The following is a 72,089-nucleotide window of genomic DNA, read 5'->3' as shown; positions in this document are numbered from 1 at the left end:
TGCTTGCGTACGACATAATGGGACGTACGATGGTCTTGTACAATGTCACCTTGTGTCTGAGCGGTATTTTGCTTCGCTTGCACACAAGTGGATACAGGCGGCTAAGGACAAACCGGGCTCTATCGCAAACCGTGCTGATATTTTTTGCGAAGTCCATGTTACTGTTAAACGTAACACCTAAATATTTATAATGTTGGGCCCACGGAATAATGGAAGGAATCCATTGTTATCGGTATTCCCAAGCCTGGTAAACGTAAAACTTGTCCCAGTAGTTATAGACCCATTAGTTTTATTAACTCTTTAGGTAAACTATACGAACTTCTGATCCTCGCACGCTACCTTACTGATCGAAGCTTCCGCTATCGAGTAGAAGGCACGTTATCCACGCCCCTACCCATCAGGTCGGGAGTGCCTCAGGGCTCAGTTCTGTCCCCGACCCTCTTCTCACTCTTCACGAGTGACCTCCCGAAGCCTCAGAAAGTGCAAATCGCACAATACGCGGACGACACGGCTCTTTATTATGGCGCCACTCGGGGGCGCCTCGCGACTCATATAAGAGTGCTTCAGGCCGCCGTTAATGAATTAGGAGATTGGTTCAGAAAATGGCGGATTGAAGTCAATCCCTCAAAGAGTGCAGCGGTACTCTTTGGTAATACTAATAAAATAAAATCTTTGGCCCCTATACCTATTGTTAAATTATATGGGTCCCCTATTCCGAGGGCCCAACATTATAAATATTTAGGTGTTACGTTCAACGACTTTTCATTGCAGTTCTGTAGAGGGCACGTAACATGTTCGTAAGATCTACACCTCCCATGTGCGTGTTGCAGTACCTGATGATTTCAGGACAGATGACAACAGACCAACTGGCGGTAGGGCTTGGGTTCAGGTTTCTTGTTTACCCAATAGAAATTTAAATGCTTCCTTTCTATGGGCACTGATCTTTAACATCCAATATTGGTTGTTTAGAACGCGTATTGTTTATGTTGAATGATGATGATGAAGCTACTACTGTAAGTGGCAATGGCTCAGGTGTTACTGGTACTATTCGATTAATCATAGGTCTTTTGGTGAAGGAGGAATGGATGAAAGAAGAGAATCTTGAGCTGAAGAGTTCATGGAAATTGTTCCAATAAGTAGTTGTGTTGGTACTGAAGGGCCAGAATCGAATATCGTTTCCACGTTTGCAAGGTCATATTCACCGTCAGAATGTAAGTAAAGACTTTGAAGTGAAGGATTCGGTAAAGATGCCGTACTGAAGTGCTTTTGAAAAATAATTTTAACAGATTCACAGTCAGACTCCGAATTTTCCTCATCAATTGATGATAGATTGGGTTCTGGGACCAAAGCAAGTATTTTTCTGCCCCTTGAAAGCATATGCAAATTATTCACCTAATAAAACAGAAAAAAGCTAAGCTTTTGTAAGCATAATAAATCGCTTATTGATTTGGCAGTATGCACGTGTAGATACAGGACGATTCTGTAAAAGTTCTTAGAGAAGTTGGCAGTGGGTACCACGAGATACATCCCAAATAAACACACAACTGTTGGACACTTGGTAATGTGCACGACGAGATATACCCATTTAAAATGTGAACTACCAACCAGATGATTATTTATACTGCAAATTATTTGATTTATTAGAAAAACAATAATAATTTATAATTTCACAAAAACATGCATATAATAATCATAAAATACATTTTTTTTTTACTGTTTGTGCGAGAGCATGTTTTCGGTTGAAAATTAAAAGAGTTTTACAGTTCACCCCTGTTGCGCCTACTTTAAAAAAATTAAGTTACGTTCGAAAAAAAAAACATCTAAATATTTTCATAGATATGTTTCGTTTTAGCGAAAAAATGATGGACTGAGATTTTTTCAAAATTTGATGTATCTGCAGAGATACATTATTAAGAAAAGGGTTAAAACTTTCGACTGGGTGAACCGATTTTGATAATCCTTTTTTTTCTTGAAAGTATGCTTATAAGTCGGTGTCATCCAAGATAGGTTTGAAACTACATACATAGGTGAGATATGTTTTTAAAGCCACTTGTTTTTTTGTTATTTATACATTTCTTAATCATAAATGTTCATCCATTTTCATATAGTTATCAATCATAAGTACAAAATGCACGAAATACTACGAAAATGTACTATTTTTCTATCTAATAAAGTTAAATTAACTTCATATTAGAGGCTAACGCTTTCAAAAATTCACATTTATTACTGTTTTTTATGTATTCGATCAAATTTTATACCGAGCCGGGCCTATGTGGCCAACAACGAGAATTTACAGTAATATTTCAGATAACAGATTCTAGACTCTCGTCTCTCTTTAAGATTATAGGCATACTAAGCTAAAACTAATCTAGAAAACAAATCCATTTCCAGAAACAATTATTTAATACAAATTTTTATTATTAATACAAAACCTTTATTACTACAAAAATAATGATAATTGTCTGTTACACAGTAACTAGTCTGAACAATGACGTTATGAGTTGAAGTATGTTTTAAGTAGGTACAACATTATTAATTAAAGAAATATGATTATTGATTGCTATGAAGAAAAAAGTTCTGAAAAATTAAATTTTAAATTGGTTGTTGGCACTAATAGTATTAATAAAAAAAATAATATCACTAACGATTATGAGATCCGTTGGTAGTAATAATAAATGCAGAATAAAAAAGTATGAAAAAAATATTAATAATCTTATTATGAGAGCAGACCGGTAGTAGGATAAAGAATATGATTTAGAATTTTATGTAAACCAATATGACCCATATTGGCTTGCATAAATAATATTATATAATACCTTTTAAAGATGTAGGAAGTTAATTTATTAGAAATGGTACAACTAATTGTTGTAATTATTTTTAATTTAGTTTTTATTTATTTATTTATTTAATAAGGTTTACCGACAGATAGTACACATAAGCTTATTTACAATACATATACACAACTTAAAATCTATAGTGAACATCCAAGTATGGGTAAACACAGCAAATTAGTTATCTAGTTGTAAACAGAGGTAGAGAAGAACATGTTATGGATATTATCCATATATTATAATATACACATTATATAATATTTCCTTCGCTATTGCTTAAGGATATTGCAAGAAAAAGGAATATCTATAAATATATTCTATTAAAATTTACAGACACAACAAATATTTAAATATTAGTGTTCCATCTCGTATTCCAAACACGCTCTTCTAAACTTGTTTAAAGATATATTGTGTAGATCAACATCTATGTCGTTGAACCATGCGTTATGTTGACGGCATATCCGAGGTAAAGGACTGTGGAACCCTACATTTGTTCGGTAAGTATCTATTGCAAAAGGCTGAAAGTTATTCACTCTAGCATTAGCACGAGGAACCTTGAAGTTAATTTTTTCCAGTAATTGAGGACATTCAATCAAATTATTAACTATTTTAAAAAGAAAAACCTGATCTGAATTCCAACGTCTACGCGAGAGAGTTGTCAATTCAAAAAAGAAACAGCGCTCATTGTATGATTGTAATTGATGTAGCTTGTTTTGATGGACACACATAAAAAACATGAACCTTTTTTGAATCTTCTCAAGTCTTTGCATATCACACTTGTAGTGAGGACTCCATACAGTTAAACAATATTCTAAATGGCTACGTACCAGAGACACATATAGTGTATTTAAAGCAAGAGTATTTTTGAATTTCTTAGCATTTCTCCAAATGAAGCCAAGCATTCTAAACGATTTATTTACTATTAGTTCAAGATGAGCTTTAAAATTTAGTTGTCTATCTAATATCACGCCCAGATCTCTAATAAGCCATACTTCTTCGAGGTCAACTCCGTTTATACTATATTTAGTATCTAATGGTGACTTTTTCCTCGTAAATTTTATATGCTTACATTTATCGATGTTTAATGGTAACTTATTTGCAGATGACCAATGAGAAATTCTTGTTAAGTCCTCTTGCAAAAGGTGGGAATCATTTGCGTCCTTAATAACTCTCTAAATTTTTAAATTATCGGCGAAAAAATAAAACTTGGAATTTTTGATTATCTTACCTAAATCGTTTATAAAAATTAATAAAAGTATAGGACCTAGGTGTGAGCCTTGAGGAACTCCTGATGTTACTTGAAAAGCATCCGACTGGTGCCCACACGCTACCACTGTTTGGGATCTGACAGACAAGTAACAGGAAAACCAAGACAAAAGTTTGCCATACAGGCCACATTTTACGAGTTTTGATATAATTAATCCGTGGTCGACTCTATCAAAAGCTTTACTTATATCTGTATATACTGTGTCAACTTGTAGCCCCATGTCTATTGCCTCAGATACATCTGTTATATGACAAACAAGATTGGTAACGGTAGACATTTTAGATCTAAACCCGTGCTGATGATTAATCAAAATTGGTTTTACGTGAGCTGTTAGAACGGAACAAACAACAGATTCAAATAACTTTCCAAACAATGAGAGAATAGAAATTGGTCTATATGAACATATATCACTACTATTACTAGTATTTTTTAGAATTGGTACAACATTGGCTGATTTCCAAGCTGCAGGGAATACCCCAAGATTAAGTGATGCGTTGAATATAATACTAAGAGGATAAGATAGATTATTTGCACAGTTAATAATAAAAATTCCAGGTATCAGATCCGGGCCTGCACCCTGGTTTTTGTTTAATTTTTTAATTGCAACTGAAATATGTTTTTCTGTTACTACTATATGATTTAACGTATCATTAGTTTCTCCCTTCAAGGTAGCCAGATCCGACACAGACACCTGAGTGCTATCCGAATACACAGAAGAGAAATGAGTAGCGAATGCGTTACAAATACCCTGTGGTGTAGAGAATTTTGCCGTATGTAAATGCATTTCCTGGGGTAAATTTGTTTTAATTTTTCGTTTTGATGCGATATAAGACCAAAATGACTTTAAATTGTTATTAAGAACTGATTCTTCTATTGCCCGAAGATATTTATTGTAACATGCATTAATCTGAATGTGACATCTCGCTCTGGAGATATGAAACTCGTATTCATCCAGCGGATTCTTATATTTTTGAAATCTTAAACGATATTTCTCTTTTTCTTTAAGTAACAGTACAAGTTGCCTCGTATACCAAATTGGATAATTCTGATTGTGTGATTTGCTTTTTGGTGTATGTTTATTAATAATCTCTCTAATAATTAAGTAAAACTTATTTATCATAGCATTTATAGCAAGCTCTTTTTGAAAAATAGCGTTCCAATCAATTTTACTCAGATCGTGATTGATGTCATCATACTTTGCTAGATAAAAGTTGGTTCTGCTAACTGTAGATTTTTTAAGAAATTTTATCGGCAAATATATAGACGATATGAGTAAAGGAGGGTGGTGAGAATCGATTTTCGTGAGGGAAGGAATTTGTTCTGATATATGAAACGGTGCATTACTTAGAACTAGATCGAGGACCTTACCATTTTTATTTTTTATTAAATTAAACTGAAGTAGGTTGTTCAGTGCTTGAAAATCAAAAAGCAGTTGACTCAATCGACGATTGCATTCAAATGGAAGAGCACTTATTTCGCAATCAGGATTCTGGTACCATATTAAATGTTCAAGATTAAAATCTCCTACCAAAATAGTGTCCTCCTTATTGCTAATTAAAGCCATTGCATTACTAATGTTATTTAGTTCATTTTCCAACATATCGCATGATACCGGTGGTGGAAGATATACAGCACAAATATTAAGTTTCTTATTCCTAGTCTGACTAGAATGCGGTATCACTTTTACCCATAAATCCTCATTACAATTTCCTTCAAACGATGACAATCTATATGAGCCAATCTGATTTGAGACGGCTATTAAGACCCCTCCGCCATCAACTTTCGAACTGTTTGCAGAATATCGGTCTCTTCGATATATTCTATAATTATCATTCAGTATTTCAGAGTCATAGACACTATCGTTGAGCCATGTCTCTGTCAAAACTATAATATCGTAATCACAGTTTAAACTTAATAAGTGAAGGTCTGACAATTTACCGCGAATGCTTCTACAGTTCTGATAATAAATCTTTAAGTTTGGCATTATAAAGATATAAAAATCTTAAATCTAATGTTTATAAAGAGAATAATATATTAGAAGAAGCTCAATCCTTAAGTGTAGACAATGTTTCACTGTTTTTGACCCAAATAGTCGGAGTAGCGTCGTCCTTTCTTAGCAATACCCGACCATTTCGAACCCATAGATATTTGTACAGATGGTCCCTTTTAAACTTACGTGCTTGAGCTTGTAAATTGCGATTGTTAGGGGACAGGTGTTCTACGACGTAAATTTGCTGCTTGTTCCCTCCAATTCCTAGGTCTGCCGTATTAAGTTTATTTTCGGGATTCGACTTGTTATAATTCAAGCAGGCAGCCAGCAAAGTGTCACGCATACGCGGAGAGGGAAGTTTGACAATCAAGTTCTTAGGTCGGTCAGATTGAGGGTTGGACTTGGAAACTCTAGTACACACAAGTATATCCTTTTCAGTTATGGGACATTTAACCACTTTTGCAAGTTGTATAACCGTTGATATAAGGTGTTCTCTTGGATATTCCGGCAGGCACTGAATCTCCACGTTTGAATCGCGAGATTGCTGCTCTATCACAGCCACTCTATAGTTTAATGTTTGGATGGCCTCGTGTAGTTTGGCGTTCTCTGTTTTCAAATAAACTGATTTCGATCGCAACTGGCTTACCTCACGTAGCAGTTCGTCGAACTTAGAAGACATAAATTCTACAGATGTAATGACTACTGGAAGTCGTTTAAAGTCATTCTTCCAAGTCTCAATATTTGATTCCATGCTTCTCTGCGTACATAGTGTCGAGCTTGGCTGATATTTTTTTTTCAAACTCATAGAAATGACTATCCCTTAAATGCTGCTCTGGAGATCCCACTTTGTCCTCAATATCAACAAGTTCTGTATGTTTGATCGGAGTTTCATCGGTCCTTTTCGCAGGTAATTTGCATACAGGACATTTCCAGGAAGCTTTTGCCCTGTGAGAGAGCTTAGAATAATTTTCTTTTGTTAATTTTACACAAGGGTAATATATGATCGCGAACGCGACACCAACACCATCATCGACACCGACACCAAACCAACCACACCGCCCTCGAAGACGTAGGCGCGGCCGTGTACATCAAATCGCTGCCACTCGTCACTTTGACGATTTCCAGCGGCAACAACCTAATATAATACGATTCACACACTTTGATAGAAGCCCGACGAGATAGTCCTCGTCCTGTAAACGTTTAACACCACTCACACTCACATCACAAATCACACACCTACAATAACACTACACACATATAGTCACACACTTACATACACTCACACATATTTACATACATATATTACCGCACTCGCCGGCAAGTGCGAAGTCTCTTCAAACCTAGAGTCCACTGGACTAACAGATATATTAGATCGTTAGTGATCTTCTCTCAATCAAGCCTAGTGAGTAGGCGGTCCGAGGTTCGAGTCTCCTTCCGAGACGCACCGCGCCTGTGAGCTACATTTTCAGCCTCCAAGGCCCCCACCCGGCTGCGCTGTAAAAGCCTTCAGGGCTATAAGCACAGAGGTTTTTAGTCGGTAGGGGGGGAGGTTTACACCCGAGCCCGACATATGGGCCCCGTTTCGGGGTCTTCAATACGTAAATGTATTTTACTCCTCTCGAAAAAAAAAAATCCAGGAGAAGTGAGCATTATTGCGCGGTGATCAACCAGTGTTGTGCCTATTGCCTATGTAAATAGATGCTGTTTATGTGATTTTGCATACATGTGGTCGATCCAAGATCTTCTTACGTGACCGTTTGTTATCTCAATTATTGTGTATCTCTAAATTCTTAAAAGAAGCTCTAAAACTATGCAGGGTACGATATGTGACGACCCATATAGCCGAATAGTTAGTGACCCTGACTACTAAGCTAGAGGTCCCGGGTTCGAATCCCGGTAGGTGCAATCATTTATATGGATGTTTTTTTCCGAGTTATGGATGTTTATAAGTATTTATATATGTTTCAGTAAGTATATTCTATTAAATATACCGTTGTTTTGTTACCCATGCTATGCCTAGTTTGGGGCAAGATAATTTGTGTAAGAGTGTGTAAATATTATTATATTATTGTAAAGGTGTTTTGCAAACTATCCTGTTTAAGATTAATATTTATATCTCCAAATAGGTATAAATCAGTGTTCATTACCAACGCTTTAAGTGTTTTATATAGTTCATGAATGAAAAGATTGTAATTTGTGCTGGGTGGTCTATTACAGTCGGTACATACATTTCAAGTGGAATTGTGGTGTGTAGCTTATATATATACAAATAGCTGACCCGACAGATGGTGTTCTGTTCATAATAAAAAATACTCTTGCGGGTGGAATTTTGGAAAATCCGTTCTTAGCTGAAAATAATATTCCTACCAAATTTCAAGTCTTTAGCTCTAATGGTTCCAGAGATATCATGATGAGTGACTATATACGTGGAAATCTCTTATATATATAGAATAGATGACATTTGGTCCCATAATACAATACAATATAATAAATTTTACATAGTTTGGCCCAGTAGTTTCCTTTTTATGAAAAATTTTGTTTAATGTTTGGCACCGACTTTAAACCTATGAATAGGTAGCACATATAAACAGCATTTTATTAATATCAAAGGTAAAGGTGTATTAAATTAAATTTTTAATTGTTTGATACTTTTCAGTTTTTGAAGTCGATTTTTTATGCGTAGTTTCTTTTAATAATCATTTTAGGAATCCCAAAACATTGTGTGAAATTTTAATCTACTTTTTAGTTCCATCTCTTGAAAGCTTTACGAACTAGGTTATACGTAGGTTATATTAACACAATTCGTCAAGCGTCAATGAGTATCAACGATAGATGCCGCTTTAACAAATGGGGAAAATGGTTTAAAATTTGCCGTGATTTTAACATATTTTGTCCATTTCTAAAAACAAAAACATGTTAGCGTTAGTGGAGCTTTAACGGTAAGGTATTATTACTTTATAAAATGTATTAAAACTCTTGTTAGCTTCATCTATCAAAAATGATTTAATAACGGACTAAGTTTTGGGTTCTTCCGCTGTTAGACATGGTTCCTGTCCTTTTTCCTTTTAGTACAAAGCTACCTGAATTTTACAGTATTGTTATAATTCAGAAATTTTTTAGTTTTAAGTAAGTCCATCTAAAATAAAACAAAAACAAACACGTCATGCGCAATGATAAGAGCACATGAGTAATTAAATGGTACAGAGGGAAAGCTTCTCAAGAGCAGGTTAAATCTAATAAGGTATTATTAATAATTATATCTCACCATCTTGTTTACGTATTTGAAAGATATATAGTGTTAAATATTTCTTTCAATTCAAAACAGACCGATTAGAAAGTAACATATACAAAGATACTCTTTCATTAAAAATGCTTTTATAACTTAAGCTTTCATAAGTATTAAAAGTTTCATTTTCATTTTACTAGCCGTTGAGGCGTTGCCTCGTGAGGAGACAGCTGCAGTTCATGGTGAAAGAGAAAATGAATAGAAGTCTCGTTCCAGCTTTTGGCGAGCAACAGCTCCTAAAGATGCCTCGTGTAGAAGTGAAGTTACACGTATAAAAGTGATTTTTGTGAAGATTAATTCCATAACACTAAATATCATTATTTTTTAAAAGAGTTTAAATTTATGTACAGTCCTTCGCGCCCTTGCCACTATTTAATAAGAAGTTCCCTTTAATATGAAGATCATCACTGCAAGAGCAGTTTGTAGTAAAAACGTGATTAGATATCGAAACTACACAAAGATACAAGAGATAATCGTGGCTGCAGCGTCAGACTATGTATAATATCATACTATTGCATTGCCAGCAAATTTATTCAGATGTACAAAATTTTAGCTCAATCAGATGTCGGTGTTTAAACGTTACTTGCAATATTTGAAATTAAACAAATACCTACATAGTTTTATGCCAAACTACCCACAAAGCCGTATTAATAAAACCTTTTAATAATAATAAAATGGTGTAAACATACCGTGATGATGACATCGATGACGATCATACAAATATATTGTAGTATCATTGTAGTATTGCAAACATTTCGCGTGGTTGTATGTGGTTGCGCGGAATATATGTATTTATATTATATATATTTATTTCTTATTATCCTACTCCTCCTTCAGTATCCTCTTTACCGCTTCTATATTCCATTTCCTAATGGCAGCGTACAAGGCCACAGAGATGGCGCTAGTGGTTCGCAAAAGCCTTCAAATCCGCTAATTACGCGAAGTGAATCGAAGGACGATCATTATTGCTTTCGAAGTGCCGCTGAGTGACACCGCTGCGCCGCCGCACGCATTATATTGAGATTCGCGCAATCACCGCACTAACTTTATAAATTAATTAAATACCTGTGTATGTGTCAAGTTTTAGTCATAGTGTTTCCTACTTGGAGATCAGCTGGAGACAGAACGAGCTCATCAAACAAGGTAGGTACGTTGCCTTCCTTCCGCCATATTACAATATAATCCTAATTTAAGTATATAGTTATTTCCTACCTCCTTAATTTGAACCAGCGCATACAGTCCACTAAATTCCGCAACACCATTTTTTTCTGGTCCTGAATCGACCCGGATCGTTACTTTATTAAATACTTAAATTCTCAAATGTAATAGGTTAATATATTGTTCGCGAGTGATCGGTATTTTAACCTACATAGTTGTTGAAACCCGCTATAATCGAATACTTAATTCGCTTCTCGTTTCGTAGGAATATAATCCGCTTTAATACAATAGGTATTTAATTCGCTTCTCGCTTAGTAAATATTTAACCCGCTTAATGTAAAAAGTATTAATTAAGACATCGTTTTCGTCTTAATATAACCGCATTGTCGAAGTAGGTATAAAGTCTCGCCACACGCTGTGAAATACCTACCTACACTCCGCTTCAACAAATAATTCTTTAATATTAAGTTTAAATCATAGCTAAGACACCTGTAGGCTTGGCCTGTAGGTAATTATATTGTCGTAATGTTCTTATCGCTAAGCAATCTACGATTGTTGAATGCATGACCAGTCTAGTACTGACCCGTAGCTTCGTATAGATATGCGACGTCGATAGATCATCTGTAAGTGGTCATTCGTTCTGACTTATACTGTAGGTACTTAGTTAACATTGAATATTAGTTAACGAGTTATGATAGATTGCTCATCCTTTATTGATTGATTTATAGTGTTTACTAAATTGTATTAAACTTTAATATTATTTAGTTTGTTCACTTACGCATTTGTATACATATATATACTTACAAATTTAAAATGGCTAGTGAAAATAAATTGTTGCTTTTACACGCTAAGAAGAATGTAATGTTTTCTCGAGTTCAACAATTAGCAGAGAGGGCTAAGGATTTATCAGCACAATCCGCGAAAGAATGTTTTTTAGCTGATATTGAAACCGTAGATCGTTTGCGATTGGATTTCGAGAACATTTTAGATGAAATTAATTTATTGGAAATGACTATAAACCCCAAGTACACAATTAACATACAACCATTGTGTGCTTTCGAAGATTTGTATAGTCGTGTCAAGCATACCGCGAGAATTATTTCATCGGAAATGCAAGACTTGTCGACAGTGTGTCGCGATCGCCCAAAATTACCGCCTATTCAGTTGTGTCAGTTTAATGGTGATGTTAAAAATTGGCCACTATTTTACTCTGCTTTCAAAAACACTGTCCATGATAACCGCACTCTCACTGACTCCGAGAAATTACATTACTTGTTAGGTAGATTAGATTCAAAAGTACTATCGGTGTTTGCTGGTGTGTCAGCCACTGCCGAGAATTATGGCATTATTCTACAAACTTTAATAGACAAATACGAAGACAAGCGTTCGCTCGCTTCCGCTTATTTAGATCAAATATTCGCATTTAAACCTTTAACTTCTGTTAGTATTACAGGTCTTGAACAATTTCTTGATAAGTTCGCTACTTCTGTTTCGGCGTTAAATAACTTGAAGTTCAATCAACTCGCTGATTTTATATTTTTGTATACCGCATTGAAGAGACTCGATCCGGAGACCGCCCGCGCTTTCGAGGTACAACATCGTGGATCTGAAATTCCATCGTTTGAAAGCTTAGTTTCATTTGTTCGCGATCACGCTAAAATATTGCAGCGCACTTCAAACAGTGATTCATTAATTAAGAATCGCTCGCGTAGCGATGCGACTGTAAAACAAAATAAGACTACTCACACATATGTCAATACTAGTGATTCCTCATCGCGCGCTTGTTCACTGTGTAAGTCGTACCATGAACAATTGTACAAATGTACTAAGTTTCAAGAGATGAACCCCACGGAGCGATTTAAATTCGTAAAATTAAATTCTTTGTGTATAAACTGCTTGAGTTCACGTCACCTCGCTTTGAAATGTAACTCTGGATCGCTCTGTCGCAAGTGTCAAGGAAGACACCACACGCTGTTGCATTTCGAAACTAATCGTTATGTAGCTCCCGCGAAAGTCAGCCACACAGCGTCATCGTCATCAAACTTAGGCGTCGACCAATCGAACACACAACGCTCCAACGCTAAAGATGTGACATTGTGCACTTTTTTGAATAGTGTTCATTCCGCTCCGCGTACTCATAGTACAGTATTATTAGCTACCGCACGCGTCGTTGTATTTGACTCTCATGGCAGGGAACATAGTGCTCGCGCTTTACTCGATAGTGCTTCACAAAGCAATTTTATTAGTCGCAGTTTGTGTCAACGATTGGGTTTGAAACCAAACCAGAAGCCCAGGTGTTCCGTAGTCAAGGGAATTGGAGGTCTTACTAAATCGATAGACAGTTCAGTCATGATAAAATTCTTTTCCAGGTTCAATCTAGGTGTATGCTTCGATATGAACTCATTCGTAGTAGATAAGGTAACTGAACGCTTACCTACCGTGTCGGTTAATAATTTAGCCTTAATTAATTTTAATAATTTACCTCTGGCTGACGATAGTTACTCTATTCCAGGAGACATTGATTTGCTAGTTGGAGCTTCAGTCTTTCCTCACCTTCTTTTGTCCCACAAGGTTCAAGGTCAGCCTGATTCCCCTTCACCCGTCGCTCTAGAAACAGTTCTAGGTTATGTCATCGTCGGTTCTGCCCCTGCTTGTATTGATAATTGCTTGTCAGTATCGAATTGTTGCTCAGAAGATCCGCTTGATGCTGCCGTGCGGAAATTTTGGCAGATAGAAGAGATAGATGCTCCGCATCCAATGTGCCCAGATGACGCGGCATGTGAAGAAATTTATAGTAAAACTACTACCCGCCAGGCAGACGGTCGTTACGAAGTCGCACTACCATTCAAAGGAGATGTTTTGTCATTAGGGGATTCACTGCAAAAGGCAACAACGCGCTTCTATTGCTTAGAACGTAAAATGTCATCTTCGCCTAAGCTCAAGGAAGCTTACGATAGTGTCATACTCGAGTATTTAGAAAAGGGGTATATTTCGCCAGTACTTCCAGATACGGACGCAACACAGAGCTTACGGTCGTATACCATTTCGCATCATGGAGTTATAAGAGAGGACAAGGTTACGTCAAGGTTACGCGTTGTCTTAGACGCTAGTGCTAAAACTACTACACAAGTATCTCTCAATGATATTTTATACAGTGGTCAGAATCTTCAAGGAAACATATTTAATATTATGGTCAATTTCCGCCTATACCGCATCGCTTTTTCCGCTGACATACGTCAAATGTTCCTTTGTATTGGGATTCGGCCATGTGATCGCAGATTTCAACGTATTTTATATCGCTTTTCCCCGCAAGAACCTTTGAAGACATATGAATTCAACCGCGTTTGCTTCGGATTAACGTCTAGTCCATTCCACGCACTTCGTACTGTTAAGCAGCTACTTTCGGACGAAGGTGCGTCTTTCCCGCGAGCAAAGGAGACTGTCGATACAGGTTTATATACAGATGACTTTGTGTATAGTGTCGATAGTGATGAAGAAGCTATTAGTACCGCAGCCGAAGTAATTGCTCTTTTTAAGGCAGGCCAGTTTGATCTCGTAAAATGGACATGCAACTCACAAAGGGTTTTAGACTCCATTCCGCCGTCTCATCGTCTCTCTTCAGTTAAGGAGTTCGATGATTCTGAACCACATAAAGTACTAGGCTTATGTTGGTCTCCCGCTACAGACTGCTTTGGTCTTAAAATTAGTACACCCGCAGAGTCTTGTACAAAGCGCACTATTTTGTCTTGTGTTGCTAGAATATGGGACGTTATGGGTTTTGTAGCTCCTGTAGTCCTATACGCAAAACTTTTCATTAAACAACTTTGGTTATGTGAATGTGATTGGGATGACATACCACCTGAACATATTCTCCAACAGTGGTATCGTTTCAAAGAGGAACTTCCTTTACTTAGCAAAATAAAGATTCCACGGCATGTAGGCATCTTTGCTGGTGACATTATAAACATAGTGGGATTTGCAGATGCAAGTGAAAAGGCCTATGGTGGCGTAGTTTACTTCCACGTTAGAGATAGTGTCGGTCTGCGTGAGAATGAATTTCATTTGATAATTGCTAAATCGAAAGTTTCGCCTCGTAAAGTCATATCACTCGCACGTTTAGAGCTTTGTGCAATCCTTGTATTAAGTAACTTGATTACCAAGGTAATGGAAGCTTGCAATAATCGCATAAATATTCATAGAATTTTCGCATTTTCGGACTCAACGGTTGCCTTGTGTTGGGTGCATTCTTCGCCCCATCGTTGGGATACCTTCGTGGCTAATCGTGTAACTAAAATACAAAATGACCTTCCCGTGAATACATTTTATCATGTATCAGGTATTGATAATCCCGCTGATTGCTTATCTAGAGGGCTCACCCCCGCACAAATAATCGATCATCCGCTTTGGTTCTGTGGTCCCGAATGGGTTAAATTGAATCCAGATCATTGGCCAGTTATCGCTTTTAACCCATCGACAGTGTCGCATCCACCTGAAGAAAGGAATCATGTTCATGTCACCGCTGAATTTATGGAAGAAAACTTGATCGTGTCGCTTGCAGATCGCTTTTCATCTTGGTCAAAGCTTCTACGCTGTGTAGTTTTTATATGTCGTTTTGCAAAGTTATTACCGCTTCGTGAAGCTATCGTTGCGTCAGATTTAAATTACGCTGAAAATTTAATATGGCGTCAAGTTCAACGCGCTCACTTCCCTAACGAAATAGCTAACTTACAGAAAGGAAAATGTTGTAGTCCGGCGTTTCAACGCCTCAAACCATTTACACAGGATAAACTCATTAGAGTCGGAGGTCGTTTAAGGAATTCTGATCTAAGTTTTGACAATAAGCACCCTATCATACTTCCGCGAAAGGGTCACATTGTAAACCTTTTAGTTGACTACAATCATAAGTTGAACTGCCACGCGGGCCCGGATCTTTTGATGTCTATACTACGCCAAAGATATTGGATTCTATCCGCTCGTAATTTGATTCGTAGTCGGGTGCACAAATGTTTACCCTGCTTTCGACTCAATGCTAAGCCGAGTTTTCCAGAAATGGCAGATCACCGCTCTTGTCGAGTTACGCCAGCTGTTAAGCCTTTTGTACATACGGGAACGGATTACGCAGGCCCTTTTAAGGTGACTATGTCACGCGGTCGTGGAATTCGTCCAACCAAGGCATACGTGTGCCTTTTCGTATGCTTAACCACTCGCGCAGTGCACATCGAATGTGCTACTGATTTAAGCACCGCCAGTTTTCTCGCGGCTTTTAAACGATTTTTATCACGCCGTGGTTTTGTTTCGCGTCTTTATTCTGATAATGGAGGAAACTACGTGTGTGCTAAACGTGTTCTTTCAGAATTACACGACTTTTTAATGTCAAAACATTTCAAGACTGAATTTGGTCATGTTTTAGCTGAGCATCGCATCCACTGGTCATTAAATGTCCCAACTGCCGGTCACTTTGGTGGTAACTGGGAAACCAATATTAAGAGCCTAAAAACTCACTTATATCGTGTAGTAGGCGACCAAATTTTAACGTTAGAAGAGTTTAGCACTGTACTTACCCAAATCGAGGCAGTAATGAACTCTAGGCCTTTGTGTCGCACGCTATCTAATGATCCTTCAGAACCGCTCGCGTTAACACCGGCTCACTTTTTAACGCTTACGCCTCTAAATTACCTACCGGCTAGAGAAATAGAGGAAGGGCCGTTACATTTGCTTTCGAGACAAGATTTAATTGATAAGTTTGTTCAGTCTTTCTGGAAGCGATGGAAATCTGACTACTTACATACCCTTCAAATGCGAAGCAAATGGAACAAGCCAACCAACCCTATCGAGGTAGGTGATGTCGTAATTATAAAGGTTGATAACGCACCGCCGCTTCACTGGCCATTAGGGCTAGTCGAGGAAGTATTTCCTGGATCAAACAATGTTACTCGAATTGTTCGCGTGCGCACTGCTATAGGTTCATATTTGCGTCCTGTAGTACGTCTTTGTCCTCTACCTAAATAATTTTGTTACTTTCGCTTAGTTTAGGATTAGGTTAAGATTTCGATTACTTTTGTTCGCATAATAGTTTTGAAGGCAAGGCTTCAAGCCCGGGGGGAATGGTTGCGCGGAATATATGTATTTATATTATATATATTTATTTCTTATTATCCTACTCCTCCTTCAGTATCCTCTTTACCGCTTCTATATTCCATTTCCTAATGGCAGCGTACAAGGCCACAGAGATGGCGCTAGTGGTTCGCAAAAGCCTTCAAATCCGCTAATTACGCGAAGTGAATCGAAGGACGATCATTATTGCTTTCGAAGTGCCGCTGAGTGACACCGCTGCGCCGCCGCACGCATTATATTGAGATTCGCGCAATCACCGCACTAACTTTATAAATTAATTAAATACCTGTGTATGTGTCAAGTTTTAGTCATAGTGTTTCCTACTTGGAGATCAGCTGGAGACAGAACGAGCTCATCAAACAAGGTAGGTACGTTGCCTTCCTTCCGCCATATTACAATATAATCCTAATTTAAGTATATAGTTATTTCCTACCTCCTTAATTTGAACCAGCGCATACAGTCCACTAAATTCCGCAACACCAAGCTATCTCTCTGTAACTGTTTTATTTACTCCTTTGCTAAAAGTTTTTCAACCAATAGAATCGTCTATAATAAAACAAAAAAATCGCGTCATGCGCAATGCAAGAGTTTCTTAGCCAATAGGCATCGCGGGTTCTGAAACACGCTATTAATGTTTTTCGTATTTCTCAGTACATATACAAAACTCAGTTCTATTCAGTTGGGAGTCCGATAGCTACTCGGGAAGACGGTTATGCCACATGAGTAAATATAGCCATGTTGGTTGGCGGTGAGCCGTTAAGTCACCGCTTCAATGTGTCGCTACGCGGCACATAAAAGGTTGAAATGACTGTATGGTTGGTTTAACAATAACGCAATTTTCAATAATATTTGACTCTTTGAGATAGGATTCTCAACACGACCGCAGTAGCTGATTTGACTTCCTTTTTGATTATTTTTATAAAAATTAAAAGCTCAGTATAAAATTAAAGTTTTGTCCATATCAGTATGTATACTTTATACATATTTCAAGTTTAATATTAGGTACTGGAATATTTAAAGTAAGTTCAAATTCAAATTCAAATATTTTTATTCAAAATAGGATGTGAACTCACTTATTGAAAGTCAAAAAACTACCACCCATTCCAAAATGAATGCCTCAGGCCTGAGAATAATGGGCGCAACAAACTCAGCGGGTTTTTTTTTCATCAAAAATATGTTTTACAATTAAAGTAACACTTACAAAGTAACACTGTACCATTAAACTTATTATAATAATAGCCTGAGGGCGGTCGCTCCATTCCTAATCTGTGGTATCATTAAGAAAGTCATTTATGTTATAGTAACCTTTACCACACAAACGTTTTTTAACAATTCCTTTGAATAACGTAATACTTTCGTTTTGAACATTTTCTGGGATCTTGTTGTAAAAGCATATACATCGCCCCACAAAAGACTTACTAACTCGACTTAGCCGAGTAGTAGGCATCGTCAGTTTGTGTCTGTTCCTGGTGTTAACATTATGGTTATGACAGTTTCTGGCAAATTCACTTATGTGCCTATGAACATACATTACATTATCAAGAATATATTGAGAAGCAACAGTCAAGATGTTAATTTCTTTGAATTTTGCTCTCAATGATTCTCTAGGACCTAGGTTATAAATAGCGCGAATAGCCCTCTTGTGCAACACAAATATTGTATTAATATCGGCAGCGTTGCCCCATAGCAATATACCATAAATATGGTACATAACTAAAGTATACTAGTCGCGCCGTACGTAATATAAAGTAAGGATCAAAGTTGCAGGTTATTTAATGAACTGAGCTTTATTTAGACATTTTTATACATTACTAGCGGTCCACACGACTATGTAGAGATAGTTTAATAAAGTTGCTACGTATAAAAAAGGTTTAAGAAGTCATAAAGTAAACGTGAGTGAGTGAAACTGCGGGTAAGAGTTATTTAAAAATAAAAACCTTAATAAAACTCAATGTAATTATTTAATTTAATTTTATTAAAAATATTAAATGCAAAAATATTACGTATAAAATGTATACATTTCCCTGTAATACTGGACTTTAATCCTGCGTGGATATTTCGACTCTATGGTTTTATGGATCAAGGGGCTCAGATCTGGGCTACACGTGGGCTAGTCTCCCGCCATTATAAAGTTTAGAACGTTGATGTCTACCAGCCAAAATAGGATGTTCGTTCCTCGTGACCAGGTGCAGTGTCTTTCTGGAAAGTCAAATGTACATTTTTAAAAAGCGTATTGCTGACAGTTTCAACAACACGCTCTAAGACAGTCTCTTGATACACTTTGACAGATGCCGTCACTCCTATATCACAAAAATAGTGACTCGTTGATAAGCCACCCCTCACAACAGCATCACTGATTCAAGATGTTGACATCGACCTATTGTAAAGCCTATTTGGAGCTATGAGAGTAAAATAAATTATTGCGACGGAGCTTATAAGCTGGACCATCAGTGAACCCTCTCTCTTACTAATTTATAGTATCAGCAAACAGGTCGTATGGGAGTAGGTTATCATTATCACCAAATATGTTTTGTGAATATGCGTTTGTTGCATTAGTGGTTAATTAGTTTAATACCAATAATACTAAGGAGCTAATTCCAAGCGTGGCTAACTGTTGACGTCTTCTCAATCAAAATCGTTTACAGAAACAAAACATTCACTTTCCTTTTCTACCTTGGTGAATCTTCGTTAGTGATATTCTTCTCTCTTGCACGCCTTGTTTGTCTATACAATAGTATATTGTAAGTGTAGGTACAAGAAAATATTATAATTTCTCCAGTTCAGAATTACAGAATAAAACGTCATTTATTTATCGACGTGGGCGGTATCGAGTGGTATCGATGAGAACCGTTGGTATTAATAAAAAATGTATGAATAAAAAAGTATGAAAAAAAAGTTATGAAGTGAGATTATTATGAGCGCAGACCGGTAGTAAGACAAAGAATAGGATTAAGAATTTTATGTAATCCAATATGGACCCCTTTTAAAGATGTAGGAAGTTAATTTATTAGAAATGGTAGAACTAATTGTTGTAATTATTTTTTAATTTAGTTTTTTTTGTTGACTCTGTATAAATTTCATTGAATTTTCTTGTAATTCGTATTATATATATCAGTAGATAAGAGAAGATAACATCATTTATTTGTAGTCATGGGTATACATAGATGTTTCAAATCACAATAAAAGTTCTCCATTCCTTGCCCGCATGCTGTGGCGTAGGAGTATCAGAGTCCATACACAACTTATCCCAGTCAATTTTATTGATAAATCATAAACTCTGTTATTATTTAGGCAATTTTTATATTTTGGAGCAGCCTGTATGCAATCAGGTCATTCCAAGATCTTTTGCGTATCTCTTAATTTCGAAAAGAAGCTCTAAAACTATGCAGGGTACGATATATGACGACCCATATAGCCGAATGGTTAGTGACCCTGACTACTAAGCTAGAGGTCCCGGGTTCGAATCCCGGTAGGTGCAATCATTTATATGGATGTTTTTTTCCGAGTAATGGATGTTTATATGTATTTTTGTATGTTTCAGTAAGTATATTCTATTAAATATGTCGTTGTCTTGTTATCCATAGTTCAGGCTATGCCTAGTTTGGGGCAAGATAATTTGTGTAAGAGTGTGTAAATATTATTATATTATTGTAAAGGTGTTTTGCAGGACTATCCTGTTTAAGATTAATATTTATATCTCCAAATAGGTATAAATCAGTGTTCATTACCAACGGTTTACGTGTTTTATATAGTTCATGAATGAAAAGATGTTAATTTGTGTTGGTCTATAGTCGGCACATACATTTCAAATGTAATTGTGGTTTGGAGCTATGGGATATATATATATATTGTCCCATATGACTATTATCATCAAATATGATGTAAATCTTATAGATACTACGTAATAGTTATCGACTGTTACACAATAAAGAAGAATCAACAAACAGTTACTAGGTCGGTGTATTGTTCCTTTTCCTCCCGGAAAACAGAAACTTCCACAAAAAGGAATGCCGAAAGGAGCAAATATGTTTCTAAAAATGAATTTCAGATTCACATGTTTATACTCTGGGATTTATTATCCGATTTACGTAATTATTATTCGGTTCGATGCAGAATAGATGCCATTTAGGCCCATAAAAAATTTACATAGTTTGGCCCAGTAGTTTTCTTTTTATGAAAATTTTTGTTTAATATTTGGCACCGACTTAAAACCTATGAATAGGTAGCACATATAAACAGCGTTTTACTAATATGAAAGGTAAAGGAGTATTAATTTTTTAATTGTTTCATACTTTTCAGTTTTTGTCGTATTTTTTTTTTTAACAACATTATAGTTAAGGACTTTACAATTATTAAATTGACCAAAACATGTTATAAACCACATTAAGAATTAATCACATATAAAATTAATATATTCATTTATTAACTAAAACAGACGTCACATCAATTAGCAATGTTTACCAATATAATTATTATTTTACTAACATGCGTCAGTAATTAACCGAAGTCCTCCAGATAGAAATCCGAAAACATTGTGTGAAATTTTAATCTTACTTTTAGTTCCATCTCTTGAAAGCTTTACGAACTAGGTTATACATTGGTTACAATAACACATTTCGTCAAGCTACAATGAGTATCAACGGTAGATGACGCTTCAACAAAGGGCAAAATGGTTTAAAAAGGGCCTACATTTTGGGTTCTTCCGCTGTAAGACATGGTTCCTATTCTAATGCCTCCTTTGGACAGATCGGGACTGCTGCCGGCCCTCGATGACGAGGACAAGGCGGAGTGCCTTCTCGAGAGTCAGTGCGCCCCGAACGCAGCTACCGACCCAGCCCATGTTAATGAAGTAAACTTTTTTATTTTTTTTAGAGAGGAGTAAAACATTTGCGTATTGAAGACCCCGAAACGAGGCCCATATGTCGGGCTCGGGTGTAAACACCCCCTACCGACTAAAAACCTCCTCTGTGCTGATAGCCCTGACGTACGTAAATGTATTTTACTCCTCTCGAAAAAAAAAAAAACCAGGAGAAGTGAGCATTATTGCGCGGTGATCAACCAGTGTTGTGCCTATTGCCGATGTAAATAGATGCTGTTTATGTGATTTAGCATACGTGTGGTCGATCCAAGATCTTCTTACGTGACCGTTTGTTATCTCCATTATTGTGTATCTCTAAATTCTTAAAAGAAGCTCTAAAACTATGCAGGGGACGATACATGACGACCCATATAGCCGAATGGTTAGTGACCCTGACTACTAAGCTAGAGGTCCCGGGTTCGAATCCCGGTAGGTGCAATCATTTATATGGATGTTTTTTTTCGAGTTATGGATTTTTATAAGTATTTATGTATGTTTCAATAAGTATATTATATTAAATATATCGTTGTTTTGTTACCCATGCTATGTCTTGTTTGGGGCAAGATAATTTGTGTAAGAGTGTGTAAATATTATTATATTATTGTAAAGGTGTTTTGCAGGACTATCCTATTTAAGATTAATATTTATATCTCCTAATAGGTATAAATCAGTGTTCATTACCAACGCTTTAAGTGTTTTATATAGTTCATGAATGAAAAGATGTTAATTTGTGCTGGGTGGTCTATTACAGTCGGTACATACATTTCAAGTGGAATTGTGGTGTGTAGCTTATATATATACAAATAGCTGACCTGACAGATGGTGTTCTGTTCATAATAAAAAAACTCTTGCGGATGGAATTTTGGAAAATCCGTTCTTAGCTGAAAATAATATTCTTACCAAATTTCAAGTCTTTAGCTTTAATGGTTCCAGAGATATCGTGATGAGTGACTATATACGTGGAAATCTCTTATATATATATAGAATAGATGACATTTGGTCCCATAAAAAATTTACATAGTTTGGCCCAGTAGTTTTCTTTTTATGAAAAATTTTGTTTAATGTTTGGCACCGACTTTAAACCTATGAATAGGTAGCACATATAAACAGCATTTTATTAATATCAAAGGTAAAGGTGTATTAAATTAAATTTTTAATTGTTTGATACTTTTCAGTTTTTGAAGTCGGTTTTTTAAGCGTAGTTTCTTTTAATAATCATTTTAGAAATCCCAAAACATTGTGTGAAATTTTAATCTACCTTTTAGTTCCATCTCTTGAAAGCTTTACGAACTAGGTTATACGCAGGTTATATTAACACAATTCGTCAAGCTAGAATGTGTATCAACGATAGATGACGCTTTAACAAATGGGAAAATGGTTTAAAAATTGCCGTGATTTTAACATATTTTGTACATTTCTAAAAACAAAAACATGTTAGCGTTAGTGGAGCTTTAACGGTAAGGTATTATGACTTTATAAAATGTATTAAAACTCTTGTTAGCTTCATCTTTCAATAATGATTTAAAAAGGGACTAAGTTTTGGGTTCTTCCGCTGTTAGACATGGTTCCTGTCCTTTTTCCTTTTAGTACAAAGCTACCTGAATTTTACACTATTGTTATAATTCAGAAAATTTTTAGTTTTAAGTAAAGTAAACTTTTAAGTAAGTCCATCTAAAATACAACAAAAACAAACACGTCATGCGCAATGATAAGAGCACATGAGTAATTAAATGGTACAGAGGGAAAGCTTCTCAAGAGCAGGTTAAATCTAATAAGGTATTATTAATAATTATATCTCACCATCTTGTTTACGTATTTGAAAGATATATAGTGTTAAATATTTCTTTCAATTCAAAACAGACCGATTAGAAAGTAACATATACAAAGATACTCTTTCATTAAAAATGCTCATATAACTTAAGCTTTCATAAGTATAAAAAGTTTCATTTTCATTTTACTAGCCGTTGAGGCGTTGCCTCGTGAGGAGACAGCTGCAGTTCATGGTGAAAGAGAAAATGAATAGAAGTCTCGTTCCAGCTTTTGGCGAGCAACAGCTCCTAAAGATGCCTCATGTAGAAGTGAAGTTACACGTATAAAAGTGATTTTTGTGAAGATTAATTCCATAACACTAAATATCATTATTTTTTAAAAGAGTTTAAATTTATGTACAGTCCTTCGCGCCCTTGCCACTATTTAATAAGAAGTTCCCTTTAATATGAAGATCATCACTGCAAGAGCAGTTTGTAGTAAAAACGTGATTAGATATCGAAACTACACAAAGATACAAGAGATAATCGTGGCTGCAGCGTCAGACTATGTATAATATCATACTATTGCATTGCCAGCAAATTTATTCAGATGTACAAAATTTTAGCTCAATCAGATGTCGGTGTTTAAACGTTACTTGCAATATTTGAAATTAAACAAATACCTACATAGTTTTATGCCAAACTACCCACAAAGCCGTATTAATAAAACCTTTTAATAATAATAAAATGGTGTAAACATACCGTGATGATGACATCGATGACGATCATACAAATATATTGTAGTATCATTGTAGTATTGCAAACATTTCGCGTGGTTGTATGAAGCTATCTCTCTGTAACTGTTTTATTTACTCCTTTGCTAAAAGTTTTTCAACCAATAGAATCGTCTATAATAAAACAAAAAAATCGCGTCATGCGCAATGCAAGAGTTTCTTAGCCAATAGGCATCGCGGGTTCTGAAACACGCTATTAATGTTTTTCGTATTTCTCAGTACATATACAAAACTCAGTTCTATTCAGTTGGGAGTCCGATAGCTACTCGGGAAGACGGTTATGCCACATGAGTAAATATAGCCATGTTGGTTGGCGGTGAGCCGTTAAGTCACCGCTTCAATGTGTCGCTACGCGGCACATAAAAGGTTGAAATCACTGTATGGTTGGTTTAACAATACGCAATTTTCAATAATATTTGACTCTTTGAGATAGGATTCTCAACACGACCGCAGTAGCTGATTTGACTTCCTTTTTGATTATTTTAAATAAAATTAAAAGCTCAGTATAAAATTAAAGTTTTGTCCATATCAGTATGTATACTTTATACATATTTCAAGTTTAATATTAGGTACTGGAATATTTAAAGTAAGTTCAAATTCAAATTCAAATATTTTTATTCAAAATAGGATGTGAACTCACTTATTGAAAGTCAAAAAACTACCACCCATTCCAAAATGAATGCCTCAGGCCTGAGAATAATGGGCGCAACAAACTCAGCGGGTTTTTTTTTCATCAAAAATATGTTTTACAATTAAAGTAACACTTACAAAGTAACACTGTACCATTAAACTTATTATAATAATAGCCTGAGGGCGGTCGCTCCATTCCTAATCTGTGGTATCATTAAGAAAGTCATTTATGTTATAGTAACCTTTACCACACAAACGTTTTTTAACAATTCCTTTGAATAACGTAATACTTTCGTTTTGAACATTTTCTGGGATCTTGTTGTAAAAGCATATACATCGCCCCACAAAAGACTTACTAACTCGACTTAGCCGAGTAGTAGGCATCGTCAGTTTGTGTCTGTTCCTGGTGTTAACATTATGGTTATGACAGTTTCTGGCAAATTCACTTATGTGCCTATGAACATACATTACATTATCAAGAATATATTGAGAAGCAACAGTCAAGATGTTAATTTCTTTGAATTTTGCTCTCAATGATTCTCTAGGACCTAGGTTATAAATAGCGCGAATAGCCCTCTTGTGCAACACAAATATTGTATTAATATCGGCAGCGTTGCCCCATAGCAATATACCATAAATATGGTACATAACTAAAGTATACTAGTCGCGCCGTACGTAATATAAAGTAAGGATCAAAGTTGCAGGTTATTTAATGAACTGAGCTTTATTTAGACATTTTTATACATTACTAGCGGTCCACACGACTATGTAGAGATAGTTTAATAAAGTTGCTACGTATAAAAAAGGTTTAAGAAGTCATAAAGTAAACGTGAGTGAGTGAAACTGCGGGTAAGAGTTATTTAAAAATAAAAACCTTAATAAAACTCAATGTAATTATTTAATTTAATTTTATTAAAAATATTAAATGCAAAAATATTACGTATAAAATGTATACATTTCCCTGTAATACTGGACTTTAATCCTGCGTGGATATTTCGACTCTATGGTTTTATGGATCAAGGGGCTCAGATCTGGGCTACACGTGGGCTAGTCTCCCGCCATTATAAAGTTTAGAACGTTGATGTCTACCAGCCAAAATAGGATGTTCGTTCCTCGTGACCAGGTGCAGTGTCTTTCTGGAAAGTCAAATGTACATTTTTAAAAAGCGTATTGCTGACAGTTTCAACAACACGCTCTAAGACAGTCTCTTGATACACTTTGACAGATGCCGTCACTCCTATATCACAAAAATAGTGACTCGTTGATAAGCCACCCCTCACAACAGCATCACTGATTCAAGATGTTGACATCGACCTATTGTAAAGCCTATTTGGAGCTATGAGAGTAAAATAAATTATTGCGACGGAGCTTATAAGCTGGACCATCAGTGAACCCACTCTCTTACTAATTAATATTATCAGCCATTTGCAAACAGGGCGTATGGGAGAAGGGTTATCGTTATTACCAAATATGTTTTGTGAATATGCGTTTGTTGCAATAGTGTGGTTAGTTAGTTTAATACTTATAATACTAAGGAGCTAATTCCAAACGTGGCTGACTGTTGCCGTCTTCTCAATCAAAATCTGTTACAGTCACAAAATATTCACTTTCCTTTTCTACCTTGGTGAATCTTCGTTAGTGATATTCTTCTCTCTTGCACGCCTTGTTTGTCTATACAATAGTATATTGTAAGTGTAGGTACAAGAAAATATTATAATTTCTCCAGTTCAGAATTACAGAATAAAACGTCATTTATTTATCGACGTGGGCGGTATCGAGTGGTATCGATGAGAACCGTTGGTATTAATAAAAAATGTATGAATAAAAAAGTATGAAAAAAAAGTTATGAAGTGAGATTATTATGAGCGCAGACCGGTAGTAAGACAAAGAATAGGATTAAGAATTTTATGTAATCCAATATGGACCCCTTTTAAAGATGTAGGAAGTTAATTTATTAGAAATGGTAGAACTAATTGTTGTAATTATTTTTTAATTTAGTTTTTTTTGTTGACTCTGTATAAATTTCATTGAATTTTCTTGTAATTCGTATTATATATATCAGTAGATAAGAGAAGATAACATCATTTATTTGTAGTCATGGGTATACATAGATGTTTCAAATCACAATAAAAGTTCTCCATTCCTTGCCCGCATGCTGTGGCGTAGGAGTATCAGAGTCCATACACAACTTATCCCAGTCAATTTTATTGATAAATCATAAACTCTGTTATTATTTAGGCAATTTTTATATTTTGGAGCAGCCTGTATGCAATCAGGTCATTCCAAGATCTTTTGCGTATCTCTTAATTTCGAAAAGAAGCTCTAAAACTATGCAGGGTACGATATATGACGACCCATATAGCCGAATGGTTAGTGACCCTGACTACTAAGCTAGAGGTCCCGGGTTCGAATCCCGGTAGGTGCAATCATTTATATGGATGTTTTTTTCCGAGTAATGGATGTTTATATGTATTTTTGTATGTTTCAGTAAGTATATTCTATTAAATATGTCGTTGTCTTGTTATCCATAGTTCAGGCTATGCCTAGTTTGGGGCAAGTTAATTTGTGTAAGAGTGTGTAAATATTATTATATTATTGTAAAGGTGTTTTGCAGGACTATCCTGTTTAAGATTAATATTTATATCTCCAAATAGGTATAAATCAGTGTTCATTACCAACGGTTTACGTGTTTTATATAGTTCATGAATGAAAAGATGTTAATTTGTGTTGGTCTATAGTCGGCACATACATTTCAAATGTAATTGTGGTTTGGAGCTATGGGATATATATATATATTGTCCCATATGACTATTATCATCAAATATGATGTAAATCTTATAGATACTACGTAATAGTTATCGACTGTTACACAATAAAGAAGAATCAACAAACAGTTACTAGGTCGGTGTATTGTTCCTTTTCCTCCCGGAAAACAGAAACTTCCACAAAAAGGAATGCCGAAAGGAGCAAATATGTTTCTAAAAATGAATTTCAGATTCACATGTTTATACTCTGGGATTTATTATCCGATTTACGTAATTATTATTCGGTTCGATGCAGAATAGATGCCATTTAGGCCCATAAAAAATTTACATAGTTTGGCCCAGTAGTTTTCTTTTTATGAAAATTTTTGTTTAATATTTGGCACCGACTTAAAACCTATGAATAGGTAGCACATATAAACAGCGTTTTACTAATATGAAAGGTAAAGGAGTATTAATTTTTTAATTGTTTCATACTTTTCAGTTTTTGAAGTCGGTTTTTTAAGCGTAGTTTCTTTTAATAATCATTTTAGAAATCCCAAAACATTGTGTGAAATTTTAATCTACCTTTTAGTTCCATCTCTTGAAAGCTTTACGAACTAGGTTATACGCAGGTTATATTAACACAATTCGTCAAGCTAGAATGTGTATCAACGATAGATGACGCTTTAACAAATGGGAAAATGGTTTAAAAATTGCCGTGATTTTAACATATTTTGTACATTTCTAAAAACAAAAACATGTTAGCGTTAGTGGAGCTTTAACGGTAAGGTATTATGACTTTATAAAATGTATTAAAACTCTTGTTAGCTTCATCTTTCAATAATGATTTAAAAAGGGACTAAGTTTTGGGTTCTTCCGCTGTTAGACATGGTTCCTGTCCTTTTTCCTTTTAGTACAAAGCTACCTGAATTTTACACTATTGTTATAATTCAGAAAATTTTTAGTTTTAAGTAAAGTAAACTTTTAAGTAAGTCCATCTAAAATACAACAAAAACAAACACGTCATGCGCAATGATAAGAGCACATGAGTAATTAAATGGTACAGAGGGAAAGCTTCTCAAGAGCAGGTTAAATCTAATAAGGTATTATTAATAATTATATCTCACCATCTTGTTTACGTATTTGAAAGATATATAGTGTTAAATATTTCTTTCAATTCAAAACAGACCGATTAGAAAGTAACATATACAAAGATACTCTTTCATTAAAAATGCTCATATAACTTAAGCTTTCATAAGTATAAAAAGTTTCATTTTCATTTTACTAGCCGTTGAGGCGTTGCCTCGTGAGGAGACAGCTGCAGTTCATGGTGAAAGAGAAAATGAATAGAAGTCTCGTTCCAGCTTTTGGCGAGCAACAGCTCCTAAAGATGCCTCATGTAGAAGTGAAGTTACACGTATAAAAGTGATTTTTGTGAAGATTAATTCCATAACACTAAATATCATTATTTTTTAAAAGAGTTTAAATTTATGTACAGTCCTTCGCGCCCTTGCCACTATTTAATAAGAAGTTCCCTTTAATATGAAGATCATCACTGCAAGAGCAGTTTGTAGTAAAAACGTGATTAGATATCGAAACTACACAAAGATACAAGAGATAATCGTGGCTGCAGCGTCAGACTATGTATAATATCATACTATTGCATTGCCAGCAAATTTATTCAGATGTACAAAATTTTAGCTCAATCAGATGTCGGTGTTTAAACGTTACTTGCAATATTTGAAATTAAACAAATACCTACATAGTTTTATGCCAAACTACCCACAAAGCCGTATTAATAAAACCTTTTAATAATAATAAAATGGTGTAAACATACCGTGATGATGACATCGATGACGATCATACAAATATATTGTAGTATCATTGTAGTATTGCAAACATTTCGCGTGGTTGTATGAAGCTATCTCTCTGTAACTGTTTTATTTACTCCTTTGCTAAAAGTTTTTCAACCAATAGAATCGTCTATAATAAAACAAAAAAATCGCGTCATGCGCAATGCAAGAGTTTCTTAGCCAATAGGCATCGCGGGTTCTGAAACACGCTATTAATGTTTTTCGTATTTCTCAGTACATATACAAAACTCAGTTCTATTCAGTTGGGAGTCCGATAGCTACTCGGGAAGACGGTTATGCCACATGAGTAAATATAGCCATGTTGGTTGGCGGTGAGCCGTTAAGTCACCGCTTCAATGTGTCGCTACGCGGCACATAAAAGGTTGAAATCACTGTATGGTTGGTTTAACAATACGCAATTTTCAATAATATTTGACTCTTTGAGATAGGATTCTCAACACGACCGCAGTAGCTGATTTGACTTCCTTTTTGATTATTTTAAATAAAATTAAAAGCTCAGTATAAAATTAAAGTTTTGTCCATATCAGTATGTATACTTTATACATATTTCAAGTTTAATATTAGGTACTGGAATATTTAAAGTAAGTTCAAATTCAAATTCAAATATTTTTATTCAAAATAGGATGTGAACTCACTTATTGAAAGTCAAAAAACTACCACCCATTCCAAAATGAATGCCTCAGGCCTGAGAATAATGGGCGCAACAAACTCAGCGGGTTTTTTTTTCATCAAAAATATGTTTTACAATTAAAGTAACACTTACAAAGTAACACTGTACCATTAAACTTATTATAATAATAGCCTGAGGGCGGTCGCTCCATTCCTAATCTGTGGTATCATTAAGAAAGTCATTTATGTTATAGTAACCTTTACCACACAAACGTTTTTTAACAATTCCTTTGAATAACGTAATACTTTCGTTTTGAACATTTTCTGGGATCTTGTTGTAAAAGCATATACATCGCCCCACAAAAGACTTACTAACTCGACTTAGCCGAGTAGTAGGCATCGTCAGTTTGTGTCTGTTCCTGGTGTTAACATTATGGTTATGACAGTTTCTGGCAAATTCACTTATGTGCCTATGAACATACATTACATTATCAAGAATATATTGAGAAGCAACAGTCAAGATGTTAATTTCTTTGAATTTTGCTCTCAATGATTCTCTAGGACCTAGGTTATAAATAGCGCGAATAGCCCTCTTGTGCAACACAAATATTGTATTAATATCGGCAGCGTTGCCCCATAGCAATATACCATAAATATGGTACATAACTAAAGTATACTAGTCGCGCCGTACGTAATATAAAGTAAGGATCAAAGTTGCAGGTTATTTAATGAACTGAGCTTTATTTAGACATTTTTATACATTACTAGCGGTCCACACGACTATGTAGAGATAGTTTAATAAAGTTGCTACGTATAAAAAAGGTTTAAGAAGTCATAAAGTAAACGTGAGTGAGTGAAACTGCGGGTAAGAGTTATTTAAAAATAAAAACCTTAATAAAACTCAATGTAATTATTTAATTTAATTTTATTAAAAATATTAAATGCAAAAATATTACGTATAAAATGTATACATTTCCCTGTAATACTGGACTTTAATCCTGCGTGGATATTTCGACTCTATGGTTTTATGGATCAAGGGGCTCAGATCTGGGCTACACGTGGGCTAGTCTCCCGCCATTATAAAGTTTAGAACGTTGATGTCTACCAGCCAAAATAGGATGTTCGTTCCTCGTGACCAGGTGCAGTGTCTTTCTGGAAAGTCAAATGTACATTTTTAAAAAGCGTATTGCTGACAGTTTCAACAACACGCTCTAAGACAGTCTCTTGATACACTTTGACAGATGCCGTCACTCCTATATCACAAAAATAGTGACTCGTTGATAAGCCACCCCTCACAACAGCATCACTGATTCAAGATGTTGACATCGACCTATTGTAAAGCCTATTTGGAGCTATGAGAGTAAAATAAATTATTGCGACGGAGCTTATAAGCTGGACCATCAGTGAACCCACTCTCTTACTAATTTATAGTATCAGCAAACAGGTCGTATGGGAGTAGGTTATCATTATCACCAAATATGTTTTGTGAATATGCGTTTGTTGCATTAGTGGTTAATTAGTTTAATACCAATAATACTAAGGAGCTAATTCCAAGCGTGGCTAACTGTTGACGTCTTCTCAATCAAAATCGTTTACAGAAACAAAACATTCACTTTCCTTTTCTACCTTGGTGAATCTTCGTTAGTGATATTCTTCTCTCTTGCACGCCTTGTTTGTCTATACAATAGTATATTGTAAGTGTAGGTACAAGAAAATATTATAATTTCTCCAGTTCAGAATTACAGAATAAAACGTCATTTATTTATCGACGTGGGCGGTATCGAGTGGTATCGATGAGAACCGTTGGTATTAATAAAAAATGTATGAATAAAAAAGTATGAAAAAAAAGTTATGAAGTGAGATTATTATGAGCGCAGACCGGTAGTAAGACAAAGAATAGGATTAAGAATTTTATGTAATCCAATATGGACCCCTTTTAAAGATGTAGGAAGTTAATTTATTAGAAATGGTAGAACTAATTGTTGTAATTATTTTTTAATTTAGTTTTTTTTGTTGACTCTGTATAAATTTCATTGAATTTTCTTGTAATTCGTATTATATATATCAGTAGATAAGAGAAGATAACATCATTTATTTGTAGTCATGGGTATACATAGATGTTTCAAATCACAATAAAAGTTCTCCATTCCTTGCCCGCATGCTGTGGCGTAGGAGTATCAGAGTCCATACACAACTTATCCCAGTCAATTTTATTGATAAATCATAAACTCTGTTATTATTTAGGCAATTTTTATATTTTGGAGCAGCCTGTATGCAATCAGGTCATTCCAAGATCTTTTGCGTATCTCTTAATTTCGAAAAGAAGCTCTAAAACTATGCAGGGTACGATATATGACGACCCATATAGCCGAATGGTTAGTGACCCTGACTACTAAGCTAGAGGTCCCGGGTTCGAATCCCGGTAGGTGCAATCATTTATATGGATGTTTTTTTCCGAGTAATGGATGTTTATATGTATTTTTGTATGTTTCAGTAAGTATATTCTATTAAATATGTCGTTGTCTTGTTATCCATAGTTCAGGCTATGCCTAGTTTGGGGCAAGTTAATTTGTGTAAGAGTGTGTAAATATTATTATATTATTGTAAAGGTGTTTTGCAGGACTATCCTGTTTAAGATTAATATTTATATCTCCAAATAGGTATAAATCAGTGTTCATTACCAACGGTTTACGTGTTTTATATAGTTCATGAATGAAAAGATGTTAATTTGTGTTGGTCTATAGTCGGCACATACATTTCAAATGTAATTGTGGTTTGGAGCTATGGGATATATATATATATATTGTCCCATATGACTATTATCATCAAATATGATGTAAATCTTATAGATACTACGTAATAGTTATCGACTGTTACACAATAAAGAAGAATCAACAAACAGTTACTAGGTCGGTGTATTGTTCCTTTTCCTCCCGGAAAACAGAAACTTCCACAAAAAGGAATGCCGAAAGGAGCAAATATGTTTCTAAAAATGAATTTCAGATTCACATGTTTATACTCTGGGATTTATTATCCGATTTACGTAATTATTATTCGGTTCGATGCAGAATAGATGCCATTTAGGCCCATAAAAAATTTACATAGTTTGGCCCAGTAGTTTTCTTTTTATGAAAATTTTTGTTTAATATTTGGCACCGACTTAAAACCTATGAATAGGTAGCACATATAAACAGCGTTTTACTAATATGAAAGGTAAAGGAGTATTAATTTTTTAATTGTTTCATACTTTTCAGTTTTTGAAGTCGGTTTTTTAAGCGTAGTTTCTTTTAATAATCATTTTAGAAATCCCAAAACATTGTGTGAAATTTTAATCTACCTTTTAGTTCCATCTCTTGAAAGCTTTACGAACTAGGTTATACGCAGGTTATATTAACACAATTCGTCAAGCTAGAATGTGTATCAACGATAGATGACGCTTTAACAAATGGGAAAATGGTTTAAAAATTGCCGTGATTTTAACATATTTTGTACATTTCTAAAAACAAAAACATGTTAGCGTTAGTGGAGCTTTAACGGTAAGGTATTATGACTTTATAAAATGTATTAAAACTCTTGTTAGCTTCATCTTTCAATAATGATTTAAAAAGGGACTAAGTTTTGGGTTCTTCCGCTGTTAGACATGGTTCCTGTCCTTTTTCCTTTTAGTACAAAGCTACCTGAATTTTACACTATTGTTATAATTCAGAAAATTTTTAGTTTTAAGTAAAGTAAACTTTTAAGTAAGTCCATCTAAAATACAACAAAAACAAACACGTCATGCGCAATGATAAGAGCACATGAGTAATTAAATGGTACAGAGGGAAAGCTTCTCAAGAGCAGGTTAAATCTAATAAGGTATTATTAATAATTATATCTCACCATCTTGTTTACGTATTTGAAAGATATATAGTGTTAAATATTTCTTTCAATTCAAAACAGACCGATTAGAAAGTAACATATACAAAGATACTCTTTCATTAAAAATGCTCATATAACTTAAGCTTTCATAAGTATAAAAAGTTTCATTTTCATTTTACTAGCCGTTGAGGCGTTGCCTCGTGAGGAGACAGCTGCAGTTCATGGTGAAAGAGAAAATGAATAGAAGTCTCGTTCCAGCTTTTGGCGAGCAACAGCTCCTAAAGATGCCTCATGTAGAAGTGAAGTTACACGTATAAAAGTGATTTTTGTGAAGATTAATTCCATAACACTAAATATCATTATTTTTTAAAAGAGTTTAAATTTATGTACAGTCCTTCGCGCCCTTGCCACTATTTAATAAGAAGTTCCCTTTAATATGAAGATCATCACTGCAAGAGCAGTTTGTAGTAAAAACGTGATTAGATATCGAAACTACACAAAGATACAAGAGATAATCGTGGCTGCAGCGTCAGACTATGTATAATATCATACTATTGCATTGCCAGCAAATTTATTCAGATGTACAAAATTTTAGCTCAATCAGATGTCGGTGTTTAAACGTTACTTGCAATATTTGAAATTAAACAAATACCTACATAGTTTTATGCCAAACTACCCACAAAGCCGTATTAATAAAACCTTTTAATAATAATAAAATGGTGTAAACATACCGTGATGATGACATCGATGACGATCATACAAATATATTGTAGTATCATTGTAGTATTGCAAACATTTCGCGTGGTTGTATGAAGCTATCTCTCTGTAACTGTTTTATTTACTCCTTTGCTAAAAGTTTTTCAACCAATAGAATCGTCTATAATAAAACAAAAAAATCGCGTCATGCGCAATGCAAGAGTTTCTTAGCCAATAGGCATCGCGGGTTCTGAAACACGCTATTAATGTTTTTCGTATTTCTCAGTACATATACAAAACTCAGTTCTATTCAGTTGGGAGTCCGATAGCTACTCGGGAAGACGGTTATGCCACATGAGTAAATATAGCCATGTTGGTTGGCGGTGAGCCGTTAAGTCACCGCTTCAATGTGTCGCTACGCGGCACATAAAAGGTTGAAATCACTGTATGGTTGGTTTAACAATACGCAATTTTCAATAATATTTGACTCTTTGAGATAGGATTCTCAACACGACCGCAGTAGCTGATTTGACTTCCTTTTTGATTATTTTAAATAAAATTAAAAGCTCAGTATAAAATTAAAGTTTTGTCCATATCAGTATGTATACTTTATACATATTTCAAGTTTAATATTAGGTACTGGAATATTTAAAGTAAGTTCAAATTCAAATTCAAATATTTTTATTCAAAATAGGATGTGAACTCACTTATTGAAAGTCAAAAAACTACCACCCATTCCAAAATGAATGCCTCAGGCCTGAGAATAATGGGCGCAACAAACTCAGCGGGTTTTTTTTTCATCAAAAATATGTTTTACAATTAAAGTAACACTTACAAAGTAACACTGTACCATTAAACTTATTATAATAATAGCCTGAGGGCGGTCGCTCCATTCCTAATCTGTGGTATCATTAAGAAAGTCATTTATGTTATAGTAACCTTTACCACACAAACGTTTTTTAACAATTCCTTTGAATAACGTAATACTTTCGTTTTGAACATTTTCTGGGATCTTGTTGTAAAAGCATATACATCGCCCCACAAAAGACTTACTAACTCGACTTAGCCGAGTAGTAGGCATCGTCAGTTTGTGTCTGTTCCTGGTGTTAACATTATGGTTATGACAGTTTCTGGCAAATTCACTTATGTGCCTATGAACATACATTACATTATCAAGAATATATTGAGAAGCAACAGTCAAGATGTTAATTTCTTTGAATTTTGCTCTCAATGATTCTCTAGGACCTAGGTTATAAATAGCGCGAATAGCCCTCTTGTGCAACACAAATATTGTATTAATATCGGCAGCGTTGCCCCATAGCAATATACCATAAATATGGTACATAACTAAAGTATACTAGTCGCGCCGTACGTAATATAAAGTAAGGATCAAAGTTGCAGGTTATTTAATGAACTGAGCTTTATTTAGACATTTTTATACATTACTAGCGGTCCACACGACTATGTAGAGATAGTTTAATAAAGTTGCTACGTATAAAAAAGGTTTAAGAAGTCATAAAGTAAACGTGAGTGAGTGAAACTGCGGGTAAGAGTTATTTAAAAATAAAAACCTTAATAAAACTCAATGTAATTATTTAATTTAATTTTATTAAAAATATTAAATGCAAAAATATTACGTATAAAATGTATACATTTCCCTGTAATACTGGACTTTAATCCTGCGTGGATATTTCGACTCTATGGTTTTATGGATCAAGGGGCTCAGATCTGGGCTACACGTGGGCTAGTCTCCCGCCATTATAAAGTTTAGAACGTTGATGTCTACCAGCCAAAATAGGATGTTCGTTCCTCGTGACCAGGTGCAGTGTCTTTCTGGAAAGTCAAATGTACATTTTTAAAAAGCGTATTGCTGACAGTTTCAACAACACGCTCTAAGACAGTCTCTTGATACACTTTGACAGATGCCGTCACTCCTATATCACAAAAATAGTGACTCGTTGATAAGCCACCCCTCACAACAGCATCACTGATTCAAGATGTTGACATCGACCTATTGTAAAGCCTATTTGGAGCTATGAGAGTAAAATAAATTATTGCGACGGAGCTTATAAGCTGGACCATCAGTGAACCCACTCTCTTACTAATTTATAGTATCAGCAAACAGGTCGTATGGGAGTAGGTTATCATTATCACCAAATATGTTTTGTGAATATGCGTTTGTTGCATTAGTGGTTAATTAGTTTAATACCAATAATACTAAGGAGCTAATTCCAAGCGTGGCTAACTGTTGACGTCTTCTCAATCAAAATCGTTTACAGAAACAAAACATTCACTTTCCTTTTCTACCTTGGTGAATCTTCGTTAGTGATATTCTTCTCTCTTGCACGCCTTGTTTGTCTATACAATAGTATATTGTAAGTGTAGGTACAAGAAAATATTATAATTTCTCCAGTTCAGAATTACAGAATAAAACGTCATTTATTTATCGACGTGGGCGGTATCGAGTGGTATCGATGAGAACCGTTGGTATTAATAAAAAATGTATGAATAAAAAAGTATGAAAAAAAAGTTATGAAGTGAGATTATTATGAGCGCAGACCGGTAGTAAGACAAAGAATAGGATTAAGAATTTTATGTAATCCAATATGGACCCCTTTTAAAGATGTAGGAAGTTAATTTATTAGAAATGGTAGAACTAATTGTTGTAATTATTTTTTAATTTAGTTTTTTTTGTTGACTCTGTATAAATTTCATTGAATTTTCTTGTAATTCGTATTATATATATCAGTAGATAAGAGAAGATAACATCATTTATTTGTAGTCATGGGTATACATAGATGTTTCAAATCACAATAAAAGTTCTCCATTCCTTGCCCGCATGCTGTGGCGTAGGAGTATCAGAGTCCATACACAACTTATCCCAGTCAATTTTATTGATAAATCATAAACTCTGTTATTATTTAGGCAATTTTTATATTTTGGAGCAGCCTGTATGCAATCAGGTCATTCCAAGATCTTTTGCGTATCTCTTAATTTCGAAAAGAAGCTCTAAAACTATGCAGGGTACGATATATGACGACCCATATAGCCGAATGGTTAGTGACCCTGACTACTAAGCTAGAGGTCCCGGGTTCGAATCCCGGTAGGTGCAATCATTTATATGGATGTTTTTTTCCGAGTAATGGATGTTTATATGTATTTTTGTATGTTTCAGTAAGTATATTCTATTAAATATGTCGTTGTCTTGTTATCCATAGTTCAGGCTATGCCTAGTTTGGGGCAAGTTAATTTGTGTAAGAGTGTGTAAATATTATTATATTATTGTAAAGGTGTTTTGCAGGACTATCCTGTTTAAGATTAATATTTATATCTCCAAATAGGTATAAATCAGTGTTCATTACCAACGGTTTACGTGTTTTATATAGTTCATGAATGAAAAGATGTTAATTTGTGTTGGTCTATAGTCGGCACATACATTTCAAATGTAATTGTGGTTTGGAGCTATGGGATATATATATATATATTGTCCCATATGACTATTATCATCAAATATGATGTAAATCTTATAGATACTACGTAATAGTTATCGACTGTTACACAATAAAGAAGAATCAACAAACAGTTACTAGGTCGGTGTATTGTTCCTTTTCCTCCCGGAAAACAGAAACTTCCACAAAAAGGAATGCCGAAAGGAGCAAATATGTTTCTAAAAATGAATTTCAGATTCACATGTTTATACTCTGGGATTTATTATCCGATTTACGTAATTATTATTCGGTTCGATGCAGAATAGATGCCATTTAGGCCCATAAAAAATTTACATAGTTTGGCCCAGTAGTTTTCTTTTTATGAAAATTTTTGTTTAATATTTGGCACCGACTTAAAACCTATGAATAGGTAGCACATATAAACAGCGTTTTACTAATATGAAAGGTAAAGGAGTATTAATTTTTTAATTGTTTCATACTTTTCAGTTTTTGAAGTCGGTTTTTTAAGCGTAGTTTCTTTTAATAATCATTTTAGAAATCCCAAAACATTGTGTGAAATTTTAATCTACCTTTTAGTTCCATCTCTTGAAAGCTTTACGAACTAGGTTATACGCAGGTTATATTAACACAATTCGTCAAGCTAGAATGTGTATCAACGATAGATGACGCTTTAACAAATGGGAAAATGGTTTAAAAATTGCCGTGATTTTAACATATTTTGTACATTTCTAAAAACAAAAACATGTTAGCGTTAGTGGAGCTTTAACGGTAAGGTATTATGACTTTATAAAATGTATTAAAACTCTTGTTAGCTTCATCTTTCAATAATGATTTAAAAAGGGACTAAGTTTTGGGTTCTTCCGCTGTTAGACATGGTTCCTGTCCTTTTTCCTTTTAGTACAAAGCTACCTGAATTTTACACTATTGTTATAATTCAGAAAATTTTTAGTTTTAAGTAAAGTAAACTTTTAAGTAAGTCCATCTAAAATACAACAAAAACAAACACGTCATGCGCAATGATAAGAGCACATGAGTAATTAAATGGTACAGAGGGAAAGCTTCTCAAGAGCAGGTTAAATCTAATAAGGTATTATTAATAATTATATCTCACCATCTTGTTTACGTATTTGAAAGATATATAGTGTTAAATATTTCTTTCAATTCAAAACAGACCGATTAGAAAGTAACATATACAAAGATACTCTTTCATTAAAAATGCTCATATAACTTAAGCTTTCATAAGTATAAAAAGTTTCATTTTCATTTTACTAGCCGTTGAGGCGTTGCCTCGTGAGGAGACAGCTGCAGTTCATGGTGAAAGAGAAAATGAATAGAAGTCTCGTTCCAGCTTTTGGCGAGCAACAGCTCCTAAAGATGCCTCATGTAGAAGTGAAGTTACACGTATAAAAGTGATTTTTGTGAAGATTAATTCCATAACACTAAATATCATTATTTTTTAAAAGAGTTTAAATTTATGTACAGTCCTTCGCGCCCTTGCCACTATTTAATAAGAAGTTCCCTTTAATATGAAGATCATCACTGCAAGAGCAGTTTGTAGTAAAAACGTGATTAGATATCGAAACTACACAAAGATACAAGAGATAATCGTGGCTGCAGCGTCAGACTATGTATAATATCATACTATTGCATTGCCAGCAAATTTATTCAGATGTACAAAATTTTAGCTCAATCAGATGTCGGTGTTTAAACGTTACTTGCAATATTTGAAATTAAACAAATACCTACATAGTTTTATGCCAAACTACCCACAAAGCCGTATTAATAAAACCTTTTAATAATAATAAAATGGTGTAAACATACCGTGATGATGACATCGATGACGATCATACAAATATATTGTAGTATCATTGTAGTATTGCAAACATTTCGCGTGGTTGTATGAAGCTATCTCTCTGTAACTGTTTTATTTACTCCTTTGCTAAAAGTTTTTCAACCAATAGAATCGTCTATAATAAAACAAAAAAATCGCGTCATGCGCAATGCAAGAGTTTCTTAGCCAATAGGCATCGCGGGTTCTGAAACACGCTATTAATGTTTTTCGTATTTCTCAGTACATATACAAAACTCAGTTCTATTCAGTTGGGAGTCCGATAGCTACTCGGGAAGACGGTTATGCCACATGAGTAAATATAGCCATGTTGGTTGGCGGTGAGCCGTTAAGTCACCGCTTCAATGTGTCGCTACGCGGCACATAAAAGGTTGAAATCACTGTATGGTTGGTTTAACAATACGCAATTTTCAATAATATTTGACTCTTTGAGATAGGATTCTCAACACGACCGCAGTAGCTGATTTGACTTCCTTTTTGATTATTTTAAATAAAATTAAAAGCTCAGTATAAAATTAAAGTTTTGTCCATATCAGTATGTATACTTTATACATATTTCAAGTTTAATATTAGGTACTGGAATATTTAAAGTAAGTTCAAATTCAAATTCAAATATTTTTATTCAAAATAGGATGTGAACTCACTTATTGAAAGTCAAAAAACTACCACCCATTCCAAAATGAATGCCTCAGGCCTGAGAATAATGGGCGCAACAAACTCAGCGGGTTTTTTTTTCATCAAAAATATGTTTTACAATTAAAGTAACACTTACAAAGTAACACTGTACCATTAAACTTATTATAATAATAGCCTGAGGGCGGTCGCTCCATTCCTAATCTGTGGTATCATTAAGAAAGTCATTTATGTTATAGTAACCTTTACCACACAAACGTTTTTTAACAATTCCTTTGAATAACGTAATACTTTCGTTTTGAACATTTTCTGGGATCTTGTTGTAAAAGCATATACATCGCCCCACAAAAGACTTACTAACTCGACTTAGCCGAGTAGTAGGCATCGTCAGTTTGTGTCTGTTCCTGGTGTTAACATTATGGTTATGACAGTTTCTGGCAAATTCACTTATGTGCCTATGAACATACATTACATTATCAAGAATATATTGAGAAGCAACAGTCAAGATGTTAATTTCTTTGAATTTTGCTCTCAATGATTCTCTAGGACCTAGGTTATAAATAGCGCGAATAGCCCTCTTGTGCAACACAAATATTGTATTAATATCGGCAGCGTTGCCCCATAGCAATATACCATAAATATGGTACATAACTAAAGTATACTAGTCGCGCCGTACGTAATATAAAGTAAGGATCAAAGTTGCAGGTTATTTAATGAACTGAGCTTTATTTAGACATTTTTATACATTACTAGCGGTCCACACGACTATGTAGAGATAGTTTAATAAAGTTGCTACGTATAAAAAAGGTTTAAGAAGTCATAAAGTAAACGTGAGTGAGTGAAACTGCGGGTAAGAGTTATTTAAAAATAAAAACCTTAATAAAACTCAATGTAATTATTTAATTTAATTTTATTAAAAATATTAAATGCAAAAATATTACGTATAAAATGTATACATTTCCCTGTAATACTGGACTTTAATCCTGCGTGGATATTTCGACTCTATGGTTTTATGGATCAAGGGGCTCAGATCTGGGCTACACGTGGGCTAGTCTCCCGCCATTATAAAGTTTAGAACGTTGATGTCTACCAGCCAAAATAGGATGTTCGTTCCTCGTGACCAGGTGCAGTGTCTTTCTGGAAAGTCAAATGTACATTTTTAAAAAGCGTATTGCTGACAGTTTCAACAACACGCTCTAAGACAGTCTCTTGATACACTTTGACAGATGCCGTCACTCCTATATCACAAAAATAGTGACTCGTTGATAAGCCACCCCTCACAACAGCATCACTGATTCAAGATGTTGACATCGACCTATTGTAAAGCCTATTTGGAGCTATGAGAGTAAAATAAATTATTGCGACGGAGCTTATAAGCTGGACCATCAGTGAACCCTCTCTCTTACTAATTTATAGTATCAGCAAACAGGTCGTATGGGAGTAGGTTATCATTATCACCAAATATGTTTTGTGAATATGCGTTTGTTGCATTAGTGGTTAATTAGTTTAATACCAATAATACTAAGGAGCTAATTCCAAGCGTGGCTAACTGTTGACGTCTTCTCAATCAAAATCGTTTACAGAAACAAAACATTCACTTTCCTTTTCTACCTTGGTGAATCTTCGTTAGTGATATTCTTCTCTCTTGCACGCCTTGTTTGTCTATACAATAGTATATTGTAAGTGTAGGTACAAGAAAATATTATAATTTCTCCAGTTCAGAATTACAGAATAAAACGTCATTTATTTATCGACGTGGGCGGTATCGAGTGGTATCGATGAGAACCGTTGGTATTAATAAAAAATGTATGAATAAAAAAGTATGAAAAAAAAGTTATGAAGTGAGATTATTATGAGCGCAGACCGGTAGTAAGACAAAGAATAGGATTAAGAATTTTATGTAATCCAATATGGACCCCTTTTAAAGATGTAGGAAGTTAATTTATTAGAAATGGTAGAACTAATTGTTGTAATTATTTTTTAATTTCGTTTTTTTTGTTGACTCTGTATAAATTTCATTGAATTTTCTTGTAATTCGTATTATATATATCAGTAGATAAGAGAAGATAACATCATTTATTTGTAGTCATGGGTATACATAGATGTTTCAAATCACAATAAAAGTTCTCTATTCCTTGCCCGCATGCTGTGGCATAGGAGTATCAGAGTCCATACACAGCTTATCCCAGTCAATTTTATTGATAAATCATAAACTCTGTTATTATTTAGGCAATTTTTATATTTTGGAGCAGCCTGTATGCAATCAGGCTCACCAAGACAAGTGAGCATTATTGCGCGATGCTCAACCAGTGTTGTGCCTATATAGAAGTGGTCATTCCAAGATCTTTTGCGTATCTCTTAATTTCGAAAAGAAGCTCTAAAACTATGCAGGGTACGATATATGACGACCCATATAGCCGAATGGTTAGTGACCCTGACTACTAAGCTAGAGGTCCCGGGTTCGAATCCCGGTAGGTGCAATCATTTATATGGATGTTTTTTTCCGAGTAATGGATGTTTATATGTATTTATGTATGTTTCAATAAGTTTATTCTATTAAATATGCCGTTGTCTTGTTATCCATAGTTCAGGCTATGCCTAGTTTGGGGCAAGATAATTTGTGTAAGAGTGTGTTAATATTATTATATTATTGTAAAGGTGTTTTGCAGGACTATCCTGTTTAAGATTAATATTTATATCTCCAAATAGGTATAAATCAGTGTTCATTACGAACGCTTTAAGTGTTTTATATCGTTCATGAATGAAAAGATGTTAATTTGTGCTGGGTGGTCTATTACAGTCGGTACATACATTTCAAGTGGAATTGGTGGAAGTGGAGTTGTGTAGCTAATATATATACAAATAGCTGACCCGACAGATGGTGTTCTGTTTATAATAAAAAAAAACTCTTGCGGATGGAATTTTGGAAAATCCGTTCTTAGCTGACCTCTACTCGGTGAAAATAATATTCCTACCAAATTTCAAGTCTTTAGCGCTAATGGTTCCAGAGATATCGTGATGAGTGACTATATACTTGGAAATCTCTTATATATATAGAATAGATGCCATTTGGTTCCATAAAAAATTAACATAGTTTGGCCCAGTAGTTTTCTTTTTATGAAAATTTTTGTTTAATGTTTAGCACCGACTTAAAACCTATGAATAGGTAGCACATATAAACAGCATTTTATTAATATCAAAGGTAAAGGTGTATTTAATTAAATTTTTAATTGTTTGATACTTTTCAGTTTTTGAAGTCGGTTTTTTTAGAGTAGTTTTTTTTAATAATCCTTTTAGAAATCCCAAAACATTGTGTGAAATTATAATCTACCTTTAAGTACCATCTCTTGAAAGCTTTCCGAACTAGGTTATACGTAGGTTATATTAACACAATTTGTCAAGCGTCAATGAGTATCAACGATAGATGCCGCTTTAACAAATGGGGAAAATGGTTTAAAATTTGCCGTGATTTTAACATATTTTGTCCATTTCTAAAAACAAAAACATGTTAGCGTTAGTGGAGCTTTAACGGTAAGGTATTATTACTTTATAAAATGTATTAAAACTCTTGTTAGCTTCATCTATCAAAAATGATGAGGGACTAAGTTTTGAGTTCTTCCGCTGTAAGACATGGTTCCTATCCTTTTCATTTTGGTACAAAGCTACCTGAATTTTACATTATTGTTATAATTCAGAATATTTTAAGTTTAAAGTTAAGTAAAGTTTTAAGTTAGTCCATCTAAAAAAAAACAAACACGTCATGCGCAATGATAAGAGCATATGAGTAATTAAATGGTACAGAGGGAAAGCTTCTCAAGAGCAGGCAAAATCTAATAAGGTATTATTAATAATTATATCTCACCGTCTAGTTTACGTATTTGAAAGATATATAGTGTTAAATATTTCTTTCAAGACCGATTAGAAAGTAACAAATACAAAGATAGTCTTTCATTAAAAATGCTTTTATAACTTAAGCTTAAATAAATATTAATAGTTTCATTTTCATTTTACTAGCCGTTGAGGCGTTGCCTCGTGAGGAGACAGCTGCAGTTCAAGTGAGTTCAGGTGAAAGAGAAAATGAATAGAAGTCTCGTTCCAACTTTTGGCGAGCAACAGCTCCTAAAGATGCCTCGTGTAGAAGTGAAGTTACACGTATAAAAGTGATTTTTGTGAAGATTAGTGGAATTAACACAAAATATCATTATTTTGTAAACGAATTTAAATTTATATACAGTCTTTCGCGCCCTTGCCACTATTTAATAAGAAGTTCCCTTTAATGTGACGATCATAACTGCAAGAGCAGTTTGTAGTAAAAACGTGATTAGATATCGAAACTAAACAAAGATACAAGAGATTATCGTGGCTGCAGCGTCAGACTATGTATAATATCATACTATTGCATTGCCAGCAAATTTATTCAGATGTACAAAATTTTTGCTCAATCAGATGTCGGTGTTATAAAAGTTACTTGCAATATTTGAAATTAAACAAATACCTACATAGTTATATGCCAAACTACCCACAAAGCCGTATTAATAAAACCTTTTAATAATAATAAAATGGTGTAAACATACCTACAACATGATGACATAACCAAAATGATCATACAAATATATTGTAGTATCATTGTAGTATTGCAACCATTTCGCGTGGTTGTATGAAGCTATCTCTCTGTAACTGTTTTATTTACTCCTTTGCCAAGAGTTTTTCAACCAATAGAATCGTCTATAATAAAACAACAAAATCGCGTCATGCGCAATGCAAGAGATTCTGAGCCAATAGGCATCGCGGGTTCTGAAACACGCTATGAATGTTTTTCCTATTTCTCAGTACATATACAAAGATCAGTTCTATTCAGTTGAAAGTCCGATAGCTACTCGGGAAGACGGTTGTGCCACATGAGTAAATATAGCCATGTGGTTTGGCGGTGAGCCGTTAAGTCACCGCTTCAATGTGTCGCTACGCGGCACAATAAAAGGTTGAAATCACTGTATGGTTGGTTTAACAATAACGCAACTATCAATAATATTTGACTCTTTGAGATAGGATTCTCAACACGACCGCAGTAGCTGATTTGACTTCCTTTTTGATTATTTTTATAAAAATTAAAAGCTCAATATAAAATATAATATATATTTCAAGTTTAATATAAGGTACTGGAATATTTAAAGTAAGTTCAAATTCAAATATTTTTATTCAAAATAGGATGTGAAAAAAAGCCAAAAAACTACCACCCATTCCAAAATGAATGCCTCAGGCCTGAGAAAAATGGGCGCAACAAACTCAGCGGGCTTGTTTTTTCATCAAAAATATGTTTTACAATTAAAGTAACATTTACAAAGTAACAAAGTAACATTGTACAATTAAACTTATTATTTAATAGCCTGAGGGCGGTCGCTCCATTCCCAATCTGTGGTATAATTAAGAAAGTCATTTATGTTATAGTAACCTTTACCACACAAACGTTTTTTAACAATTATTTTGAATAACGTAATACTTTTGTTTTGAACATTTTCTGGGATCTTGTTGTAAAAGCATATACATCGCCCCACAAACGACTTACTAACTCGACTTAGCCGAGTAGTAGGCATCATCAGTTTATGTCTGTTCCTGGTGTTAACATTATGGTTATGACAGTTTCTTGCAAATTCACTTATGTGCCTATGAACATACATTACATTATCAAGAATATATTGAGAATCAACAGTCAAGATGTTAATTTCTTTGAATTTTGCTCTCAATGATTCTCTAGGACCTAGGTTATAAATTGCGCGAGTAGCCCTCTTCTGCAGCACAAATATTGTATTAATATCGGCAGCGTTGCCCCATAGCAATATACCATAGAACATAATACTATGGAAATAACTAAAGTATACCAGTCGCGCCGTACGTAATATAAAGTAAGGATCAAAGTTGCAGGTTATTTAATGAACTGAGCTTTATTTAGACATTTTTATACATTACTAGCGGCCCACACGACTATGTAGAGATAGTTTAATAAAGTTGCTACGTATAGAAAAGGTTAAAGAAGTCACAAAGTAAACGTGAGTGAGTGAAACTGCGGGTAAGAGTTATTTAAAAATAAAAACCTTAATAAAACTCAATGTAATTATTTATTACAGTCTCATCAAAAATATTAAATGTGATACATTTACCTTTAATCCTGAGTGGATATTGCGACTCTATGGTTTTATAGATCAAGGGGCTCAGATCTGGGCGACTGGCTACGTGGGCCAGTCTCCCGCCATTATAAAGCTTAAAACGTTGATGTCTACCAGCCAAAATAGGAAGTTCGTTCCTCGTGACCAGGTGCAGTGTCTTTCTGGAAAGTCAAATGTACATTTTTAAAAAGCGTGTTACTGACAGGTTCTAGAACACGCTCTAAGACCGTCTCTTGATACACTTTGACAGATGTCGTAACTCCTTGATCACAAAAACAGTGACTCGTTGATAAGCCACCCCTCACAACAGCATCACTGATGCAGGATGTTGACATCGACCTATTGTGAAGCTTTTTTGGAGCTATGAGCATAAAATAAAAGATTGCGACGGAGACAGATTATAAGCTGGACCCTCTCTCTCACTAATTCACATTATCAGCCATTTCCAAACAGGTCGTATGGGAGTAGGTTATCATTATCACCAAATATATTTTGTGAATATGCGTTTGTTGCATTAGTGATTAGTTAGTTTAATACTTATAATACTAAGGAGCTAATTCCAAGCGTGGCTGACTGTTGACGTCTTCTCAATCAAAATCGGTTACAGTAACAAAATATTCACTTTCATTTTCTACCTTGGTGAATCTTCGTTAGTGATGTTCTTCTCTCTTGCACGCCTTGTTTGTCTATACAATAGTATATTGTAAGTGTAGGCACAAGACAAAATTATAATTTTTCCAGTTCAGAATTACAGAACAAAACGTCATTTATTTATCGAAGTAGGTGGTATCGAGTGGTATCGAATAATATTTATGTGCGTAGTAACGTGTGTGTTCCTTCGACTCTTTCGTAAGGTGTTTTCATTATTACCATGCACAATACAGCTCCTTTATTTTATGCGATTCTGGTAGATCAAAGTAGAAATTTCAGTCGTAATGTGGGTCAAGGTCATTTAATAATATGACTCATGCAGGTTAATTCTGAATTAATAATGTTTATATTAATAAGTCGTAAACAGTCAGCCACGCTTGACATTAGCACCTTAGAATGTTTATTAATAGTATTCTATTGGCTAACGCACTAGTGGGAGGCTCCTTTGCATAGTATGCCGGCTAGAGTATGGCCCATACCACGTTGTGGTACCACAACATAATGGGTGGTTAATGGGTACCATATGGCGCGTATTTCTGCCGTGAAGCAGTAATGTGTAAACATTATTGTGTTTCGGTCTGAAGGGCGCCGTAGCTACTGAAATTACGGGGCAAATGAGACTTAACATCATATGTTAAGGTGACGAGCGCAATTGTAGTGCCGCTCAGAATTTTTGAGTTTTTCAAGAATTATTATTATTATATTATTCATAAAAAAAAGTTTAATTGCAGCTAGTGGTTGACTATAAATGTTTGCACCTATCGGGATTCGAACCCGGAACTAATAAGCTAATAAGGTTCGGTTACCTCTGGGCTATGTGGTCGTCAATATTATAATTTGTCTGACCAGAAAAGAACCGATACAAACATCTCTAAATCACAATTAATTAATAAAAATGTAGCGAATAGTCCTCTTCTGCAGCATAAAGATATTACACAGATTGGCTGCATTTTGCCATAATATTATACCATGGGTCATTGAACACATAATGCTCGGTAAATATTTATAGTGTAGTTTATAATATCCGTTGATTATCTCCTATCGGTCGCCGTACGTCTGGGAATGTTTCACTAACAATGTAGTAACCACACAATCTTACAATGTTGCAATTTTAGCTACGCTTTGTACCAGGATCACATGAGTTATATGGAGCTGTGATAACGTATGACTGTTTGTGAAGAGTAGACAAGAGTAGGACGGATAGAGTTCCCATCTCTGTTTAAAATATAATTTACGTTGACGAGTGATAATAATAACATACGCTGTCTGTTAACAATTGATTTTCCTATCAGCTGTGAACTATTCAATCAGCTATCACAAGAGACCACGACACATAACGTCAGATAAAACCGCTTTAACACAGACCAACAGACAAAATTAAAAACCTATTTATAATTGGTTTCGATATACGTATGTAATCTATTTTCTATTTCGTCACAAAATCTCGTAACAATTTATTGTGTTAGGAGTTTGAAATAGAAAATATTATTTATTGTTCCCAATTCAAAACATTAATAAACAATTTAATTTAAAACAGTCGTTTTCAATGGTCTAATTTAAGTCAGAAGCAAATTTTAATCGTCATGTTTTATCACGAAAAATATTGAACGTAATAATTATTAACTGAAACTGGTCAAGTCGGACTATCATTCGAAGGGTTCCGTACAATCGTACAAAATATGACACTATAATAATTATAATAAACTTAAAATTTACTTAAAATGATAATTGTTATCTGCGTGGCGGCCATTACATTCACCGATATTTGAGTATTTTTTTATAATTTCGTTCACTGGAGACATACCCAACATAATATGCATTACCGAGTTGATGTATTTAACTTTTAATACCTTCGAGTGCGAGGTGATCTTTGTAGCGATCACCGAAACAAAAATAATATTTTGAACTAAATTATTTTAAATATTATTGTGCTTATTTGAAATCTTATTTAATTTATTTATGTAAAATGATGCAATTGTTTTTGCAATTAATTCCAATAAGAATTTAGCGCACGCTTCGTGCATCGGATGACCAGGAACTCATAAAATAGCGAAGATAAACTGTGCCAGAGCTAGATCAATAACTTGAAACTTAGAACTGCGCTCATTGAAATTGAAAGTGAGCAGAATTTCATATGAAAACTTGTTCACTCAAGTACTTTCAATTACAGAGTTGCTTTATTTGCTGGTGTTATACTGGGTGTTACAGTGTTACGTGAAGTATCACCCAATATTACAAATTGGGTGTTCATAAATATAAATTAGGAAAGGCCAATGCCTTTCAAGGTCTTTCCAAGTAAAGACCTTGTAATATCCCGATCTTTTGTAGAGTGGTCGTAGAGTAAATAAACATTTCAACTTTGAGAAATGATGACAAAAATATCTCAAAACCCACCTTTTCTACTTTTGTGTGTAGAAAGACGTAGATATTTATTGCCTCTAATTCAACTCATTTTAATAATTATTAAATAATTTCTGTCTTTGAGCTGTCACACAGAGCATGTTACTGATCCATATTTTAATTCTGTTTGAGATTATTTTCGCTGCAAATGAGTGCTTGCTGTCCCATCTCAGCCTCAGGAAGTGGTGCTGCTACATCGGAATAAGTGTTGGTGTGTCGGTTAGGCTACCCATCACAATGTTTTAGGATAGTATATTTCCTAAGTACTTGTGTCCTGTTATTTGATGAAAGAGTGAAATGTTTTTACTAATTATATGTTAATTACTACTTCATTATATATTCGATATAAAATCCTTAACACCGATTTCACATTTAAAAAATATTCACGTAAAGTAACTGAAAATAAGATTTTGAAGGTTGGATTATTAACACAATAGTTGTTATTGAATATTATAGATAGTCACGAAAGTCAGGAAATTTCTGAAAACTTTATAAATAATATATTTATTACAACTAAACATTATAAGGGTGCATTTTTTTAGTGCAAACTTTATTCCCAAATTGCTATTTTAACAATTTGGGAATAAAGTTTAATGTTGTAATTATTGTTATATTTACTGTTTTGTTGAAATAAGTTTGCGACGTAATTATGATCTTTATCAGATTTCCCATTCAAATTTTCCATCAGCCAACAGTAACGTTTTTGCAAGGTTTTTGCTAATTTTAGGGTTGGCAAGGATTACAACACTGCAGTTGAACTCCGACTTATGAAGCCACTAAAGACCCCAAACACATCGTACTGTAATGCGTGGAAATTGCCAGAATCAGGCTGGGGTGTCTTAAAATACCTTTACTCAAAGCAGAGAAAGACCCTTCCTTAGCCCGCTAAGGATCCAACGTCTCTTAAAAGTGGGATAGGTCTTGGGAATATAATTTAAGCTTATGCGCAGTAAGGGCACACGTTTCCTAACTAGTAGCCTCGATTTTTCCACATCACATTTTAGATATGGGGAGTTGAAGCAGGGGTCACTATAGAGCCAAGGATTTAAAAGTACTCTCTTCCCCAAATCATAATAAAAAAACCCAATTGTTGTTTTTCTTAATACACTTTGTAAAGAAATGCTAATTATTTGTAATTCTTTTTTCAGTCATCTATGTATATATGTGCTGGATATGCCACTATCTCACTATTCTCCTCCTCCTCCTCGTGTCGTTTTCCTCATCATTGAGGGTCGTTACTCCCCCGCTGCATCAGTTTCTCCCGTACGTTTTGCCTCCATCTGCTTCGATCCATAGCTTTATGAAGTGGAAGTAAATGTTCAGTGAAGATCGTATTTGTTGCGACCATCTCGTGGGACTGCGTTCTCTGGGACGTTTGCCATCTACCTTACCTGTCACCATCAGCTGTTCAACATTGTGACCTTCTTTACGAGCAATACCTATGTCCGAAGAATTCCAGCACCCTACGAAGGCATATAGTGGATAGTCTAGTTCTCTCATTATATCTAATCTCAAATATTACTATAGTGGCAGTAATATGAGTAAACTATTATCATTAATAAAAATTATAATATTTTTAATAAGAAAAATGACCTGACTGTATATAAGTGTAGCTTACCATGTTCCCCTTAAATATTGAATTTAATCTTGGGTTGTGCATTTTATATTTTTAAAGTATTCATTTTCACACATTGTATATGGCAGTGTGACATGACGTCTTATATTTACATTGAAGCCTTCGACAGAATCTCTCTAGTCAATTTATACTCATATTATGAAATATAAAATATACTTATATTATTAAATAAATAATCAATCAAAGAATTCCTTCAAAGGCTCCTTTGCACAGGATGCTGGCTAGATTATGGGTACCACAACGGCGCCTATTTCTGCCGTGAAGCAGTACTCGTAATGTCTGAAAGTGACGAGCGCAATTGTAGTGCCGCTCAGAGTTTTTGGGTTTTTCAAGAATCCTGTGCGGCACCTCATTGTAATGGGCAGGGCTTATCAATTACCATCAGCTGAACGTCCTGCTCGTCTCGTCTCTTATTATCACACAAAAGTTGAGTTTTAATACCGGACGGCTGTCCTAAAGTTATTTTCTGTCCATATCTAACAATATTATTGTATTTAAACTATAACAATGATCACTTTACATAATATCTAAATAAATCCTTTGATTAACTTTGGACTGACTTTGCAAACATTCTAGTTCGGCTTAAAATGAACTAACGAGATGTAGAAATAGTATAAACGAAATACCTACTAGCTATTTCTTCCCACAATTTTGTTGTGGATCAGTATTTTATGAATTTAAAGTGAAAATATTCAAATATTCAAAAAAAAAATTGTAGTAAGCAAAATAATTACAAACTTCATCGGGAGATAGTTGTGTCTTCTATCGAGTTCTTCTTGAGAAGATCGCGGAATCGGCTAAAATAAACCATGTCCAATTTAAATCCCAGAAGACAAGTTTGCGCGTTGACCACTATAAAACCGGTCACACATTCTCGCGCTCTACAAAACGCAGGTCTGGCAACAAGCTCGAACCATTTGACGACGTGCAACTCCAACCTGCTCGAATTGTCGAGGAGCCAGTGCTCTGTGAAGGGCTAGATCACTTGCTAAACACTAGGCATTGCGTAGAGGCATCTGTCCATTTTGTGTCTTATTTATCACGGGGAGTATTCCGGAGAGCTATTTGACATGATCCCTGCCACGGAATTTCATTTTCGCACAACAAACCATAAATTAGGATATCATCCCCAGCATTTATCCGGATGTGTGGCGTTCTAACAGTTGGCAGCAGTGCGGTTATTACGGAATTTTCATCCAAGTATAACCAAACGTACAACAAAGCAGACATGATCCGTAAATTACTGGGCAAATGAGACTTAGCATCTTATATCGCAAGGTGACGAGCGCATTTGTAGTGCCACTCAGAATTATTGCGTTTTCAAGAAACTTGAGTGGCACTGCATTGTAATGGGTAGGGAGGCAGTAAAGTCCTGGAATGGCGACCACGTACCGGAAGACGCAGCGTTTGTAACCCCTCAATATTACTATGTAACTGTAACCATATTATTTTATGGAAAAAGAAGAATTCCGCTGAGTTTGTTCAACCCTTTCTTCTCAGACCAGAGGTATTTCTTTTGAAATGGTTAGTATTTTTTGACTTTGAATAAGTGATATCGCATCCTATTTTTAATAATAATATTTTAATTTGAATTTGAATCGAATTCCTACATTGTACCTACCAATTATCACAAATTAAAATATCATTTTGGTTATCCTTCATGTACAGCTTTAAGGATCTTTGTTCCACGTACAAACGAACAGCATTAACCTTAGTGTTTCCAGGTTAATACGATACGGTGTTAACAAGGAAAAGACGAGGAAAAGTTTAATAATGGTGTTTTAAAAACCAGTTGAATGCTGAGCCGGGTCAGGTGCGAGTCAGCCTCGAGCGAATGTGCCAAAGCTAGAGATAGAGACATTTCACAATATTGTTATTATAAACAATAAGGCTGGATAGCATCAACTAACTTTAGCAATAACAAACATGTTACGGTTACGAAAAGAATGGTGCACCATTGCACAATTTTTAGATGACGTCATAACTTTAACTGTCAACCGTAACCAGCTTATGTTCGCATAACAGCTTATGTTCGCATAATAGACAGCGAACTGCCAAAAGTTTCAAATAAATATTCGACATTGACTTTGATAGATGAAACCAATAAAAATGGCCGTTTTTAATTGGCAACCATGATTTATCGTAAATGATAAAATTAAAACTTCAATTTTGTATAAATTTAAAAAATCTGGTGACTACAAATAATCAACAATTATAATTGCCGTTTACACCTGTCAACCCTAATGATGCGGTTGACTGTGAGCTGGAAACTATGATTCTTTCAATTCTTTAGATAATTTTCTTTATTATGACGTTATTATTTTTAAATAAAAATAAAGGTGAAAATTATACTAATATATTATTATAATAAAAATCTTAATTAATTTATAAATATATCTTATCTAGTTTTATCCAAAAAACACATAGCTGGATAATCGAGCCGTAGGGTCTTGTACCATGACATATGACTTTTTAACGACTACGAATACGATGGTGCTACACATTCCGCAGACTATGTTAAAGTCAGAGTTACTGTTTACGTTAAAATTGATTAAACCTTAACTATAACAGAAGACATATCATAGTACAAGAAATAAAACGAAAATATAATTCTTACATTATAATTAGCAAACAAAATACGTAGGTAAGTAGAAAATCACATTCTCTAAGAGGAAACACAAGCTGAGGTATTTTTCAGAGTTAAGAATTTTAGAACAACACACCATCGCGTTAACGCGAGCGAGACTACCACGACCCAACTGCAGCTCCGCGTGAGTTAAAAACTAAAAAATTGGGAATTTCCTACTCAGAACCCGGATTATATTATTTATTATAACCATGGAACGACTTATAGAAATATTCTGTCTCAGAATGTTCTGATTTTTTCGATTATTGTTGTCGAATTGACCTACAGGGTCTCTGTGTGCGGTCTATATGATTAAGCCGTCTTAAACACTTTTTGAAGTACTAATAAAATGCAAAACAGACAGACTCAGATAATAATGATATTGATCTTATTTGAAAATAATTTCGATCAAAGATTAATTTAATTTCAGGAGATAAAAGTAAAGAACGTAGGCATGGAAAAATTACCACCAATGTGTCCTCTCAAGGAATATAAAATGAACAATATATTCTTCTTCATTAATAATTACCTATTTCCATATTATCACTAAAACTATACTATATCTTGAAATAATCAAATGGTAGAGGCGCTTTCGTTTGATCCAGAGATATCTTTTTCCTAGTAGATGTTTTTATAATTTAAAATATTAGATAGATTCTATTATATAGTTTTAGATTTACTGAAAGGAAATGGGTATCTGCCCCCTCAGCGGTTGCTTGTATGAACCGTTGCAGGCGTGTTAAATTATCATACATCATAAGGTAGAGCTTATGGAGAAAATGTTTCGTTTCACTTCTTTTTCGCTTCTTGTTTCTTCTTGGTGGCAGAGAGTGTGCGAGAGAGAGCCTCGCGCGCGATCGCGTCGTCTCTCTCCTCCAGTACATCGGCCAGCTCGCCATGCCAGTCGCTATCTGATGAACAATCCAATCCATTACACAATTAAAACAATCTGCAGGATTAATTTATTGATGATATGATGTCGTTTAAAATCATAATTGCACAGTGTTATAATAAACAACCCTATGTTTTTATTTAGTGTCAATAATAAAACGCCTACTTCAAGGACGGGGCTAAAAAATACCACGGAGGCATTGGATGGCGTGTTCGCGGGCATCAAGTATAACTAATTAGTAAGTATAACACAATATAGACCAGGGTCGATTATTTTTAAACCAAAAAAAAATTATAGCAGGGTGAAACCCATTGGAAAAGGAAGAGAATATGAAAAAAAAATAAAGGAAAAATAAGTTACGGGCGATTTGAGGTTGGGAAGTGGAAAAGGTAAAAACGGTTTATATTCATTTCCAGCGAAACTACAAGTCCTACGGAAAATGTTTTATCTTTTACAAAATATTTTTTTGGTGAAAAGTTACCTTTTAATATCGCAAATAATTACAAATGTAAAAAGACAATAATTCAGTGTTATACTAAATTTTTTTCGTACTATACTTTTTTGTATAAGCTGATATTTTGACGGGAGAATTTTTGATTGAAAATTAAGGGTATTTTTTCGATATTTGAGTCATTCAATCAATTCAGTTAAAACAACTATTTGGAACACTTCCCGTAATAAATGCGGTAAAACACACACAATGAATGTCAATGAATATCACTACGCAACACCAAGTGATTTAGTCGATCACAGAGCGCTGGATTCCTGACGCTGTACGAAGCACCTTAATGTTACGTACCAACAAGCAGAGTCTCCAGCAGGTGGCAGCGGTCAATCTGTCGTTGCAGTACGAATTGTTTGTTGTACACCTGCAGTTGCCGCGCTCGCTCTACAGCTGCCATCATTGCCTCGCGGCGCGTCTCATGCGCTGCCATCGCTAACTCCTCAGTCATCACCACACTGCAGTCAAATCAAATATTATCTCTATTAAATGCTCTAAGATCTGTTGTATTGCTTAATTTTATCCAGTCTGGTACACACGGATTCCCAAAAAACTCATCACGAAGAAGGAGAATACGAATGCGAGATGAGATGATGTGAAGAGTGCAATTGGGACTACGCTAAGAAAATATTATTTTGGTTCTTAATCAAGAATTCTGATCGGCACTGCGTTCAATATTCAGGCTGTATCTTACTAGTTTTTTTTCTGTAATAAATAGTTACCAATCTTCTTCAGTCTTCTCCCTAGTGCAGAGTGGCACAAATGGCAGCGGTATGAACTTATGTCTTAACTGCTCCGGCATCGTAAGATACTTTAACTCTTCCTCACTTTCCTCTGACACTTCTGCTTCTGTAATTCATCAAATAAACAATTTGAGTTCAAATTGAAAATTCAATCTAAAATTGTCGTATATATTAAGGTAGTAAGGCATTGCCTCATAAGAATAATTCAAAGCTTCTATTAAAAGGCTATTTTGGTAAAACTGAATCTAATATTGAGGATCTTTCAAGAAATATTTAAATTGCATATTAAAGGCCACTTTTACCTACATTATAATTGGGGAAAATTTGGCGTATAATTTCCTTTGTCACTGCCGCCTTATTGGGATCACGTGCGATACTGATTTTCAATACCTGACATTACCCCATTCGTCGTTTCACATTATATTGGTAGCATAATACTACTAGGTAGTATATAATGGGGTCAGCTCACGTAGAGTATCGAAGTCAAAAACTAATTCAGGAACTAAATCACATCAAAAAATGAAATGTAGAGCTGATATAATGATAGACTTGAATCATACAGACCTTTACGATAATAAAATATAATAAATATAATGTAAAGGTATACTTTATCAATATTAAGTCTGAATAGTAGTCAAATATACTGTATGCTGTATTGTATAGATTTCTACAAATATTATAATGTCCGGTGGACATATATATTACAGTCGTAATTTCTAAATTAATCAAAAGAAAACTATGCTTATTTCTATATATACAACACTTAATATGCTTACATGAAGTAAAAACTATCACTACGATTGTGCTAAGAATAGTGGCAGCACTTCCACGTTGGTTAGCTAGGCTGAGCCGTTGGCCTAAATAGGGTTTCCAGTAGTAGGAGCTATTGTAGCGCGTAGATAGTACTTTATACATTTATAGACATTTGTAGACAAGCACGCGGCATGTGTATAATACCTGCACTCTCTGTTACCGGCGTTGGGCCCTGCAGTAACTGTGTTTCTTGTTCTCCTGTAAACACAACTCCTTCTCAGCCTTACAATTTTTAAGCAATTAATATTTTATTTAACTTTACTAGCTGATTAGTAACTATGACTTAAAATAAAAACTGCGGTATAAAAACATTATGGAATTGCTGCCCAAACCCAGGTGCAAATTGTTGACTCTCCTCTTGCCACGGATGGAAGATTGACAGTGTGGGGAAGTGTGATGTTGTATAAAAATCGGGAAATATTGGAACCTAACAGTTTTTAGTAATTTAACAAGATAGCCTTAAAAGGGCAAAATTTGTATTATGGATACAGGATTTACACTCTTATATATCAGATCCGCAGTGGGGTAACATACTTTCGTACATTCCACGCTTAGATTGGGGGTCATACTCCAAAAGGGCCAAAATAAGAGATATCCTTATAAAATATTGATGCGAATGGGAGACGCCGGGGGTGCAAAACAGGTATAAAACTAAATATAAGTGTGTGCTAGAAAAAGGAAGTATCATCTGTAATACATTTTGCTAAACGAAGCTTGAATAAATTAAAAGTGCCTGCATCTTTGATATCCGAAGATAGTCCATTGTACAGCTTAGCACCTTCTTATGTTTTCAGTCCATAATTGGTCCTTGGCTTTGATAGTATGAAGTGATCATTATTGCGTCTATGTTGTATTTGTTTCTTTTTTGTAAATGTTAATTCTGAATGGTTTTGTTTGTCTATAATTTTTCTAATTACTTAGTTTGATTTGCAATAAGTCTGCTATGTTCCAGTGCAACAAATGCTGACAGCATATTTATTATCTCTTATAATTCTATTATCTATTATATATTATCTATATATTAACTATATATTATCTATTATCTCTTAATATATTTATTAAAATCAGTACTTTTTGTTAAAATCCAATAAAATATAACATTTAATATCATTCCATATAATATGAGAAAATGAGAAACAATATAATAAAATGAGATTTCCTCAGGTATGCTTGTTATGGAAATAAAAAAAAACAATTTCTGACTGCCAGTAGGTATGGTCTCATACCACACTTTATGCACAAGACTTTGGTCTGCCCTTTTATGCATGATTTGTATTGACCCTTGGCCCCAAATGACGGAAAATGATTATATCCATCAAATCCATTGGCTTCGAAGAAGCTGGGCGTCATTAATAGAGCCTGCCAATACTTCAAGGAGGCCCACAATCTAGCGCTCTACAAACCGCAGATACATGGAGTATTTCTGTCATCTCTGGTCTGGCGCACCCCAGTATCAGCTCGATCCATTTGACCGCGTGCAATGCAGAGCAGCCCGAATTGTCGGCGAGCCAGTGCTCTGTGAACGGCTGGATCACTTGGCGTTTTTTCTACCGCATTTATCACGGGGAGTGTTCCGAAGAGCAGATTTACCTGATTCCTGCCGCCGAATTCCACCTTCGCACGACACGCCACAAGTTAGAATATCATCCCCACCATCTGCATGTGTGGCGGTCCTCCACAGTGCGGTTTTTAAGGAGTTTTGTTTCTCGTACTACAAAGCTGTGGAATGAGCTTCCTTGTGCGATGTTTCATGGGTACCTTCAAAAAAAGCGTGTACACCTTCTTTAAAGTCTGGCAACGCTCTTGTGATTCCTCTGGTGTTGTAAGAGACTGTGGGCGCCGGTGATCACTTAACACCAGGTGACCCGTACGCGCCTTTGTCCTCCTATTCCATAAAAAAATCTGACGTAGTTTAGTTTGCAGTACGAGGTTTTTTGATGGTTTTCTTTGGTGCTGGTGGCATAAAATCAGATTTGTTTGATAGTTGTTGTCTCCCAGAATTCTGTAGCCCTTGTTTTATATGATAATATATAAAATCCAGCCGTTATTTAGGCACATATCCAAGATCTGTCAAAATATTGGCAAGGAATTGCTACGACTTTTCATTGCAGTTCTGTAGAGGGCACGTAACATGTTCGTAAGATCTACACCTCCCATGTGCGTGTTGCAGTACCTGATGATTTCAGGAAAGATGACAACAGACCAACTGGCGGTAGGGCTTGGGTTCAGGTTTCTTGTTTACCCAATAGAAATTTAAATGCTTCCTTTCTATGGGCGCTGATCTTTAACATCCAATCTTGGTTGTTTAGAACGCGTATTGTTTATGTTGAATGATGATGATGAAGCTACTACTGTAAGTGGCAATGGCTCAGGTGTTACTGGTACTATTCGATTAATCCTAGGTCTTTTGGTGAAGGAGGAATGGATGAAAGAAGAGAATCTTGAGCTGAAGAGTTGATGGAAATTGTAATCCAATAAGTGGTTGTGTTGGTTCTGAAGCGCCAGAATCGAATATCGTTTCCACGTTTGCAAGGTCACCGTCAGAATGTAAGTAAAGACTTTGAAGCGAAGGATTCGGTGAAGATCCCTTACTGAAGTGCTTTTGATAATATAATCTTAACAAATTCACAGTCAGACTCCGAATTTTCCTCATCATTTGATGATAGATTGGGTTCTGGGACCAAAGCAAGTATTTTTCTGCCCCTTGAAAGCACATGCAAATTATTTACCTAATAAAACAGAAAAAAGCTAAGCTTTTGTAAGCATAATAAATCGCTTATGGATTTGGCAGTGTGCCCGTGTAGATACAGGACGATTCTGTAAAAGTTCCACGAGATACATCCCAAATAAACACACAACTGTTGGACACTTGGTAATGTGCACGACGAGATATACCCACTTAAAATGTGAATAAAACTACCAACCAGATGATTATTTATACTGCAAATTATTTGATTTATTAGAAAAACAATAATATTTTATAATTTCACAAAAACATGCATATAATAACCATAAAATACATTATTTTTTAAAAAATTTCTTACCTGTTTGTGCGAGAGGATGTTCTCGGTTGAAAATTAAAAGAGTTTTACAGTTCACCCGTGTTGCCTACTTTAAAAAAATTTGGTTACGTTCGAAAAATAAAAAAATATCTAAATATTTTCATAGATATGTTTCGTTTTAGCGAAAAAATGATCGACTGAGAATTTTTCAAAATTTAATGTATCGCAGAGATACATTATTAAGAAAAGGGTTAAAACTTTCGACTGGGTGAACCGATTTTGATAATCCTTTTTTTTCTTGAAAGTATGCTCATTAGTCGGTGTCATCCAAGATAGGTTTGATACTACTTACATAGGTGAGATATGTTTTTAAAGTCGCTTGTTTTTTTGTTATTTACACATTTCTTAATCATAAGTGTTCATCCATTTTCATATAGTTATCAATCATAAGTTACAGAATATACATATGAAAATAGCAATTAACTTGTGTAATATATTCTTAAAGAAATTAATAAGAAAATGTAACTTATAAACATACAAAATGCACGAAATTCTACGAAAATGTACTATTACACAATTTTTCTATCTAATAAAGCTAAATTAACTTCATATTAGAGGCTCACGCTTTCAAAAATTCACATTTATTACTGTTTTTTTATGTATTCGATCAAATTTTATACCTAGCCGGGCTTATATGGCCAACAACGAGAATTTACAGTAATATTTCAGATAACAGATTCTAGACTCTCGTCTCTCTTTAAGATTATAGGCATACTAAGCTAAAACTAATCTAGAAAACAAATCCATTTCCAGAAACAATTATTTAATACAAAATTTTATTCTTAATACAAAACCTTTATTACTACAAAAATAATGATAATTGTCTGTTACACAGTAACTAGTCTGAACAATGACGTTATGAGTTGAAGTATGTTTTAAGTAGGTACAACATTATTAATTAAAGAAATATGATTATTGATTGCTATGAAGAAAAAAGTTCTGAAAAATTAAATTTTAAATTGGTTGTTGGCACTAATAGTATTAATAAAAAAAATATGATCACTAACTATTATGAGATCCGTTGGTAGTAATAATAAATGCAGAATAAAAAAGTATGAAAAAAATATTAATAATCTTATTATGAGAGCAGACCGGTAGTAGGATAAAGAATATGATTTAGAATTTTATGTAAACCAATATGACCCATATTGGCTTGCATAAATAATATTATATAATACCTTTTAAAGATGTAGGAAGTTAATTTATTAGAAATGGTACAACTAATTGTTGTAATTATTTTTAATTTAGTTTTTATTTATTTATTTATTTAATAAGGTTTACCGACAGATAGTACACATAAGCTTATTTACAATACATATACACAACTTAAAATCTATAGTGAACATCCAATTATGGGTAAACTCAGCAAATTAGTTATCTAGTTGTAAGCAGAGGTAGAGAAGAACATGTTATGGATATTATCCATATATTATAATAAAAGAACATGTTATGGATATTATCCATATATTATAATATACACATTATATAATATTTCCTTCGCTATTGCTTAAGGATATTGCAAGAAAAAGGAATATCTATAAATATATTCTATTAAAATTTACAGACACAACAAATATTTAAATATTAGTGTTCCATCTCGTATTCCAAACACGCTCTTCTAAACTTGTTTAAAGATTTATTATGTAGATCAACATCTATGTCGTTGAACCATGCGTTATGTTGACGGCATATCCGAGGTAAAGGACTGTGGAACCCTACATTTGTTCGGTAAGTATCTATTGCAAAAGGCTGAAAGTTATTCACTCTAGCATTAGCACGAGGAACCTTGAAGTTAATTTTTTCCAGTAATTGAGGACATTCAATCAAATTATTAAGTATTTTAAAAAAAAAAACCTGATCTGAATTCCAACGTCTACGCGAGAGAGTTGTCAATTCAAAAAAGAAACAGCGCTCATTGTATGATTGTAATTGATGTAGCTTGTTTTGATGGACACACATAAAAAACATGAACCTTTTTTGAATCTTCTCAAGTCTTTGCATATCACACTTGTAGTGAGGACTCCATACAGTTGAACAATATTCTAAATGGCTACGTAACAGAGACACATATAGTGTTTTTAAAGCAAGAGTATTTTTGAATTTCTTAGCATTTCTCCAAATGAAGCCAAGCATTCTAAACGATTTATTTACTATTAGTTCAAGATGAGCTTTGAAATTTAGTTGTCTATCTAATATCACGCCCAGATCTCTAATAAGCCATACTTCTTCGAGGTCAACTCCGTTTATACTATATTTAGTATCTAATGGTGACTTTTTCCTCGTAAATTTTATATGCTTACATATATCGATGTTTAATGGTAACTTATTTGCAGATGACCAATGAGAAATTCTTGTTAAGTCCTCTTGCAAAAGGTGGGAATCATTTGCGTCCTTAATTACTCTCGAAATTTTTAAATCATCGGCGAAAAAATAAAACTTGGAATTTTTGATTATCTTACCTAAATCGTTTATAAAAATTAAAAAAAGTATAGGACCTAGGTGTGAGCCTTGAGGAACTCCTGATGTTACTTGAAAAGCATCCGACTGGTGCCCACACGCTACCACTGTTTGGGATCTGACAGACAAGTAACAGGAAAACCAAGACAAAAGTTTGCCATACAGGCCACATTTTACGAGTTTTGATATAATTAATCCGTGGTCGACCACGCTCTATCAAAAGCTTTACTTATATCTGTATATACTGTGTCAACTTGTAGCCCCATGTCTATTGCCTCAGATACATCTGTTATATGACAAACAAGATTGGTAACGGTAGACATTTTAGATCTAAACCCGTGCTGATGATTAATCAAAATTGGTTTTACGTGAGCTGTTAGAACGGAACAAACAACAGATTCAAATAACTTTCCAAACAATGAGAGAATAGAAATTGGTCTATATGAACATATATCACTGCTATTACTAGTATTTTTTAGAATTGGTACAACATTGGCTGATTTCCAAGCTGCAGGGAATACCCCAAGATTAAGTGATGCGTTGAATATAATACTAAGAGGATAAGATAGATTATTTGCACAGTTAATAATAAAAATTCCAGGTATCAGATCCGGGCCTACGCCCTGGTTTTTGTTTAATTTTTTAATTGCAACTGAAATATGTTTTTCTGTTACTACTATATGATTTAACGTATCATCCGACACAGACACCTGAGTGCTATCCGAATACACAGAAGAGAAATGAGTAGCGAATGCGTTATAAATACCCTGTGGTGTAGAGAATTTTGCCGTATGTAAATGCATTTCCTGGGGTAAATTTGTTTTATTTTTTCGTTTTGATGCGATAAAAGACCAAAATGACTTTAAATTGTTATTAAGAACTGATTCTTCTATTGCCCGAAGATATTTATTGTAACATGCATTAATCTGAATGTGACATCTCGCTCTGGCGATATGAAACTCGTATTCATCCAGCGGATTCTTATATTTTTGAAATCTTAAACGATATTTCTCTTTTTCTTTAAGTAACAGTACAAGTTGCCTCGTATACCAAATTGGATAATTCTGATTGTGTGATTTGCTTTTTGGTGTATGTTTATTAATAATCTCTCTAATAATTAAGTAAAACTTATTTATCATAGCATTTATATCAAGCTCTTTTTGAAAAATAGCGTTCCAATCAATTTTACTCAGATCGTGATTGATGTCATCATACTTTGCTAGATAAAAGTTGGTTCTGCTAACTGTAGATTTTTTAAGAAATTTTATCGGCAAATATATAGACGATATGAGTAAAGGAGGGTGGTGAGAATCGATTTTCGTGAGGGAAGGAATTTGTTCTGATATATGAAACGGTGCATTACTTAGAACTAGATCGAGGACCTTACCATTTTTATTTTTTATTAAATTAAACTGAAGTAGGTTGTTCAGTGCTTGAAAATCAAAAAGCAGTTGACTCAATCGACGATTGCATTCAAATGGAAGAGCACTTATTTCGCAATCAGGATTCTGGTACCATATTAAATGTTCAAGATTAAAATCTCCTACCAAAATGTCCTCCTTATTGCTAATTAAAGCCATTGCATTACTAATGTTATTTAGTTCATTTTCCAACATATCGCATGATACCGGTGGTGGAAGATATACAGCACAAATATTAAGTTTCTTATTCCTAGTCTGACTAGAATGCGATATCACTTTTACCCATAAATCCTCATTACAATTTCCTTCAAACGATGACAATCTATATGAGCCAATCTGATTTGAGACGGCTATTAAGACCCCTCCGCCATCAACTTTCGAACTGTTTGTAGAATATCGGTCTTTTCGATATATTCTATAATTATCATTCAGTATTTCAGAGTCATAGACACTATCGTTGAGCCATGTCTCTGTCAAAACTATAATATCGTAATCACAGTTTAAACTTAATAAGTGAAGGTCTGACAATTTACCGCGAATGCTTCTACAGTTCTGATAATAAATCTTTAAGTTTGGCATTATAAAGATATAAAAATCTTAAATCTAATGTTTATAAAGAGAATAATATATTAGAAGAAGCTCAATCCTTAAGTGTAGACAATGTTTCACTGTTTTTGACCCAAATAGTCGGAGTAGCGTCGTCCTTTCTTAGCAATACCCGACCATTTCGAACCCATAGATATTTGTACAGATGGTCCCTTTTAAACTTACGTGCTTGAGCTTGTAAATTGCGATTGTTAGGGGACAGGTGTTCTACGACGTAAATTTGCTGCTTGTTCCCTCCAATTCCTAGGTCTGCCGTATTAAGTTTATTTTCGGGATTCGACTTGTTATAATTCAAGCAGGCAGCCAGCAAAGTGTCACGCATACGCGGAGAGGGAAGTTTGACAATCAAGTTCTTAGGTCGGTCAGATTGAGGGTTGGACTTGGAAACTCTAGTACACACAAGTATATCCTTTTCAGTTATGGGACATTTAACCACTTTTGCAAGTTGTATAACCGTTGATATAAGGTGTTCTCTTGGGTATTCCGGCAGGCACTGAATCTCCACGTTTGAATCGCGAGATTGCTGCTCTATCACAGCCACTCTATAGTTTAATGTTTGGATGGCCTCGTGTAGTTTGGCGTTCTCTGTTTTCAAATAAACTGATTCCGATCGCAACTGGCTTACCTCACGTAGCAGTTCGTCGAACTTAGAAGACATAAACTCTACAGATGTAATGACTTCTGGAAGTCGTTTAAAGTCATTCTTCCAAGTCTCAATATTTGATTCCATGCTTCTCTGCGTGGCCAACATAGTGTCGAGTTTGGCTGATATTTTTTTTTTCAAACTCATAGAAATGACTATCCCTTAACTGCTGCTCTGGAGATCCCACTTTGTCCTCAATATCAACAAGTTCTGTATGTTTGATCGGAGTTTCATCGGTCCTTTTCGCAGGTAATTTGCGTACAGGACATTTCCAGGAAGCTTTTGCCCTGTGAGAGAGCTTAGAATAATTTTCTTTTGTTAATTTTACACAAGGGTAATGATATGATTTGGAACAGTTGTTGACAGAGCAAGTTATCTTGTCAGTAATGCTCACAACTTGTTGACATGCACCACAAAGGCTCATTTTCGAAAAACAACTAATTTATTTATTTAAAAAAAAATACTTATTAAATTGGAGTGCAGTACGAAGCGTATGCGGTAGCAGGTACTAATATTTTAGCTTGAATTACGTTCCGGTATCTTAATATCTAGATAATTGCTTAATTGTCGTAAGATGTTGAGCTGTTAGGTTCGACAATTGATCGATATCGCAGTAACTGTCGCTAAACTGTCTCTGGAAATCACGGTACAGGGTGTGCGTTCAAACTGGTTCGAGGTTTCGCCCGGTGTCAGTCACGCTAGTATGGCGCAGCGGTAACTCAGACCTGACTATTGAATTCCGCGATCAAATCACGCTCGATAGAAATAAATAATTTCAATTTTTTTCTACAATAAGCACAATGCACATTCACTGAATTTACCACAAAAAGAATACAAGAGAAGAATAGCTACTAACACTACCAGATTAAGTATAATATAAATATTAAATTAATTGAATGAATTTAAATTAGCAATGCAATGCGACACGTCCGTTTACAACAATGTTCACACTTCACTTTATCGTTGAATCTGTACAAATTTCTTTGAATTTTCTAGTTATTGTTATTATATATATCCGTAGGATAATCAGAGTCCATACACAGTACTTATCCCAGTCAATTTGATTGATAAATCATAAACTCTGTTATTATTTAGGCAATTTTTATATTTTGGAGCAGCCTGTATGCAATCAGGCTCACCAAGACAAGTTTGTACTTAGCTGCCTGTATCCACTTGTGTGCAAGCGAAGAAAACTACCGCTCAGACACAAGGTGACATTGTATTGTGTTGTGACGTTGTTTGCCCACGCGCCGCCGAGCCACTTGCGGCGTTTGCAAGTGGTCCAGAATAGTTTCACGCGCATGGCCACTGGAGCGCCGTGGTTCGTTCGTAACGTAGATCTCCATTGCGATATTGAGCTGCCGACCATCGCTCAACATTTCAAGGAGATATCGCGACGCTACTTTGATAAGGTGGCCGAGCACCCAATCACCAATATCTTGATGAGGGAGGCATGTGCTTACACGCCTCTAGACCACAGTCTGAACAAACAGAGTCGACCTCGACACGTACTGGTCGACCCGGACGACTATATTATGATCGCGAACGCGACACCAACACCATCACCGACACCGACACCAAACCAACCACACCGCCCTCGAAGACGTAGGCGCGGCCGTCTACATCAAATCGCTGCCACTCGTCACTTTGACGATTTCCAGCGGCCACAACCTAATATAATACGATTCACACACTTTGATAGAAGCCCGACGAGATAGTCCTCGTCCTGTAAACGTTTAACAGCACTCACACTCACATCACAAATCACACACCTACAATAACACTACACACATATAGTCACACACTTACATACACTCACACATTTTTACATACATATATTACCGCACTCGCCGGCAAGTGCGAAGTCTCTTCAAACCTAGAGTCCACTGGACTAACAGATATATTAGATCGTTAGTGATCTTCTCTCAATCCAGCCTAGTGAGCAGGCGGTCCGAGGTTCGAGTCTCCTTCCGAGAAGCACCGCGCCTGTAAGCTACATTTTCAGCCTCCAAGGCTCCCGCCCGGCTGCGCTGTAAAAGCCTTTAGGGCTATAAGCACAGAGGAGGTTTTTAGTCGGCAGGGCGGGCGTTTCGGGGTCTTCAATACGTAAATGTATTTTACTCCTCTGGAAAGAAAAAAAAAACCAAGACAAGTGAGCATTATTGCGCGGTGATCAACCAGTGTTGTGCCTATTTCCGATGTTAATAGATGCTGTTTATGTGATTTAGCATACGTGTGGTCGATCCAAGATCTTCTTACGTGACCGTTTGTTATCTCCATTATTGTGTATCTCTAAATTCTTAAAAGAAGCTCTAAAACTATGCAGGGTACGATATATGACGACCCATATAGCCGAATGGTTAGTGACCCTGACTACTAAGCTAGAGATCCCGGGTTCGAATCCCGGTAGGTGCAATCATTTATATGGATGTTTTTTTCCGGATTAAGGATGTTTATATGTATTTATGTATGTTTCAATAAGTATATTATATTAAATATATCGTTGTTTTGTTACCCATGCTATGCCTAGTTTGGGGCAAGATAATTTGTGTAAGAGTGTGTAAATATTATTATATTATTGTAAAGGTGTTTTGCAGGACTATCCTGTTTAAGATTAATATTTATATCTCCTTATAGGTATAAATCAGTGTTCATTACGAACGCTTTAAGTGTTTTATATCGTTCATGAATGAAAAGATGTTAATTTGTGCTGGGTGGTCTATTACAGTCGGTACATACATTTCAAGTGGAATTGTGGTGTGTAGCTTATATATATACAAATAGCTGACCTGACAGATGGTGTTCTGTTCATAATAAAAAAACTCTTGCGGATGGAATTTTGGAAAATCCGTTCTTAGCTGAAAATAATATTCTTACCAAATTTCAAGTCTTTAGCTTTAATGGTTCCAGAGATATCGTGATGAGTGACTATATACGTGGAAATCTCTTATATATATATAGAATAGATGACATTTGGTCCCATAAAAAATTTACATAGTTTGGCCCAGTAGTTTTCTTTTTATGAAAAATTTTGTTTAATGTTTGGCACCGACTTAAACCTATGAATAGGTAGCACATATAAACAGCATTTTATTAATATCAAAGGTAAAGGTGTATTTAATTAAATTTTTAATTGTTTGATACTTTTCAGTTTTTGAAGTTGGTTTTTTTAGAGTAGTTTTTTTTAATAATCCTTTTAGAAATCCCAAAACATTGTGTGAAATTATAATCTACCTTTTAGTACCATCTCTTGAAAGCTTTACGAACTAGGTTATACGTAGGTTATATTAACACAATTCGTCAAGCGTCAATGAGTATCAACGATAGATGCCGCTTTAACAAAAGGGGAAAATGGTTTAAAATTTGCCGTGATTTTAACATATTTTGTCCATTTCTAAAAACAAAAACATGTTAGCGTTAGTGGAGCTTTAACGGTAAGGTATTATTACTTTATAAAATGTATTAAAACTCTTGTTAGCTTCATCTATCAAAAATGATGAGGGACTAAGTTTTGGGTTCTTCCGCTGTTAGACATGGTTCCTGTCCTTTTTCCTTTTAGTACAAAGCTACCTGAATTTTACAGTATTGTTATAATTCAGAAAATTTTTAGTTTGAAGTAAACTAAAGTTTTAAGTAAGTCCATCTAAAATAAAACAAAAACAAACACGTCATGCGCAATGATAAGAGCACATGAGTAATGAAATGGCACAGAGGGAAAGCTTCTCAAGAGCAGGTAAAATCTAATAAGGTGTTATTAATAATTATATCTCACCGTCTAGTTTACGTATTTGAAAGATATATAGTGTTAAATATTTCTTTCAATTCAAAACAGACCGATTAGAAAGTAACATATACAAAGATACTCTTTCATTAAAAATGCTTTTATAACTTAAGCTTAAATACATATTAAAAGTTTCATTTTCATTTTACTAGCCGTTGAGGCGTTGCCTCGTGAGGAGACAGCTGCAGTTCATGGTGAAAGAGAAAATGCATACAAGTCTCGTTCCAGCTTTTGGCGAGCAACAGCTCCTAAAGATGCCTCGTGTAGAAGTGAAGTTACACGTATAAAAGTGATTTTTGTGAAGATTGGTGGAATTATCACTAAATATCATTATTTTTTAAACGAATTTAAATTTATATACAGTCTTCCGCGCCCTTGCCACTATTTAATAAGAAGTTCCCTTTAATGTGACGATCATCACTGAAAGAGTAGTTTGTAGTAAAAACGTGATTAGATATCGAAACTAAACAAAGATACAAGAGATAATCGTGGCTGCAGCGTCAGACTATGTATAATATCATACTATTGCATTGCTAGCAAATTTATTCAGATGTACAAAATTTTAGCTCAATCAGATGTCGGTGTTATAAACGTTACTTGCAATATTTGAAATTAAACAAATACCTACATAGTTTTATGCCAAACTACCCACAGAGGCGTATTAATAAAACCTTTTAATAATAATAAAATGGTGTAAACATACCGTGATGATGACTTCGATGACGATCATACAAATATATTGTAGTATCATTGTAGTATTGCAAACATTTCGCGTGGTTGTATGAAGCTATCTCTCTGTAACTGTTTTATTTACTCCTTTGCTAAAAGTTTTTCAACCAATAGAATCGTCTATAATAAAACAAAAAAATCGCGTCATGCGCAATGCAAGAGTTTCTTAGCCAATAGGCATCGCGGGTTCTGAAACACGCTATGAATGTTTTTCCTATTCCTCAGTACATATACAAAGATCAGTTCTATTCAGTTGGGAGTCCGATAGCTACTCGGGAAGACGGTTATGCCACATGAGTAAATATAGCCATGTGGTTTGGCGGTGAGCCGTTAAGTCACCGCTTCAATGTGTCGCTACGCGGCACATAAAAGGTTGAAATCACTGTATGGTTGGTTTAACAATACGCAATTTTCAATAATATTTGACTCTTTGAGATAGGATTCTCAACACTACCGCAGTAGCTGATTTGACTTCCTTTTTGATTATTTTTATAAAAATTAAAAGCTCAGTATAAAATTAAAGTTTTGTCCATATCAGTATGTATACTTTATACATATTTCAAGTTTAATATTAGGTACTGGAATATTTAAAGTAAGTTCAAATTCAAATATTTTTATTCAGGCCTGAGAATAATGGGCGCAACAAACTCAGCGGGCTTTTTTTCATCAATAATATGTTTTACAATTAAATTAACATTTACAAAGTAACAAAGTAACACTGTACCATTAAACTTATTATAATAATAGCCTGAGGGCGGTCGCTCCATTCCTAATCTGTGGTATCATTAAGAAAGTCATTTATGTTGTAGTAACCTCTAGCACACAAACGTTTTTTAACAATTCTTTTGAATAACGTAATACTTTTGTTTTGAACATTTTCTGGGATCTTGTTGTAAAAGCATATACATCGCCCCACACAAGACTTACTAACTCGACTTAGCCGAGTAGTAGGCATCATCAGTTTATGTCTGTTCCTGGTGTTAACATTATGGTTATGACAGTTTCTGGCAAATTCACTTATGTGCCTATGAACATACATTACATTATCAAGAATATATTGAGAAGCAACAGTCAAGATGTTAATTTCTTTGAATTTTGCTCTCAATGATTCTCTAGGACCTAGGTTATAAATAGCGCGAATAGCCCTCTTCTGCAACACAAATATTGTATTAATATCGGCAGCGTTGCCCCATAGCAATATACCATAGAACATAATACTATGGAAATAACTAAAGTATACCAGTCGCGCCGTACGTAATATAAAGTAAGGATCAAAGTTGCAGGTTATTTAATGAACTGAGCATTATTTAGACATTTTTATACATTACTAGCGGCCCACACGACTATGTAGAGATAGTTTAATAAAGTTGCTACGTATAAAAAAGGTTAAAGAAGTCATAAAGTAAACGTGAGTGAGTGAAGCTGCGGGTAAGAGTTATTTAAAAATAAAAACCTTAATAAAACTCAATGTAATTATTTAATTTAATTTTATTAAAAATATTAAATGCAAAAATATTACGTATAAAATGTATACATTTCCCTTTAATACTGGACTTTAATCCTGCGTGGATATTTCGACTCTATGGTTTTATGGATCAAGGGGCTCAGATCTGTGCTACACGTGGGCTAGTCTCCCGCCATTATAAAGTTTAGAACGTTGATGTCTACCAGCCAAAATAGGATGTTCGTTCCTCGTGACCAGGTGCAGTGTCTTTCTGGAAAGTCAAATGTACATTTTTAAAAAGCGTATTGCTGACAGGTTCTACAACACGCTCTAAGACAGTCTCTTGATACACTTAGACAGATGTTGTCACCCCTTTTTCACAAAAATAGTGACTCGTTGATAAGCCACCCCTCACAACAGCATCACTGATGCAAGATGTTGACATCTATCTATTGTAAAGCTTATTTGGAGCTATGAGAGTAAAATAAATGATTTGCGGCGGAGCTTATAAGCTGGACCATCAGTGAACCCACTCTCTTACTAATTCATAATATTATCAGCCATTTCCAAACAGGTCGTATGGGAGTAGGTTATCATTATCACCAAATATGTTTTGTGAATATGTGTTTGTTGCATTAGTGGTTAGTTAGTTTAATACTTATAATACTAAGCTAATTCCAAGCGTGGCTGACTGATGACGTCTTCTCAATCAAAATCTGTTACAGTAACAAAATATTCACTTTCCTTTTCTACCTTGGTGAATCTTCGTTAGTGATGTTCTTCTCTCTTGCACGCCTTGTTTGTCTATACAATAGTATATTGTGAGTGTACGCACAAGACAAAATTAATGTTTTTCCAGTTCAGAATTATAGAATAAAACGTCATTTATTTATCGAAGTAGGTGGTATCGAGTGGTATCGATTAATATTTATGTGTATAGTAACGTGTGTGTTCCTCCGACTCTTTCGTAAGGTGTTTTCATTATTCCCATGCACAATGCAGCTACTATATTTTATGCGATCCTGGTAGATCAAAGTAGAAATTTCAGTCGTAATATTGGTCAAGGTCTTTTAATAATATGACTGATGCAGGTTTATTCTGAAAGTGATACGGAACGTACTCATTTCGTTTCTA

At 34.8% G+C, this 72,089-nt stretch overlaps 1 protein-coding gene across 1 annotated transcript; it reads left to right on the top strand.

Annotated features, from left to right (window-relative positions):
• The first annotated feature begins 13,451 nt into the window (after window positions 1-13,451).
• LOC126978886 (uncharacterized) lies at window positions 13,452-47,935 on the top strand. Its single transcript, XM_050828001.1, has 2 exons — window positions 13,452-16,273; window positions 47,932-47,935. Exons 1-2 carry the CDS (start codon window positions 13,452-13,454, stop codon window positions 47,933-47,935), a joined length of 2,826 nt encoding a protein of 941 aa, XP_050683958.1.
• Window positions 47,936-72,089: the final 24,154 nt, after the last annotated feature.

The sequence above is a fragment of the Leptidea sinapis genome, chromosome Z (assembly GCF_905404315.1).
Source record: "Leptidea sinapis chromosome Z, ilLepSina1.1, whole genome shotgun sequence".
Lineage (NCBI taxonomy): Eukaryota > Metazoa > Arthropoda > Insecta > Lepidoptera > Pieridae > Leptidea > Leptidea sinapis.
This window is presented reverse-complemented; position numbering and strand designations above follow the sequence as displayed.

Excerpts from the sequence above, each read along its gene's own strand:
- LOC126978886 (XM_050828001.1), top strand. The coding sequence starts at position 13,452 with ATGTCATCTTCGCCTAAGCTCAAGGAAGCTTACGATAGTGTCATACTC.